Genomic DNA, 70,308 nt, shown 5'->3' on the forward strand with positions numbered 1-70,308 from the left:
GGCAGAGGCAGAGGTAGGGATAATACATCTAGTATTTGGAGTACAGTAAATTAGCCAGAGCTAAGTGGCGCACCAGCCAGAGTGTACACTATGCTGCAGAGAGAGGAGACAGAGACATTTGATATTGTAGCTGGTACTCTATCTTTAAACAAGATGTGCTTGTGCTATTTGATTCCGGGTCTACTCATTCTTATGTTAGTGCCAGTATCACTTGTTGTATTACTGTTCCTTATGTGAAAATGGATTTTGAAGTGCTAGTAACTAGTCCATGAGGACAAGAGTTTATGACATCATCTTAGGCATGGATTGGTTAGCCAGGCATCATGCTATGATTGACTGTAGACTGAAGATAACCACTTTTGGTCTCCCTTAGTATGGTGATGTGGTAATACATTGGGAGAGGCAGTTATTGCCATCAAATCTCATTTCAGCTGCACTTGCTAGAAAAATGATACAGAAGGGGTGTGAAGCATATTTGGCCCATATGATAGACACCCAAGTAGGGAGTCCAGCATTGAGAGACATTCCTACGGTATGTGACTTTCTGGATGTGTTTCCTGAAGAATTACCAGGGTTATCTCCGGAAAGAGAAGTGCAGTTTGAAATAGAGGTTATGCCTGTGTAGACACAATCTCCATTATACCTTATAGAATGGCACCTACTGAGTTGAAGGAGTTAAAGGTGCAGTTGCAACAATTGCTTGACAAGGGCTTCATCCACCCCAGTGTGTTATCTTGGAGAGCACCAGTGTTGTTTGTTAAGAAGAAAGATGGTACTCTCCGTCTGTGTATCGACTACAGATAGTTGAATAAGGTGACTATAAAAAATAGATATCCACTGCCTCGCATAGATGACTTGTTTAATCAGTTGAAGGGTGCAGTTGTGTTCTCCAAAATTGATTTAAGATGGCTATTATCAGTTGAAGGTACAAGAGCATAGCATTCCGAAAACTGCTTTCAGAACTTGATATGGCCACTATGAGTTTCTGGTTATGCTATTCAGGTTAACTAATGCTCCAGCTGCTTTTATGGACCTGATGAATACTATCTTCAGGCCATATTTAGATCAGTTTATTGTGATATTCATCGATGACATTTTGGTGTATTCGAAGAATGCAGAGGAGCATGATAAGCATCTAAAGATTGTGCTATAGACCCTAAGGGAGAAACAGTTGCATGCTAAGTTATCGATGTGTGAATTTTGGCTAAGAAAAATTGCTTTCTTGGGGCATATTGTATTAGCTGAAGGCATTAAGGTAGACCCCAACAAGGTAGAAGCTATCCTTAATTAGAAGCCACTTAGAAATGTTACAAAAGTTTATAGTTTTCTGGGTTTAGCTAGTTACTACCGCCGTTTTATAAAGGGATTCTTCATGTTAGCATCTCCACTGACCAGGCTACTTCGGAAGGATATAAAATTTCAGTGTACTGATAAATGCCAGCAAAGCTTTGATGAGTTGAAGAGATGTTTAACTAAAGCTCCAATCCTGACTTTACCTACACCGGGTAAAGAATATACTATTTATAGTGATGCTTCTCACAATGGGCTAGGCTGTGTACTGATACAAAATCAAAATGTCATTACTTATGCATCTCATCAGCTGAAAACCCATGAGAGAAACTATCCTACACATGACTTAGAGCTTGCTGCCATTGTATTTGCTCTGAAGATCTAGAGACACTATTTGTATGGAGAGAAATGTTATATCTACACAAATCATAAGAGCTTGAAGTATTTGAGCACACAGAAAGAGCTGAATTTGAGGCAGAGGAGATGGTTGGAACTGATTAAAGACTACGATTGCTTGATAGATTATCAGCTAGGGAAAGCAAATGTAGTAGCTGATGCCTTAAGTCGCAAGACTATGGCTAGTTTAAGGGTTTCTCCTTTGTCCATGGTACACGAGTTGAGGGCATTGCATGCTAATTTAGAGATAGATAATGAGGGACAGATGATAACTACGTGGCAAGTGAAGCCAATATTGACTGATCAGATAAAAATGGCAGTATTGAATGATGAAAAGTATGTGAAATTGATGGAGGAAGCTCGGGATGGCAAGAAACCTGGATTTTCAGTGAATGATGATGGCAAACTGTTACACCAGGGCAGAGTGTGCATTTCAAATGATGAATAATTGAGGCAAATCATTATGAAAGAAGCACATGACTCTCATTTTGCTATGCACCCTGGTGGGACTAAAATGTATAGAACGGTAAAAGAGCACTATTGGTGGATGGGTATGAAGAAAAGTATAGCTAAGTATTTATCCAAATGCCTGACTTGTCAGCAAGTAAAGGCCGAACACCAAGTGCCAGCTGGTTTGCTACAGCCATTGCCAATTCTCGAGTGGAAATGGGAATTGATCACGATGGACTTTGTAATGGGACTTCCTAGAACACAGAAGAATCATGATGTAGTATGGGTTATTGTGGACAGATTAACCAAGTCTGCTCACTTTCTACCAGTAAGAATGGACTGTAGCCTGAACAGATTGGCTAAACTGTACATTGATGAGATAATGAGACTTCATGGAGTGCCAGTATCGATTGTGTCAGACAGAGATCCAAAGTTCACTTTTAGATTCTGGGATAGTCTGCAAAAAGCCCTGGAAACTAGCTGCATTTTATCCATGGACAGATGACCAGTCTGAAAGGGTAATTCAAATTTTGGAGGATATGCTACGGGCTTGTATGATTGAGTTTGAAGGTAGTTGGGATACACACTTGCCTTTGATTGAATTTGCTTACAATAATAGCTATCAATCAAGCATTGGGATGCCTCCATATGAAGCTTTGTATGGTAGGAAGTGCATAACTCCTTTATGTTGGGATGAAGTGAGTGAAAGAAAACTGATTGGCCCAGAAATTATTCAATAGACAAAGGAGAAAGTTAAACTTATCAGAGATAGACTCAAGGCTGCATCAGATCATCAGAAGTCCTACGTTGATCTAAAAAGAAGAGATATTGAGTATGCAGTAGGTGACTAGGTATTCCTCAAGGTTTCTCCTTGGAAGAAAATTATGATATTTGGCAGAAAGGGAAAATTGAGTCCTCACTTTATTGGGGCGTATGAGGTTCTGGAAAGAGTAGGTCCTTTAGCATATAGACTGGTGCTACCTCCAGAGTTAGAAAGGATACATAATGTTTTTCATGTTTCTATATTGAGGAGGTATAGATCCAACCCATCTCGTGTTCTACTAGTAGAAGAAATTGAGGTGAATCTAGACCTCACTTATGAGGAAGAGACTATAGAGAATCTGGCATATGAGGTGAAACAGCTGAGGAACAAGCAGATACCACTCGTTAAGGTGTTGTGGAACCATCATTCAAGCCAGGAGGCCACTTGGGAGCGCGATGAGGATATGAGGAGACAGCACCCACAACTATTCAGAAATTAATACCAGGTAAAATTTCAGGACAAAATTTATTTAAGGGGGGGAGAATTATACCACCCCCATACTAAGTAGTCTATACATTCTACTGTTCTGGTGACTAGTTTCCATCCGGACAGTCAGGATGTTTAGAATTATATTTATGCCATGTAGAAAAGTCATAAATAAAAATTAATAGAAATTATATGAAGGTGAAATGGAAATAAGAAAAATAAAGTATAATCAGTTAAATGAGCCGAGGTCCCTGCGATGGGTGACCGAACTGGAAAGTGACTGCAAGCTCAGTTGCTGCCCTAATTTAGTGTGGAACCCTAGGATACCCCAGGCCTAAGGATAATTGCGAAGCTAATGGTATTATAAAAATCCAAGAAAAGAATAGAGAACAAGCTCAAATAATTGAATCAGAGTTTAGAAAGTAACTTAGTGCTACTAGAAAAACTGATCAGACCGATAAGGGGCAATATGGTCAATTTACCCTTAGAGGTGACTATTCGCCTAAATATCCATTAAAATGTAGGAAATTAAAATTTTGAAAAAGAATTAAAAATATAAAGAGGTGTATGGAAGAAAAGAAAAAGGAAAAGAAAATTATAAAAATTAAGTGCTTTATGACATCATAATGATGCACGTATGACCTAATTAAAATTACAATTTTAAATTATGAAAATTAAGGGATAAATATCATAAAAATAAGACAAAAAGTAGAAGCAAATATTGGTCTTCTTCTTCTAGTATTGCCGTCCTCTCTCTCTCTAAAGCTCTCTCTCATTTCCACCATTACCAAGCCAAACCAAGCTTTCAAAGCTTGATTTCATCCCATAAACTTTAACAATAACTCATAGAAAACTCTTAATTGACCCTAGAAGAGAAGAATTGAAGGGAGAAATTTGAAGAAATTGGAGAAGGAATTGAGGATTCAAGAGCACCATAGAGGTAAGTATCTTCCTCCTAAGTTAAATTGATTATTACTTGTGGAAATGATGTGAGCAAGTAGAAATTCGCTTAAAAATTGAAAAATTATGCATGTTGGGAAGAGATGAAATTTTGGCCAGCCATGAAATTCTAGGGATTTGAAGTGTTTCAATCTAATTAAACATGAATTTGAACTTGTTGGGAGTAGTAGACATGATTGAGATAGTTAGTATACATGATTGGTGACAATTAAAAAAAAGTAGGGTTCCGGGAGAAATTGGAGATTTTAAAAATTATTGATCAATTGATGTGTATAATGCTCAATTTTGGTCATTTAGGATGTTTTGAATTGTGAATTGATGATTGGAATTGAGTTGAGTTGTGGATATGGAATTGTGGAGTTCTGGACTAATGAGTCCAGCTAGGTTAACAAGCTATAAGTTGAATTGTGTTACTTCAATCAGTGTAAGGCCAATTGAAGATGAAATTAGGATCATAATGCTACATTTTTTTTATGAAGAAACCTTACCCAAAAACTGACTATAAGTTGATCTAAAATTAGGTTAAATTAGGAATTTGTGCCTTGATTCTGGGCATAATTGATCAAATGAACAATACATGTTCAAATGGTCATAACTTTGTGTAAAGAGGTCCAAATAACCTAATTTTAAACCATTGGAAAGCTTAGATACAGTAGAACAATTTTCTAGAATGCCTAGAAAATCAGAAAATGACCAATCCGGCCAGTTATGGTAAAAATGTCATAACTTGAGTTTCAAAACTCCAAATGGATTGATTCAAAAAGAGAATTAAACTAGACATATTAAGGAACAACTTTGATGAAGAAAGTTTAGCTAAATTTTCACTCTAGATTGGTCCAATGAAATAGTAAACCTAAGTGACAAAATCTGAAATTTTAGAATTTCATCTAATAGGCCTTGAATTGTAATTGGCAACCAATGCCAACAAATTTGTGACCCAAAATGTGGTATGACCATGTGTTTAGATATTGTATACCAATTAATTATGAAAAGTAAAAAATTTATATAAATAGTAATGTGAATAGTAATCACAATATTATCAAATACAAAGAACTCAACCTTTAGGACAACTTATAAGTCAAATTAAGTATGTAAAATTGAATGGTTGGATTGATTAGTAGAAATGAATTGGATGGGTATTGAAACACTTTAAATTATGTGTTTCAGTTGGAAATGAGTCCTCTAAGTAAGGAGGAAGCCTAGACTAAGTCAAAGCAGCATAAGAGGTTTGTGCACAACAAACTTAAAATTCTTTATTTTTACTTGACAATTCTTGAAATAAATATTGTGAATAATTTTGATTGTTATAACTTTAAAAATCTTATTTGAAAAATAGTGTGTTGCCTATTTTATAAATGAAAAATTTAGAATGAAATATGATTAGTGAATTGTATGAAATATTTGAATGATTTGATTTTGAATTGGACTTTGAAATCACAATTGGCATGGCAATATTATTGTGTTACTCCTCCATCTTTGGAGTTGAGATTGATTATATTCTTTCCTCTCTGGCTTGCCAGTTGAGGTTGAGATCGAATGAGTACTCATATAGCTAGTTAGCCACTTCCCTCATTGATTTTGATTAGTGAGGTTATAGATTGCTTTGTTGTGGTGTACAACACGAAATTTTATGTCATGACTTAAGTTGTGTATTAATTAGCAACACCATTATTTACAATTTATTTTGATAAATTGTTATTAAAAATTTTGACATCAACTTTGAGAACTATGATTGTAAAAATTTTTAAATTCTTATTATCAATGAATGATTATATTTTTAATAATTTTAGAAATCATTGTTGTGCACCACTGAGTAAATTACTCAGCGATGGCTTTTTCTTGCTGTCGCAGATAAAGAGAAGGATAAAGCAGCAGAGTGAGCTACTATAGTTGCAGTTGTAATACTATTTTGAAATCTTTTATGGTTATATTATTTTATATCCTTGTACATTTCATTTGATGCAAATTTTTATTCATATGTATCTATTGAACTAGATAAGCAATTGTACAATCAAAATTATAATATTAATATTTTATTCTCTTTCTGGAATTGCAAAGTTTTATATTTGAGTTGAATCAAATGTAATGCTATTAAAATTGCTTGAAATTGTGTTGATTGACTTGGATTGTGTTGACCATAAATGGAGTTGTGGATATTATTTGCATATTGGAAGTGTTTTAACAGGTTTTAAAGAACCGTTTTCTTAGTTTATAGCCGGCATTCTGTCAAAATTTCTGTAAAATTTTCTAAATCTCAAATTAATCAAAATTTGAGTTCATAACATAAACTTAAATTAAAGGTTTTTAATAATTATTCAAAATCTCTTGTAGTATATTTAATAGATTATCGGTAGGCGAAATTCGGTAATTCATTAGATATACTACGGGATCATGTTATGCCTTACAGAGGAGTAAGATGTGACAGTTATAAACTCATAAATTCAGGGATAATTATTGAAATTTATTCATGTATATTAATATAATTAAAAAAAAAAAAAAAGCAATTCACTTCTTTTCTAATCTAACTAAAAATTTGATTAAAAATATCAATTTTTGTAGATAGATAATATAATAAGTCATATAATGGTAAATCTAATAATTTTAATTTTTTTTAAAAAAATATATAATAGAAATATTTTAAATAATTATCTTTATATGAGATAAGTTTTAATGTTGAAATTTAATAATATTTAAATTAAAATTTTAATTTATAATATGATAAATTTTTTATAAAAATAAAGAAAAATAAATTGTTACGTGACAGGCTATTTTTGAGACACAATTTTTTAGGCCTTAACAATTCTTGACATTAAACAAGCATTTATTAATTCAATTGAATTATTTTAAATCTCTGATAATTACTCTTAAATTAAATATATCATTCTCAATTTAGTTGATTTATTTAAATAATAATAATAATAATAATTATTATTATTATTATTATTATTATCATCAAATAAGCCTCTTATCAATGTAATTGATATATTTAAATTTTTGATAATTATTTTTAAAGTCAAAACATTAAAATTTTGAGTTAAAAAGACATAATATTTATCACATGATTTATAAGTGATGGATAAATACTTATTTGAAGCCTATTTTTATTACATAACCTAAAAATTAAAATTTTTTATTATTTTCTCTCTTTTACTACGAATTCCTTCAACAAAAGAAAAATGATTGAAAATATAAATGTTATATATTGTTACTGCTATTCAGTATACCCAATTCTAAATTCAATCTTTTTAACATGTCCCATATTAGATACAAAAGAGGAGTTTTAAGCCTTGAATAACCGAGTAGCACTGGGCGTACTGAATTCACTTTTAACAAAGTACACATAATTTTAAGTGTGTAAAAGTGAATTTTTAATTTATAATAAATTAATTAAATTGATAATAATTTATTTAGTAAAATGTTAAAAAATTAAGAGTTAAATATTATTTTTATAAGTTGTAATCTTTATAGTGTGTTTGGTACAAAGTTAATATGAGTAATTATTATCTTTATAATTTTTAATCTTTATTAATATTATTGTTTGATATTTAAAAGAAAATATATTAACTTTTGTATTTCATTAATATTTATACTTTACCGACTCATAAATATTAATAAAATAAAAAATTAATTTTTTTTAAGTATTCAAACAATAATATTAATAAGAATTAAAAATTATAAAAATAATAATTACACTTTATTAATTTCATACTAAATATTTTCTAAGAGTAATTGTCAATAATTTAAAAAAATAAATTAAATTAATAAAAATTTATTTAATTTTAAAAATATGTTAGGAGCATAAAAAAATTAACTAAATTAAAAATGATTTATTTGGCACTAGAGTAATTATTAAATATTTAAATTATTTTTTTTTCTTAATTTTAAAGTTCAGTTTTATTTAATACATGTGTGGGTCTTGCCTTTTTGCCAAACACCCAATCCGATCTGCAGGGAGTTTGGCGGTGCGGGTCGTCTTGGGTTTACACTGGACAGCCAAACCGGCTTTAAATGGCCCTGATTTTCCCTGGCAGTATCAGAAGGCTATTTTAGTCCAAGCGCTCGGAACCTTTTAGCTTATCTGAAATTCTGAGTGGAATAATTGGATCAGCTCTTCGCAATAATCGCCACAAAATATCTACAAACCCTAATAGGAGCTTCTTAAGATTAGGGTTGATTAGATCCATCTCCTGCTAATTTTGATTTTGTAAACAATAGGTACGCCTGCTATTTCTCTTCTCTGTGATTTCTGTAAATCCTGTTTCTCGTCTTTGTGATGATACAATTTTTAATTTGATCTTATAATTTTTTTATTGCTTGGGATTGTTAGTCATATTTGTTTTGTTTTCTTCTGGATTGGGTTCTCTGGTTAGGTTTTCAATCGAAGTTTATTTGTTCTTTATCAGATTTGCGTTTTGGTGTTTCGGTAACTAGAGGCTTATTTCGATCCTTTTATCTTTTGATTATACTTGTTATTTTCCAGATTCGTTTTGGTTAATAAATTTATTTTTATTGGGCAGTAGGGGGTTGCGGCTGAGCAATGTACAACGGAATAGGATTACAGACCCCGAGAGGGTCAGGGACTAATGGCTACATACAGAACAACAAATTTTTTGTGAAGCCAAAGACTGGGAAGGTTGCTAATAACATGAAGGGATTTGAGGCCGACCAGGGCACTGCTGGTATCACCAAGAAGCCCAATAAGGATATTCTTGAGCATGACCGGAAGCGCCAAATCCATCTCAAACTCGCTGTGCTTGAAGACAAGCTTATCGATCAAGGATATACTGATGCTGAAATTGCTGAGAAGCTTGAGGAAGCTCGGAAAACTTTGGAAGCTGCTTCAGCCTCCGAGGAAAGTGGTGGACCTGCTGCTATTGTTGTTACGGAGAAAAAGTAAACAGTCTTTCCCTTTTTAATATATAACTTTTTTTAATTGGTATAAATAGTAGAAAATTGTTCAATATGTCTTGTTTTTAAATGTTATTGTTACAAGATGGTTATGACTTTATACTTATCTTATTCTGTTGCAAGATTGTTATATCAATGTTGGAGTCTTATTTATAGAGAATTTGTTTGCAGTTGATTAGTTGAAATTGTGTTAGTCTCAGTTATAGATTTGTTAGCCAAGCGTGTCAAAAACAAGTTTAATTAGGGAATAGACAGATGTTGCAACACTAGTGAATGGCAATCATTTATAGTTACTAATGGAAGCTTCTATCTTAGTAGATCTAGTTTTGGACTATGCATGGTCAACTTAGTTTGATGCAATTGAAGATTATAGTGTTTATGTTATATATATGCTAATAAGATATTGTTTTCATGGCTTGATCAGGGTTTTCGATACACAGTCCCATCAAATTGCTGCTAGAAAGGAAAAACAGATGGAAACATTAAGGGCGGCTTTGGGGATCAGAATGTCTGAACCCAGCGAACCAAATGCTGAAGTTTTGGATGATGGACTACAAAATGGTAGAAAGAATGGGCCAACTGATGATAGTAAGTGGGGTGAGAAACGTGAACACGCCTTTTTGGACAGAGACTTTAGCAGGAAGAAATCTATGGTTGAAAATCAAAAGGCTGAAAAGAACGATAAGAAAAAGAATAAGAAGAAAGAAAGAGATGGAGTTGATGATTTAAAACACTACAAGAAGGGAGAAAGTGATGATGAGACTGACACTGATACTGACTCAGACCCTCACAATGGCAAGAAGAACAAATCTTCAAAGAAGCATGTGAAAAGCCAAAGACAGGACACTGGTAGCGATGATTCTGCTAGTGATGATGACACTGATTCTAACAGTGGGAGGAGGAAGAAGAATAGAACTTTGGAGAAATCCACAAAAGGCAAAAGACATGACAATAACAGTTATGATTCTGCTAGTGATGATGACACTGATTCTGACGATGTGAGGAAGAAGAACAGAACTTTGGATAAATCTGCAAAAAGTAGAATACATGACAGTGACAGTGATGATAACTCTGATTCTGACTATGGGAGGAAGAAGAAAAGCAGAACCTTGAAGAAACCCGTGAAAGGCAGAAGCAGAAGACATGACAGTGAAACAGATGATTCTACTAGTGATGATAGCACTGATTCCGACACAGGGAGGAAGAAGAAAAGCAGTACTTTGGAGAACCCCATGAAAAGCAGAAACAGAAGACATGACAGCAACACAGATGATTCTACTAGCGATGATGGCACTGATTCTGACAGTGGGAGGAAGAAGAAGGGCAGAACTCTGGAGAAACCCACATTTAGCAAAAGGCATGACAGTGATGATTCTGCTAGCAATGATTATGTTGATTTTGACAAAGTGAAGAAGAACAAGAACAGAGCTTTGGAGAAACCAATGAAACACAGAAGAAATGACAGTGACGATTCTAGTACTGATGATGATATTGATTACAATGAGAAGAAGAACAAGAACAGAACTTCAGAGAAGTACAAGAGAAGTGAAAGACATCGTAATGATGTAGATGATTCCATGACTGCTGATGATGTTAGAATGGATTTTTCCAATCAAGAGGTTGGAAAGTATGAGAAAATTCATAGGAGGCATGATTCTGATGATGATCCTAACCTTGATTTGGACTTATCTAAGCATAGAACTCAGGAGGTGAAGCAGCATGTGAAAACAAGTAGACAGCATGAGGATAGCTCTGATATTGATGGCGAGGTGGGAAGGAGAAAAAATCCACTTGGCAAGCTTAGAAATCGTTGGAATGGAAGTGGAACAGAAAAAGATGATACTAATTTGGAGGATCGTTGGAAGAGTGAGGATACACACAGGAAAAGCAGCAGAATTCAGAGTAAGGATGATGAACTAAAGCATGAAAGTAGGAGGAATGATAGGGATAATGAAGATCGTGGAGGGGAGAAAAGGCACACCAGGGACGAAGTGGTTCGTAGAAGTGGAAGGTACCAAAGAGATGAAGAGGATGATGAATATCAAAGGCGTAGAACGGATGGTGATGATAAGCAGTACAGAAGTCGAAAGCATGCAAGAGGGGAGGAAGAAGAGCAAAGAAGTAAAGGTCATGATGATTGGGATTATGCAGGGCATGGAAGGGAGAAGAGGTACCGCAGGGATGAAGAGGCAGGGCATGGAAAGGAGACGAGGCACCGCAGGGATGAAGAGGCTGGGCATGGAAAGGGGATGAGGCACCACAGGGATGAAGAGGAACATAAAGAGAGAAAGTACAAAAGAGATGAAGAGCTTAATGACAAATATGGAAAGCATGTAAAAGTTGATGATGACCAAAGGTATGAAAGCCGAAGGCGTGGAAGAGGTGAGGAAGAAGAGCGAGGAAGTAAAAGTCATGATAGGGACAAACAAATGGATTACTCTAAGAGAGCAAGATATGGTGATTCCCGATCAAATGAGAGGAGAAGATACGAAAATGACAAGCGTGATGATGATCGGGCCAGGTACTGAGAGTAGAACTGATCATCCTCAGGCAGCAGTATGTCTGGTGAGTTTGTACTGAATATATTTCTCTTCTATTGTGGTTGCTAACTGAGTTGAATGTTATAATAATAATAATAATAATAATAATATATTGAAACCTCTATTCATACTACAGTTTTAGGCTTTTTGGCTGGGCAGCCATCATTAGATCATAGATTTAATGGCTGGTGGGGAACGAGGAAGAAAAATTAGAGAAAAATGTTCATTGTGAAAGATGCAATTGCTGTGTCGATAAATCTGTCATTCTTTTGGCTGGCATATTGAGGTTCAATGCGTGCAAGAGTTGAAACTCTGTAGCACCTGTGTTTTTTTTTTTTTAACCATCTTAAATAAATATGGGAACTTTGTGACTTGAAGATTTTAGATTTCTCAGCAAGAAATAATAAATGAAGTTTGCTGTAGTAAAAAACTGTCTGCGTGAATAAAAGAAAGAACTATGTTAGCAACTAGTGGTTTGCTGTGCTGTAGACTAATATTGAGCATCATTGATGCTGACGCTTTGTATTGTCTGAATCTCGTTATGCATATATATTGTGTTATTTAGATCAATCTCAGTATAGCTTAAGACCAACTTAATGAATTATTATTAATTGCAACCATTAGGAAGTGTCAGGTTGAGGGTAAGGAGGGCTGCAGTTTCTATTTTTTAGCAATTTTTTTGTCGATATAATGTCAATTGAGTTCGTTGATTGAGGTTGGTTTGATTCTTTTGAGTGTAGGGAAGCTGGGGATGACTCAGTAAAGTATATTTGTTGCTGAATCGGAGGATGGATTCTACTAGGAGTAATATCAACTTGATTGTATTTGGATTGCATTCTGTCTGTCTCTGAGAGAATTGTTGCTTGTCTATCTACATGGAAGTGCATCAAAGATTTGCTGGAATTAAAAGAGAACAACTTTTATCTTGATGATTGAGCTCTCCTACTGCAAGAATATCCTGCCCTCTGATTGGGTCAGGGAAATTATGTTCATCTATCATACTATGTTGTTTTATTTCAGTTAGTGAGATGGCACATTGTTTGTTGGGCATGGTCTAATGGTTGATTTTACCAGTGGTCTGCTGCTGGCCTTGTGTATCGTATATTGGGATTGGGGTATGCTTGTGTAGACTTGGCAACGGTCCCGTTGGGGCCGGAAAAACTGGATTGGCTGACTTCATGGTTTAAATCGGCTCTAGTTTGTAATGGTTTCTGATCATAACGGTTTTGGCTCAAAATATGGTTTTGATTCGAAATGGTTTTAATTTGGTTTTGGTCCAGTTCATGGTTTGGCCTAGTTATGAAAAAAAAAATCCAATTGTGAATGGGGTTGATTTTTATTCGAAACCGGTGGTTATGGGCCGGTTCAGGTTTAAGGAGGGGAGATCAAAAATTGCTTTTCTATGTTCTAATTTCGGGTTGGTTGAAACTGTTGATCTGATCTGATCTCGTTTATGATTCGAATCATTCGAATTGGTCTATGGTAAGGTTTATGCTTGTATATAGCACCAAGACAATATTAAAATATCAAAATATCAATGTGTGTTTCTGATAGGAACTTTGTGTGAAGCACCGAGAAAATTTCAATTTATGTTTCTGATAGGGAAGGGTGTCGAACTTTCAATATTGTAATTTTCTTTGACTTCTGAATATAGAATGTGGGAAAGGAAGAGAATGGATAAGGGAACCTCGACCCTCTCTCTTTAATAGGTGGGACCCGTAAAAGGACAATCACTACAACAAAAGGGCCTATTGGAATATTTTTTTTACGACGCTAATGGAAAAACTTTAGAATATTAGAGATATTTCCGATAATAATTAAAAAGCATCAGTTTATTAAAGATATTCGTGATTTTAATAAAAAAAATTTCAGATTTTTCCCAACATTAATAACCAAGCGTTGGCATATTATAAATATTATTGATATTAATATAAAATCATTAGCACATTAGAGATTTTTCTCGATATTAAAAAACAAGCATTGATATTTTAAAATATTTTTGACTTTAATTTATGAAGTATTGTTATATTAAAAATAGTACCAATATTAGCAAAAATATATTGAATTATTAAAAATAATATTGACACTAATATAAATAAAAGCGCTTATGTATTAAAAATATTATCGACATTAATAAAAAAAAGCATCGGCAAATTAGTAATTTGTAATTATAAGCTTGATCTTGTTTAGAACTCTCCTAATTTTAGCGTCGACATTTTATCTCACCATAACTATACATTGTTCATTTAGGAACGCTTGTAAAACAAGTGTCATATTTGTGGCATTACATATGTATAGTATAGCCAATCAGGGACACAACCGTTAGTGTGTGTAGATACCATATTTTGGCCGACCTCCGAGGACGAGGAACTTTTAAACTTTTGACTCTATTATCCGCTCTCAACCGATGTACCTTGATCACAAATGGCTTTTCCGAACTCACCGATTACTCAAACCGATCTCACGCTTAAGTTAATTGTTTTTCGATCTCTTATTAGATGGGTTCGAATCAATATTGGGTCTTCGAACCATCCAATCTTGCTTACTGATATTCTCCAATCTCTCTATACAAATATTGCAGAACTTCATTTGACTAATGATGTGATCGGGTTTCTCGCTTGAATGCCCCAGATATTCCTTAAAGTGAAGTTAAGATTTCTATTCGGTTTAATAATGGTTCCGATATTAAAAGTTCAAGTCAATGTCAAACCTTTGTAATTTTAAATATTTTAAAGTTTCACCCTGCATTTGGTCATGATTTAGTCCGATCTCATGTTCACGTGTAATATTTTTCCAATCTCTTATACTTTGATTAATAGTCACTTTCAAGTTTAATGATCAACTACGAACTCAGACAATTTGGACGCTTTTCGATCTAAAAATTGAACGTAAAAAAAGAGAACTTCAATTCATTTCAAAACAAAATATACAAGTCATTCTGTAGGAGGATCTCCCCCAGCCTGCTCCCTGGGTACATTGTCAGCTCTCTGATCCTCTCCCTCTCTCTCAGGCTCGTCATCGCTCTCCTCTTCGGCCTCTGGGATGAGCTGATTCACCCAGGAGAAGTCCTCCTCGGGATGACGCTTCTTCAGCTCGGCCAGGAGGTCATTATGGGCGTTCACATTTGCCCCAGCCTCTTTTATTGTGCTTTCCTCCTCCTTGGCTTGGAGCTCCTCCTCCTTGGCCTGGAGCTCCTCCTCCTTCGTGCGAAGTTTCTCGGAAAAACGAGCGAGATCGGCAGATCGACCAGCTCGGGAGACTTCAAGTTTTTACTCCACCGCGACTATCCTCTCATCGTACTGCTTCATCCGATCTTCCAATTTGGCGATGTAATCATTGGCAGAGGAGAGCTGAGCCTGTGCAGCTGAGGCATCCTGGACCGCCTTAAGAATCTCCTTCCTTAGAGCGCGGGCTTTCTCTCTGATCACATGCTGATTTGCAATAGCCTCCAAGCCCAAACTCATTGTTTGAGTTAAAATATCATTAATACTCTCCTCTGCCAATTTGTTCCGATCTTCTTGGAAGCAGATGGAGGTGCCTATGACCTTGGCTAAGCCAGGATTCCCTCGAGTGGAATGGTTTCTTTCCAAAGATTGGATGAGAAGTTGAGCTCCCTGGGAAAGCATCCTAACAGTGGGACCAGAAGACTCCCCTTCCATATTGGAAGAGATCGGAGGAGGCGGACATTCAATTTGCCGAGGTGGAGGAACGATGACCTTTACTTCAGAGACTGGCTGCTCTTGAGGTCGAGGAGGGGAGCTCGGTATTTCTACTAATTCTCGCTGAGGAGTCTGAGCAGCAGTAACAGTGGCCTCCTTCATCACTCGTACCTTTCGGGAGACCTCCCTCTTTCGCTTGTGGCTCTTTTTAGAAGCGTCGCTACCCTCCATACCTGCACAGAGAAGAAGTTAGTGAGTTTGCTAAGATTTAGAGGCTAGAGATATGGATTGTACCAGGACCGAGGTCAGAGAGCTGAAGCTCGTAGTCTTCGTTGGTGATCAGCCGCATCATCCACCACTTCAGTTCGGCCATAACCGCATCTAAGCACGAGAATTTGTGGGTGGACGCCTGAGACTTTAACTCTTTTACCATGGCATCTTCGTCTTTATTTAAGGTGATCTTCTTCGAAATTGAAGCGACCAGGTGTTGCCAACTCTGTGGGATACCCTCAAAGCCGTTCGGAATCTTGCTCCTCAATATAAAGATTCGGTTCTTCCAGTTCTTCAGCGAAAAAGGGAGATCGGTGAAGAGCCCGCAGTTCGGCTTTGCCTGAAAGAATCAAAATTCGTCATCCTTCCTTCGAGCAAGCCTATGTAGCTTGACAAAGGCTTTAACCGTAGGCTCCAGTCTCTTAGCTCGGCAGAGGCTCCGGAAGGCTACTAAAGTCCGCTAGGAGTTCGGATGCACTTGAGCTACCGAGACATAGTGGAACTTTAGGACGGCCTTGTAAAATTCATCCAAAGGAAAATGAAGCCCGGCCTTCAGCTGTTCTTTGTATACCATGATGAGATCGCCTTCATTAAAGAAGTGATTGGCCAGATGGTTGCCGTGGCATTTGATCAGTTCAAAGGAGTCGATTCACAGATTGTACTCCTGACTTATACATTGTAGATCGATTTCTCTCAGGACGGACGATAGCTCATCAACTGGCAGGTTTTCCCTTCTTGAAGAGGTTTCTCTCTTCAGTCTCGTAGCTGGACCAGTAACCGGAACAATGGCCGTGCTGAGGCGTTCGCTTAGCCCAGTCATGTTGTCTTCTTCCGAGGTCCACAAAATATGGATGGAAGGCGGGCTCGTAGCTCTCTGACCCTCGGTACCGCTCATTTTCAAAAAAACAAAAAGGAAATTAATCGAGAAAAGATCAAAATCTTTACCGGAATGTAATCGGTGCCTGAAAACTCTAAAAGCGAGAAGAAGTGCTGAAATTGCAAGGGGGAGCTCTGAAATGACATAAGGAAGCAAATGAGTCACCTCTCCCTTATTTATACCCGTTTGAGCATTAAATGCTCACGAAGTCCCAAGCGACGCATCGGTTAGCGGAATCGAGCTGCTTCCTTGACACGTTGCAGGAAGGTTCCGAAAACATAATAAAAAAATCGGATAAATGAGATCGGTTAACCAAAGGTCATTAAATTGAATAATTTTCTGAAGCCACGGATTGCCGAATGGCAATTCGTCCAGGGATCAAATCAGTTATACTTATCAGAGATCGAAAAAATAACTAATTCAATAACAAAACCAAAACATTTAAATAAAAATTTCATTTCATTTCCAAAAGATCGGATTTCATCATTTAGGCGATCTCAAAAGATTAGATTACATTTGGGCGATCTCAAAAGATCAGATTACATTTGGGCGATCTCTCAAAATCAGCACTATATTCTACCTAGCTTAAAGTTACTCCGAATGCTGGCCTATGTCAAAGTCTAATCTTGTGGATGAATCAAAAGATATGTTTGATTAGAAAGTCAGTCACAAATATTGGATAGATGTCCAGCTCAGATAGGGTGACTATGACTCTGATGATATTGAGCGGAGTCATCACCGATGTCATCGACCAGAACCGAGCTGCAGCCGGGACACCTGATATAGTTGAGAGCCAAATGAACTTCAAGAGGCGGTCACCGATATTAAGATTGAAATTAGCAATCCTCTTGTCCGAGATTGGTCCACCGATTGTACTGATAGATCGACTCAAGATCAGCACGGCCGTCGCTTTTGATCTTGATCGATAAATTAGTCTGGTTCCCTCACTGCTATTCGGTGATGTGCTCATAGCTCTCCGATCACCGGAGTCATAAATTTTCAGGCGAGGGGCGAAAGAAACAGTTGGAAAAAGATCAAAATGGCCTTCATAATTAGAACTATCACTGGAAAAGCTAGAATTGGGGAAGTGGTGCATTGGAAATAAACTGAAAAAAAAAAGAAGAAGTGAAATGTGAAGGTGGTTTCCTATCGCTGCATATATATATAGGGCCTTGGCATTTATTGTATATAGAAACTGAAGCGGATGCATCGGTAACAGGAAAATTTATTGTTTTGATCAATGAAAGTTAGATAGAGAGGAAAGATCTAGAATGAAAGAGATCGGGAAGTAAGAGGGGATCGGATGCAAGAGATAGAGATCGGAAAAGGCGATGGTCATAATGGGGAGATCGAAAGAAACAGGAGACGACCTATAAAGATCGAAAAACATAGAGGGGTTAGATAACTCTCTTCATCATTAGATCCGAGTTAGTTAAAGCACTGCAGGCGCAATTAGATCCTCGCCGCATATCTCATCTGTAAGGACGCCCACCTAGCCACCAGACACCAGAACAGTTAAAGCAGTCCTGTACATCTCGATCTCCACCGTTGATCATAATCGTAAAGATGGATCTAGAGCTCTCAAATCAAAAAGTGGACGATAGGTTCGGCACTTTTTATTCCCAGCCTTTGGATCCATTTTGTAAGGCAAGACCCTGGACCGTTGGATTAAGAGGAGAAAGGACAGATATTCTGAACGGAATCCCGACCCTCCATTTTGATTCTCTTTAATTCCTAGAGATCAGATTATGTCCTTTTGAATCTGAACCCTCCGTCTACCCCTAGCAAGATCCTGACCCTTCGTTAGGGACACCCATTCCCTATAAATACCTGCATGCAATACTGTAGAAGGGACGCACAAAAAAAAAACGAGAGGGTGGTGATTATAGTGGAAAGGCTCTGAAATTTGATTCAGTCTTGCTACTTGCCATTCTGGGCTTTTGAAGTGTTGAGAAACTTTAGAAACTAGTTTTCTTGAGTATTTTCATCAAAAGGAGCTCTAAGCCCTGAAATTTGCATTTTTAGTTTTTGTGCTACCATCTTCACATCACCTCTTTTCCACCGCTCTAGTAACTAGCATTATCTTCCAAGCTCAATTTTGTTCCGACCTATTCCCATTACTTCGGGTAAGTTCAAGTCCTTTAGCCGTCAACTTTCACCTCTACAAGATTTTTGGATTCCGGAGTCGGCTCATCTGTCTCCTCAACTTCCCACAGGTAAGCGCCCAAACTATTGTTTTGTCGAATACCCTTGTTTTTGTTTTCTCCAGTTTTCTTTTGTAATTTTTTTTTATATCCAGTCGCACTAAATCTTAAATAGATTATCTAGGCCAATGGTTATTTCCTGAGTTTTCTTTTATTCACAAATTCCATTTATCGTCATTTAGTTTTCATTTCCTTTAAGAGTAGACGTTCAAGTCACTGGCAACTTATAAATACTCAAAAGAATATAAGTAGGGGTGTTTCAACATGAGAGCTTTCGGTCTAAAAAAATAAGAATGACAAAGGAAGTTAGGCGTAGCATAGGTCGGGCAGGTTGGAAACAAGAATAGATCAAACAAATAATTTATGAGGTCAGGCCAAGGAACGAGCCCATGTGATAATATAATAGATCGGGAATCAAGATAAGCTCGAATCCCGAGCGAGCAACTAAAAGAGATCGGACCAAAGAGTTTGGATAAAGCGATCATGCGGAAGATCGGCAAGAAGTTTAATCTTTTGTCCTCCATCTAGTCATAAGGTCTCGTAGGCTAGGAAAAGCTTTACAGAAGTTTCCGGTGTCTTCGGTACTCCATTCCCAAAATAGGGATCAAGAGAGACCCTTTACCTGAATCCTTAGTTTCAAAGTTCCTACAAACGCTATCCTAATAAACATATTAAGAGTTTGGGGAGGAGTTCTTACCCGTACTTAGTTTAAACGCAATAAATTAAAGAGATCGGGGGAGAGTCCTTACCCGAATTTTCGGTCAAAAATCTTAATAAAATATGTGGAGATCGAAGGAGAGTTCTTATCCGGAATCTCCCGCTTAAATTTTAAACAAAATACACTAAGTGATCGGGGGAGAGTCCTTACCCCAATTATCGGCCAAAAATCTTAATAAAATATGTGGAGATCAGAGGAGAGTTCTTATCCGAAATATCCCGCTTAAATTTTAAACAAAATACACTAAGAGATCGGGGGAGAGTCCTTATCCGAATTCTCGGCCAAAATCTTAATAAAATATATGGCGATCGGAGGAGAGTCCTTATCCGGAATCTCCCGCTTAAATTTTAAACAAAATACACTAAGACTCTCCCGAATTCTCAGCCAAAAATCTTAATAAAATATGTGGAGATCGGAGGAGAGTTCTTATCCGGAATCTCCCGCTTAAATTTTAAACAAAATATACTAAGAGATCAGGGGAGAGTCCTTACCGGAATTTTCGGCCAAAATTTTAATAAAATATGTGGGGATCAGAGGAGAGTTTTTATCCGGAGTCTCCCGCTTAAATTTAAACATAATACACTAAGAGATGAGGGAAGAGTTCTTAACCGTATGCTCAGCCAAAAATCATAATAAAATATGTAGAGATTAAAGGAGAGTTCTTATCCGAAATCTCCCGCTTAAATTTTTAACCGAATACATCAAGGGATCAGGAGAGTGTTTTTTACCCGAATTCCCTTTAACTTAAATCCAAACCAAAATATCATAATTTCAATATTCAAATTAACCAACAAAAATTCATCACAAAACACCCATTCACTGAAGGGTCATCTCATGTACTTATGTTCTTGGGCAACCCTAAATGGTGAAATATTAAATATTCGTTTTATCCGAAAAAAGTATTAACATCACCATTCCAACCCCCTAATCATCAGTTTTAATTTATAAAGAGCATAACATTAAATCTGTTTATCCTCGTTGAGGAACGAGATGGGGTGCCTAATACCTTCCCCACCCGTATACGGACCCCGAACCTAGAATCTCTGTTCTCAAAGTGGTTTTTAGTTTTATTTTTACAAATGGTTTCCTTTAATTTCCCTCAAAATTAAAGTGGCGACTCTCACTTTTCCCACTTTGGTGAGAATTCGTCCAGGCAACCGCAAAAACCCTTGCGACAGTGTGCATTGTCAATTTTGGGATGCTTAAAGAACAAGTGTTGTTCATAAAACGACACTAATGAACATGTGTCTCATCAATGTGGTGACGCTTATAGTAAAAAACGTCAACATATTTATGTCAAAATGAATGTAAAGTGTAACCAATATGGCGACACTAAAGAGTTAGTGTGTCGTCAATTTGGTGATGCTTATAAAGAAAATGTCAGCAAGTTAATGTTATTGAAGCAAAGGTCTAGTATCGTAAAAATATAAGGCAATGACACTTATAGCAACACAAGTATCGACGCTTAAAAAAGCGATGATAAATATTTAAGGTCACTAATTAGTATCCGTAAATTAAATTATTAATGTCACTATTAAGATGTTTTCTTTTAGTGAATAATAGCTTATTTGCATGGTTTTGTGAAAATCTCCTGAATCCTGTTGAGAGTTTTTTTCAATCACGACATTATCACCATCAACACCCAATCCCACTCGCCTTCTTCTGTACCCTGTAGCTGTATAGTATTTATCTCTATATCAGTTTTCCCTCCAATCTGATCTTCAGCTTTACTTTTAGGCAGATAGATCATCCCTGACTGGGCTAGATTTAAATTCTTCGGCCGCTAAATTTGATTTATTTGATTCGTTTTCATTTAATTTTTAACTAAACATAATATGAAAAAGCCTTTTCCTCCCTTTTCCTTTCAAATAATCCTCTCAATCCAATCCCTGCATAACCTTGCATAGGCATGATGTGCTACGTTCATTAGTGTATTATCAATGACCCATTGCATTTTAATCAATGCAATTGTGGACTGCATGCTGAAAAGTTTGGTTAAATTTAAATCCATGCAGCAAAATGCAACGAGGTTTTTGAGTCCATGGAGAAGCTGCTCCTCATAAAATGGCATTGATCTCAATGGTTATGACTTACAACCAGTCATGCCACCAGTAGATTAAAAAAGGCATGATAAGCATAAATGCTTTCTTAAATAGAAATATGTTAATTACAATGCATTCAGGTAGAGAGCTGCTTCTAATTTCTATTTACATGGAAGCAATCGCAAGACCAATCATATAATACAGCAAACATGCAACTGATAGATAATATATTTGAACTATCTGCCTTGAAAATATATAACACATATTCTTCAGTTATGCACTGAACCCCTTGTGAAGAGAGCTCCATGGACCAGATGGAAAGTTGACACAAGCTTGTGCAGATGCTTCGGCCATCTGTTCCTTTCCAATTCCGGCATTGCAGAGGTTTGCAAGAGAGCGCATGTGCTTCATTCCATACTGGGACAAGGATCCACAATGTGTCTCAAATGTCCTCACCTGCACACAAGAATAGGGCAACTTCTTATGTCTAAAGGGTACAGTTGACATCATATCTGCCATCCCAAGGTAAGGAGAGTAGTAATAGTACCAGTGTTCTGAGGCAAGCCCAATCATCAACAAGAGGTTGCCCAGCAGGACGAACAGTGTTCAGCACCTCGGAGGCTTTTCCAATTCCAAATAGCAGCTTCCCAACAAGTTTTATGCTGTTGTCTATATGCATCCTATGAGACATTGCTTCAACAAACTGCTTTTGAGCTTGAACCTTTCTTGTAGAGCCATCAGGGGCCTTGTGGTACTGCAGAAAATATAAATGGCAGCTACAGTTTAGATTGAATAACAGCAGAAGAGTTTACTACTTTCATAACAGTAGAATATTGGAGGAGGAGTCATCTCCATAGTTTTGCAACTGATGCATGACTTCCTACAAGAAGTTAAAATATTAATCTTCTTCCTAACTTTATATCTACCAGCATAGCATAGCCTAGTGTATCCCCACTGTAAATATAGGCATTTCATGTTCTCTAGCCCAATGAACACCTAGTATGGCACCATGGAAATGATTTTTCAAACTCTATAAATTTTTTATGGGACCATTAAATGTGTTTCAATCCTGACAATTTTAACTCATTTAATCAATAACCCTCATTCTTATTGCACCAAACCTTCACCATAACAACAATGAATTTTTAGCACAAGCAAATTCTTACTTCCATCCAGAAATTAGCTATTCAGTATTCACAACATTAAAAAGTCAATATTTCAATTTTATATGGAATAAAAGAGGTAGAAAAAAAATACCTTATCCCAGAAATGGACAAGATCAGCATCACGCTGGTTAACAGCTTTTGAAGGTGGTATCAAAGAGTTCTCATCCACGAAAGTATAGTTATCATTTGCAGGATTTGTTCCCATATACACAAAGAGGTTATCTGTGCCAAGTCCTATATCACCATAGTGCATGACATGAGATCCATATGCAGAGTTGCCATTTGCAGTTCTCCTTTTAACCTGCAAAAGGATCATAATAAATCAGATGACAATGTAGGCAAGTAAAAACATGATATGAAAGTGAAGGCACTTAGAATGTTCACTGGTTACTTTAAGCACAGTATAATGTCCTTGTTATTCCACATAGTCAAAGTAACAAGAATGGCAAAATGTTCTTACCAGTTGATATTGTTGGTGTAAAGTTTCTGTCTGTAAATTGTGTATGTCACTGTTGAAAAGTTCAAAATATTAGAACTTGTAAAAAAACAAGTATTTGAAAAATATCTCAATGAACTAAATATTTCATTTTCAGCCTATTGTAGAAAATACAAACAATTTTTTTTTTTTGAAAAACAAACAAATAAGATTTGGCATAGAGAATGAACCCAAAAGCCCAAGCTACGGCCCAAACAAGAAGTAAATAATCTGCGGCTGCTTGTGCCTAATGGGTTCAATTTTCTATTAAAATTTATTGCTATCCTTTTATACGTTGGGTGGTGAAAACAACTGAATCACATGCTCTGCTTTCAATACTAACTTCCTAACATCTAGGTAAACAATAAATTTGAATACAAACACTATGCATACCTGTCCTCCATCCAAGCAACACTATACAAGTCTCCCAAACAGGTTTCATATTCTGGGGGAGGACTAGGATAATCTCCAGGGCAGTAGGTGCCCCAGCTACTCTCTATTGCATTAGCTGCTGTGGTTGCATAGATATTCAAACCGTCAGGAAGAAGGCCCTCAAAGATGCTCCCAGATTCACACGCTTCAAGATAGAACACCTACAATTTTAAAGATAAAGCCCATAAAAAAAATTTACTGAAACTGATATACAACATTTTCAGTTGAGTTCAATAAGTAATTTACCAAGCTTTTATAGGTCCCTGAAGCATGCTTCTTTTTTAAGACATCAATCAGATCATCAGCATAAAGGTATGGATTGGTAGGCATCCCTGATAGTCGACCACAAAATGGACAATAAGTATCAATTATACCATTCAGAAATATAAACAGTTTCAAAGATTTCATAAATAACAGTTCATCCCAATAGGGGGGCAATATTAATTCACATAAAATAACTATCCGCCAATGCATGCAACGATTAAATTTGAATTTAAGCAAATTTCATTAGAGTATATTTCAATTGACACTAACCTAGCACCCCAGGACCCCCATGATCGCTGTAGTAAATGAAAATATGATCATTAGGACCACTATCCACAACTTTCCCACTACCACCAGTAAGAGCCGTTTTGTTTCCAAGGATAGCAGAAAAAAAATTGTTGACAGTAACATCTTCACCGGTGTAATCCTGCCATAAGAAAATCCACCTCATGAGAAGGAAATCCTAATTTATACATAGGCAACTTGGCAACTAAGCTTTGGAGATAAACAAACCTTTGGAACACCTTTATAGACATCCTCGCCATTTGGACTGTTAATGATGATTCCAGGCCTTGGGTTCTCTACATTATAAGCAATGTCATCATACATGAAAACAATGATATTTTCCTCCTTTAGCCCACCTTTCCTCAAGAGTTGATAGGCATGACAAACATCAGCCTGAAGAACCAAAGGTAGATGGCCAATATCAATAAAAATATAAAAAAAATAGATAGAGCAACTCTAAAGTCTAAACTGTACATTAAGGAGCAGCTGAGATTCATAACAAAAAATTGTACATTATTAATGGATTTTTAAGAAAAATCAGAATCAGCGTTTTTGTGGATCTCCTGGAATCATTCTTTAGAAAACTGCATGTTTCCATAATTAACCACAATTTTTTAAAAAAACAATTACAAATATAAAAGAGTGTCTTCTTTTATGAGAGTGTTGCTGGGGGATCATACGGCTCAGTAGTTCCTGTTCATCTTTTCGAACTTTTTTTTCTCCAGTGGTTGTTATTCTCTAAAAGATGCCCTCCTAGTGACCCATTCCCCTATAATATAAGATTTTGGACAATAGAGAAATTTTAGTTTATATACCTCTTCAACGACTATAAAAATTCTCTTCTTCTTCTCTTCTAATTCTATCCCCTCAACAAGAAAGAAATAAGGACAAGACAAGGAAAAGCATTATTACACAACTGATTGACAGAATTGTAGTACAGTTAGACCAATTACATATCCAGGTAAGATGGGCAACATGTTGTTGGTGTTTCTGACCACTAAAGGATCTCAATCACACATTTAGCTGTCTGACATCCGCGCAGATCCAAAATTACAGCAATTCAGCAATTTATGTGTTTAGTCCTCCTTTACAAGTATGCAAGCTTTTTGAGAAATTTCATTGCCTGATAGCCACACAAAGATTTAACACAGCAGACGCTAACTCAAAAGAAATTGTTCATTCCCAGCCAATACAGGATAAGGATTGGGGGTTAGCGTAAAAGTACGAAGCAGTTGGTTATACCAACAGAAGCAATGAAAGTAAACATCTAATCACACCTTTATCTCGTCAATAAAGAGCTCAATATGGGTTTTGACAATATTTGAACTGCAGAAAACGTTAAATCACCTTGGAAATAAGAACAAGAAGTATAATTCAACTCAGCTAAATCTTAATTCTTAACTAGATAAGGTCAGCTACAAGGATCATTTTCCTCCATTAAGGGCAGTAATAAATCTTTCTTCACAACGACCAAGGTCATCCTAAGTTTGCCCCTGGTTTTCTTTTCTCTTGCAACTTAATATGCTCAACTCAACTCAATGCACAGATGCATTTACATCAGACAATGAAATTAAAAATTCCGTTCTATCTGTTCGTCTTCACACTTCCCGGTAGCCAAAAGAGAAAGGACGGTAATAATCCATTTATTTATCCATCATCTAATCTAAGCTCCAAAGAGAACTTGGAATAAAATCATATTAGAAAAATTACATAGAATTGATCATTCAAATGAAACCAAGAACTATTAACAAAATAAATGAAGATCAAATTGCTAATTATATCAAAATTTTAGACAAATTTAGCCATAACATTGAAAATTAAGGAATAATCATGACCTGGTGCCTGTAATTCCAGTATCCGCTAGATCCAGCAATAAGAATCCCCCATCTGGTCCCAGTGGAGTCGTCATCACCACCACCTGGACGGAAAAACCTAGACGCTTCCGATGGCAACCGGATAACGTCTCCGACGATGTCTCGGCTACCGGCGGAGAGACCGCATAGAGCAACCAGGAGAAGAATTACGCCGGTGGCGAGGCTCGTCATGATTGGTTTGCCAGTGGAGCGAGAGGTGCTTTGATTGGTTGGTGAAACTGAAAATATTGGTGGGTTTGAACAACAGGTGGGCGTGTTTATTTATAACCGGCTGGTGCTTAAACGGATCGCCCACACTTTTTCCAAATGTGTGGGTCCCGCATGCTAAAACGATCAGGATGCGATTGACTTGGCGTTAAGGAAAATGTGTATCACATTTATGATTAGGAATCTTGTGGGGACAGAATAGATCTGAGCCGTTTTTCAGTTGGGTCCTCATGGAAAGGATGAGTGAGTTGCGGTGGAATGTGCTGCATTGAATAGCTGCTACGGTTATCGATTTATGGAATCAGTTGCTTTCGAGAATGGAAAACTTTGTCCGCCTGCGGGGGCCACAGTGATCACAGTTTTGTCGGTTAAGCAATGCTTGCCCATTGGGCATTGGCGAGCGTTCTATATGACTATTCTGCTTTTATCATTTGAGCAAACTTATCCCCTGTACTCTTAACAAAAGCAAAATCTTGTGTGGTACTTGTTTTTTCAAAGCGAGTCTAATCGGTGGGACTCCAAAAAGAGCCTGCTGGTTCCTCTTTTAAAAAAGGCCGATAGATAATGAGTGATAGAGCCAAAATTTTGATTTAAAAATTTAATTAAAATATATAATTTATTAATAAATTATTTATATAAGTATTAATTAAAAAGATTAATTAATTAAAGATAATAATTATTTTATAATTATAAAATAAAAATATTTAATAAATATAATAATAAAAATTAATATTTCAATTAAAAAAATAATTTATTAAAAATTAAATGGGATTGTTATTAATTTAAAAATATAATGAATGATTAATATTATGAATTATTAAAATTAAAATATATTGATGACTTAATATTAAAAAATTTATCTAATTTATCTCAAATTTATTTTTTTTAAATTATGAAAATCAAATTAGTTAAAATTATAAATTGAATAAAATAAAAAAATTATGAAAAATAAATTTAATTAAAATTATGAATTAAATAAAATAAATAACATGGTTTAACTTCTAATATTGCGAAAGAAAATTTTTTTTCTAACTTATGGATGAAGATATTTTAGCAAGAAAAAAAAATCTAAAATAGTAATGAAATTATAAGAAGAAAGCTACTAATATTTTTAATTGATAAAAAAATATGAGAGAATTATATTAGACTCTTTTTTTAATGATATTATCTAATAATTTAAATTTTAAAGAATAGAAGTCGGTTATTATAAATTTATTAGATGAGAAAATGATAAAATAAAATTGACGAAAAATATAGGATCAAAAAATAATAATGATTTGAATTTTTGTTTAGTACAAAGATTTGTATTTCATTATATCATTCTTTTAATAAAGAATTTAGAATATTTTTTTATATAAAATTACTATTAAACTCATTTAAAAGTTTTAAAACTCTCAAGCTCATACATTCATCAAAATTTAATGTAATAATTAAAAAAATTAAAAAATCACTTTTAAATCCTTGAAAATTTTCAAAATTTCAGGATGAACCAATGCCCCTCTTGGCCCCCACATGGCTCTCTCTATGTAGATAATTCAATAAGTGAATTAAAATATTTAATAATTTTTTTAAAATAAAGTTTATGTAAATTTATTTAAAGTAATTTTTATATTAATAAATTTTAAAAAATATAATAAGTAAATATAAAATATTATAACTATAATAATATATATATAATAATTATATTTTTAATATATTATATAATAAATTAATAATTATATTATATTTAATTAGTAAAATAAATAATATAATATATACTTTTATCAATTTATTTATAATAGTAATATTTAAACATATTTTTATTAAATATTTAGAACTACATTCGATTATCAGAAATAATTATTAGTTATTAGTTATATTTAATAGCTAAACTAAATAGCTCTTAAATAAGCAATTTGTTTTTTCATTATATTAAGTCAATATTTTTAAGGGTAAGAATTCAATTTGCATGAAACTAAAAAGTGGGAATTCAATTAAATAAAAAATTATTAAATTAAATTAAAGTTAATTTGATTTATTTATCGATTCAAATTAATTCCACTTAGTTTTTAATTTTAAAATTTTGATATATTGGATTCAATTCGATTTTTTAATGAAAAACTATTAAAATCCAATTAAATAAATTTTTAGTTAAATATTATGTCTTAAATTAGATTTAAGAATTAAAAAAAAACTGAAATAGAATTTAAAATTAATCCAAAATGTGTCTACAATAAAATTCAAGTTGAAATTCAAATTAATAAATCAAATCGAATTAATTTTATTCAATTTGCTAAAAATTTTAATTTATTCAGTTCATCTCAATTCAATTTTATTTCTAATTCAATTTCATTTACTAAAAATTTTAATTTATTTAAAAAAATTATTAAAGACAAATTAAGAGAGTCATTAATGTTAAATAATGCATTCTTCATTATTAAAGTTAATTAGTACCATGAGATTATAAAGACAATGACTACATTTTCAAAATATTATTTTTTTAATTAAAAAGTTAAAAAATTATTAATATTTAAATCACATTATGAGATAAATACTTAAAGGGTGTTTGATTTAATTTATAAAAATTAATTACTATTTATAAGCTAATTTAAATTTATAAGCAATCAAAATTTTAAATAATTACTTATTTAATTAAATTACTCATAAGTAATTAAAAAATTAAATATATTTATTAAAAAATAATAAATAAACATATTTATTATTAAAATGATAAAAAAAGATATTAAATGAGATTTATGATAAAATTTTAAAAATTGAATAAAAATAATATAATAAAATATTTAGTTAAATTAATTTATAAGCATATAGTTTATAAGTATTAAAATAAAAAATTAAATTTTTTAATTTTTTTAATTTATAAATTAAATTTATAAATTAAAAATTTATTATAAATAAATAAATATTTTATATTTAAAATTTATAAATTAATTTAACTAATTTATAAACGAAGAGAACACCGTCTTAGGCCAGCAAATGGGAATGCAGTCAAATTAGGTATGATTTGATCATTTACAGTGCATTTGCACCAATGGAAAGTAAAAGCAAAGCAGGGAGCCGTGGCAGCTGAGACTTGGCTAAAATTACTGGACTTATATGGAAATATCTGTGCACTGCTGGTTAGGTACAGTGGTTCCATGAGGAATCTGAGCTATCGTCCCAAATGATGGAGACCGGCCGGGAATAAAAACAAAACTGAATATTAGATAATTTGATGTTTGATTGACTGAAGAAGCCCTTTCTCGTACTCGTGTCCTATCCAGTGGCGACTCATTCAGATAAATGTATCGGACTGAAAAATAAGTGAAATATTAATTTATAAACAAACAAAGGTGTCATGTCATATCAAAACAACTAGCTACAGGTCAGTTTTGATTTGGAGTCTGTACGATGTTGTTGGTTTCGGCTCATAGAGAGTATGAATCTGAATTGGCTCTAAGACCCATTCCGATTCGATTTAATTTTGATTAAATTCAGGGATTTGTATTTTTTAAAATATTATTTTTATTTCTTAAATAAAAAATCTATTTGGACTTGAAATTAAACAGTTTAATTTTAAGTCAATTTAGCTACTATTCAATTTAAATCAATTCAATTATGATTCTAACTCAAACTTGCTATGTCGAGCTAGGTCTCATATCTTTTGATTTTTAGCATGATATCTCTAATAAATTATTATAATTGTATTTTTGTAAATTGGATATGAATAAATTTTAAGAGTTATTTCTGAATTTTAAAAATTATAAATAAAGATGTCTTTAAACTTAAAATGTATCATAAAATTTTTTAAATTTTAAAAATTTTATATAATAAAATATTTTTAACTTTTAATAGTCAATTTATAGGTAACACATTAATGCTATTTATTTTCTGAATGTAAAGTTCCTCTAACAAACTGTTATACATCTAATACTTTATTATTTCGTATAACTGAAATTCTTTCATGGTTAATTAATGAATAAAATTATTGTCAATTTTGTCATCGTCACATAGTGAAGAAAAAATTGTTTACGTCGTCACCACTACTTTAAATTATATAAACTGACTATTAAGGGTCTCTTTAGCATTGTTATTGAAACTGTTGTTGAGAAAATTATTTTTTTTATATGTTAGTTAGAGAGCATTAGAAAATAATTTAAAATCAAACCTGATAAGTTTTAGTTATAAGAATACTAAAATAACAAAATAATTTTTTATAAACTATTTTTTTCAGCAGTATCTAAAATAGTATTTTTATTTAAAAAAGCAGTTTTAGATCTCCAAACGTAATGTCAAACAAGTACTAAAAGTCAACAAAATTTACTATACAAAATTTCAAAATTCAAGCAATTTTATGTTATATTTTGAAATTTAAAGTTAACTTTAGATAGCTATTATAATTTATCACACAGTAACATGCAAAATCAATTAATTCATCAAGTTTTTGTTTGTCAAACCAAAACCTTTTGAAAAATAGAACAAAACTATCTTCAAATATGACAAAAGCTGTTTTTGCTAAACAGGGGACAATAATCAAAGTGGGTGGAGCAAGCCTGCAGATGCACATGAATTGATTAAGTGCCTGGTAGAAACAATAGGGATGATGTAAGATGTCATAATCAATATTATATATATATTAATTTTGATTAAAACTTATATTTAAGTTTCGCTTGTTTCACTCGTTATTTAATATTTGAAGTACTCAAGAAAATAAATCAATAATTAATATTTTTCTGATCATTTCACTTTTCAAAAAAGACAGTCTTTTTTTAATTTTAATAATTTTATTAAATAATGAAAATATTTTTACATACATAATATAATTTATACTGTTAATTTAATATTATAACTAAAATAATAAAAAATATTTTTTCATATTTTTCATAATTTTTTTTATATATAATTTAATTTTTGTAAAATAACAGAGCCTTAAAGTATTAAAATTTTTCCAAAATTTCAATGAGGATTCTAATATATTGGGTTAAAGTTCATTTTTCATGTGTTGCTTTTGGGATGTATAGACAAATAATGGATGAGATTAGTGATGGACACAAAATTTTTTTATTTAAAGGAGCTTAATATATATATATATATATATATATATATATATATATATATATATATATATATATATATATATATATATATATATGTAACTCCTATACAAATAAATACATATAAAATATAATTTAGTCATAAATAAGTATAATTATTCTTAAAAAAAATAAATTATCACAATTACATCTCAATTATTTTTTTTCATATTTTTTAGAAGTATTGCATAATAACTTCATTATTAATGCTTGTAAACATGTTTTATCAATATAAATATAATATCAAAGTTAACAATACATTTAAATTGACACATTAAAACTATGATATGAAAATTGACATAATTTTCTAAATTTTCTTATTAATAAATTTATTTATAGCTTAAAATTTTCAATATATATATATATATATATATATATATATATATATATATATATATATATATATATATAATATTATGTTATTAAAGTAAAATCATTACTCATTAATATATCACACTATATAAAGTAGAGAGAATGCTTCCTTTTAGAAATAGGACATATTTAAATTTATCACTTATTATTGATTTATTAAAAAATCTAGTAAAATATAAGATTTCTCCTCAAAATTAAAGGAGCTGATGCAAAATATTTGTTAAATTAATGTGCTGCTATTTTTATTTTTTTTTATGAATTATTATTTTTTAAAGATTTTACACTTATAAATTATTAATATACCCTTCTTCTTCTTATTATTATTATTATTATTATTATTATTATTATTATTATTATTATAAGGCCACTGATCCCCCTTAGTCTTAAGGTTTGTTCGATAATATTATCTGTTTTAATAACTGTTAGCTATTCTAATAGTTATTAGCAATTTCTTTAGGTATAACGGTTAAATTTTAATTATTAATGATTAACTATTTATACAGTGATTTAAAAAAAATTATTCAATAAAAATAGTTATTGAGTTAGTGATTAAATATAAAGATAATAATATTATTTCTATGATACTAGTCAAAACACTCTTTTAATCTCTAAAATCTAGGAGGGTAACGTTTTATTAACTATTTCTTCAATATTCAAATACTAGTGTAAATACCGTGACACCGAATAATATAAAAAAAATATTTTTAACACTTATTAAAATACTAAATATTACTTTAAAAATTATTTAGAAGAAAAAAAAATCAGTACAATTAAATTTGAATTTTTTTAAAAAAAGTCACTCTTGAAATTTCACCCAATCTTCATAATTGTTGATATTTGTAGTTTAAATATAATTAATTAATTATGATTAGTTGTATTAAATATTCAACCTTTGAACATTAAATATACCACGAAATTAGTGCAAATTACAGACGAGTTTGTGATGGTATGAGTATAACATCTTCTATAAGCAAGGAATTCCATTTAAAATGCTAAAAATTGTGTTAACTTCTTTTTATTTATATAAATCAAACAATAATTATATTTACATAAATCCACTACCAATTATAACATGCAAATATCACAAAGCTTTCACTATTTACATAAAAAATTAGTAAAAAAAAATTAAAAAATTAAAATTTTTATATAAAAAAATTATAAAGAAAATTAAAAATACAAAAAATTTAATGTATAAACATTAAGATTGAAATCTATTTTTTTTTATAAAAAAATATACTTTTTTGAAAAATATCAAAAAATTACTTGATTATCAAAAAATTACTGGATTATTTTAATTTTTTATAATTAAAATATCAAATTTAATATCAAAATAAATTTTAATAATTTCTAATTAAGATAACATTTTTCATGGAGGTTATAGGGTTGAGATGTTGAGCTCAGGTGTTCTGCCCATCTGGGCCCAATAAAAAGCCTAGCCCACTTCATAAGCAGATACTCATGCAACCAATTACCTCTACATCTTTGTTTGGTACGAAGTTATCGTTCAGAAATCTCAGTTTGTTTCACTAGATTGTAGATACACACCATCAGCCACTCGCAGTCGCATTTGATGGAGAAAGGAGAGAGTGTATTGGAAGCTATTTCTGAAGTAGACGAAGTGGCTGAAGATGTTGAGATGGTTGATGTGGAAGAAGGAGAGTTGCTTGAGCTTAACCCACAAATTGGTCAGGGACAAAGCAGTGGTGGTGGGGGTGTATGCGACACTATTGGAATTCATGCTTTGCACAGCAAAAACCGCGGGCGTAGGGAAAATAAGAAGAAAAATAGGAAAAAGAGAGGTAGTCTAGGGCCAAATGTGACAGATATAAACAGGTAAATTTGCTTCTGAAATGCACTAGGAATGGAATTTGAATTTTAATTGCATGTATTGCTTCTGGGGAATCCTTCAATTCATTTATTCTTCTATCATATGTGTTTTCTTGATTTAGTTGTTTATGCTTTATGCTTAGTCGGGATTGGTATCTAATTTATGTTTTTATTATTCTGTTTTGTAGGTTTGTGGTAGATACTTGTAGACGCCTGAAAGAGAAAAAACTCCTACATGGTATATACTGCCGTAGGTTGTCTGGGAATTTCTGCGTTAAGTGATCTGGTGACAGAGGTAGTTTCAGAAAGAAAGTTTATTAGGTTGTTTGAGAACTGATTTTGTTAGCAAGATTCTGATGTGATGTGCTGTTTCATGTCAACTATGCATTCCAAGATTTATTTGGATGACAAATTTATGGGTTTCTGATGCTGATTAAATCCTTGACAGAAACAGACAGCAGATAGAATTAGAGTTTGTTGGTCTGGTTTCAATTTTCCATTAGAAGATGCTTTGCTGCATCTTCTTGTTCTAAGAACCTGATTTGTCCCAATGGTCCTTTTCTCATTAGATCCTTGGGCTCCATTGTTCATGCTTTGCAAGCATTTTTCTTGAAAACATTGTGTATTCTGTCTTCATTATTTGTTTTCAAAATGTTAGTAGCTTTGTGTTTTTCTCTACATGTACTTGGACCCTTGCTATCTCTCAATAATCATTCCAGATGTGGTTTCTCTTGTTACTGCTAGGTGTTTCTGGGGATGACTCTGACCTTACCCCTCCCAATATTGCCTTCTTTTCACACCCGATGACAATATTTTTAGAAACAAACCACTCTTTTCTTTTGGTATGGACAAGTATTTGTTACTGGGTTCCTGATAGAAAAGGTAAGAATTTGGTTTTGGACTGGCCCAGACCCAACAATGCTTATCCACTCTCACTCTCCTCCAACCCCCCACCCACGCACACCCCCCCCCCCCCCCCCACACACACACACCCCCACCCCCTCCCCGGCCCCCCTACCCATTTAAAGTCGTTCTGAATATCTAATGCTGTGTATTTCTTCTCTACCCTTGCAAATTTTCATGCAAAAAGCATTTTGTTACTTCAAATTCTGTGCTTGAGATGAGATATACCTTGGCTGAACCACTGCATCATTTTCTCTGTGTAGGTTATAATTAATTATTTTTATATTTTACTTTGTTGATTTGATATGCATGTGAATTTATTTCCTTATCTGTATAGGTTTACATGTGATAAACTGACAAACATAGAAATAGATGCTTTCCTGTGTTCTTCGAAAAATTAATCCTTCATGTTTGATCATTTACATGAGATGATAAGTTGATTTTATTATTAAAATTGGATCTTAAAGGTATGATCGCTATCAATCTCATGGATAACTGTTTATACATTCTGAACAGACTAAAAGTTGTATCATATCATAATGTATGAATTTCACATATTTCTTTGTTTCTTTCTTTTTTTTCTTTTTTTTTTTTTGACTTTATGTTTGAATTAGTTAAAAGATATATGTATAAGCTCACTATTGCAAGCTTGCAGCTAACCTTGTTTTTTAAGGAGTTCTTGTGATTTTGCTGCCGTACTTTAATGTTGTGTACCGGTTTTCTTATGGTTTGGTAGAAGTTTGTCCTCTACAAATGCTGGGACATGTAATCACCATCTCGTTGCTTATCTATGTGGTTGCATGAATAGTAATTTTTTATTTATCTGGTTCTTTTATTAAGCTACCAATAACTTGCCTCATCATATTGATGGTGTTCACAGTTCACACTATCTTTGCCCTGTTCTACACTTGTATTTGTTTAGTAGGATTATCTGTTTAACAGCTGTTGAACAATTTTTTCCCTTCTCCTTCTCTATATGTTGCTTAATTGCATGCTAAAATACTGATGTTTCAGGTGGATGCAATTCAGTCTTGTGATGACTGCTGATGGTAGACGCTTACGAACAGGAGGTGGAATATTATGGAACATCATGAAAACAAGAGAACCAATGGCCTACAAAGAAATTATAAAAAAGGCCAAGTACTTTGAGGTGCGTAACAATATTAATCCGGTAAATATATTGAAACCATCCCATCTAAGCACTAAGCAGGCTACTTCAATGTGATTTTCGTCTAATAGTTGCACATACACATACTTGTGCGTGTGAACAGGGCTTTGTTTTGTACATGTGCATGCATTGGGATCATCAAGTTGCATTCACAGCCTTCATCCTTTGTCCTTTTTGGTCATTCTGAACAAGATTGTGAACTTTGAACATGTCATTCCATCTGTGTGCTCTTCAAGGCTTTGTATTGCATTTTGCTTCTACATGGGCAGTAGTTTTGTTCAATATTTTACTGTTTAAGTAGTAATCTATACAATCCTGGATTTAATTGTTCAGAAGCAATTTAAGAGACAAAATATCCAGCAAGCACAACAGCAAAACAAGGAGGGTTCCGCTCAAGAAACTGCAATTTCATTAACTGATGAGGCTTCATCCAGTGTTCCAGAAGGTTCTCAAGTAGTACCTCAAAATCAGCATGAACAGTCCTGTACTCAAAAGAAGCACATATCTGTTCGTGACAGGATCGGGGTACCTGTTTCATATGATGACATCCTTGGTGATGATCCAAAAAATGATTCTATGTGATTTTTGGGAAACATGAAAATTGGCTTGCCTTCACTTTGGGACTTGTGGGCTTGCTTACTCCTTTTCTTTTCTTTTCTTTTGATAGACGCAGATATCTTTTAAAAGGCTGCCAGATGGAATTTTTCTTCTCAATTTTTGAAATGAGGTTATTGAAGAGTGTTGCATCAATTTATGGTTTTATAAATTTAAAAGTGACGCTTTTGGCCTCTACCTCTTGAATATAGTATGTTGTTTCTTTGCCTCAGAATCTTTTACTATAGCTTATTATCATGTAAATTATGTCTTTTCAGTTGGGTGAGATCACTTACTGAATTGTTCTGCAAATACATTTGCAACTAATCCTTCTATGGACAACCATGTAATTGCCTTGGTCCAAGTGGGGATGCTTGTGTATGAAATCAGTAGAAACTAGAAAGAATGCAGCTTAAATCCTTGGAACCATGTTTTTGGTGTAAATTTTGTGGTGTTGCGGCAGTAACTTTAGTAATTCCTTGCAATCATGCATGCATGAAAAGATTTTTTTTTTTTTTTTTCTTTAGGGTGCATTACTGCCGTTGTTTGCTTCACTTGCTTTGCATTGAAAGTATTCTAGTGAAATTAGTAGTCATGTCAAATGATTTTTTTAGGGTTAATTCCGATAGAAAGTGAAATTAGTTGTTTGTGTATTTCTTTGCCTGTATTAGTATGTGGCTAACATCATTGTCTTGGGAAAATTTGTAGTCTCGAATCTTAAATAGACAACAGCATTTCCAATACAAGGTACACCAAAAAGAAAGAAGGCAATATTCAACTGTTACTATTACCAAGACTGGAAGTTTGCTAACAGATGGAAGTCTTCATAGTCTGCATCCTATCTTTGCCTCTTATGCAGGCAGGGGCAAACTGCAGTACAATCATGCACCTTGGAACAAGGCAACTTCTTCCATGCGGCTACTGCAAACTCCACCAATGCCTTTGCTGCCGCTTGTTCGCTATCTGCTGCCCACACAATGAATGCAACTTGGTTGTTACTAAGCACATCCCATACCTGAGTACCAACCCAGAGCCACTCATAAAAGTTTGCCATTTTTGAAAGGAAAATTAGGTGGTTTTACTTTTCTATTGTACTGAAAATGCCCCTCTCAATATTTCATGGAAATGGGCTTTCCCCATCAGTTGCCAAAATGATGAACTGGTCGCTAGATGTCAATCGGCAATAAGAGATCTCTGGCAATACAATTATTCCATGGTTTTTGAGCAGGAAATCTCCAAAAGCTCAAGACATGGCTAGGCCTGGAGAGTCTTCATGGGGTAACCACACTCTCTGGATGTGTGGTTCTTCCCTTAGGGCAAGCACACTACCATTACACTTCCTTATTCTATCTGCTTCGCCTGAAATTAGAGTTGACAGTAGCTCTTGGTAGAAGGAGATTTTTGCTTATGGTTGCAATGCTTGGTTGTTAATTTGCCTTTCAAATGAGAAGGGGAAAAAAAGAAAAGAAAAGAAAAATGATCCTTACTTGGTACCCCAGGCTTCAAATCTGTGGTTAATTGAATAGGCATGATTCCATTCTCATTGATTATCCCTAACACTGCCCTTAATCTCCAAGATTAGCTATAACAAGATCTTCTCGCTGTTTTATTAATCAATATGAGAAATAACATGAACACAAGTTGCAAACCTCTGTTTGCTGTTAAAAACTCTTATTTACCTGTTTGGCAACAATTACTGCTGTGGTTCCACTGCAAGAGCAGTCTAAGTTCTCTTAAGCTTAACATCTTTGTCCATCAACTTGAAGCCACTAACACAAGCCTCTTTCCATATATAAAAATTCTTGATTGGTAATAAATCAACTTCAACTTCTTCATTGTTTCCTTCTGCAACTTTCTTTATCTTTCCCAAGGCATTCTTTTGGCATAGTAAAAGAGATGGCAAGCTGTTCCTCACTATCTTGCTCACTATGTGACCATTCTTTCCATGCCCATCAAAAACTCCACAGAAAGCTCCATCTTGCACTCCACAGCCCTTGTAAATTAAAAATAAAATTCAATCAATAAGAACTCAAAGATCTAAATATAATAGGTAAACAAATTATAAATCAAGTCATAACCACGGTGGTGCATGATTAGATAATTTTCTTGGAAAATAATCTAAAATTACAGAATATTAAACAAACTTCAAGAAATCAACTGCTTTTAATTTCAAAAGCATCTTCAAGAAAAGAAAAGAAAATTTTGTATTATAATTAAAGCAAAACCACAATAAAAATAGCTAACCTGATGAAGAACAGCAGCATCTTGTTTTACCCCTTTGCTTCCATGTCTAGAGTAAAGAGAACCAAGTCTTTTAACTCCATTAAAAGCAGTATTTTCTTCTATGTATATAACGTTTTCAATGCCATCCTCTGCCTGATACATCTCTGAAGATGCAGACGATATGCAGATTCCCATTTCAATTATTAAACTCCAACGACCAATGAATTAGTCTCCTTAACCATGAATTTAAGAAACCACAAAATGCACATGTTAGTGAAGAAATGATTATATTTAAGCTCAGAAAGTGGCTCCCAGTGACCTGAAAGCACAAACTGCTTCAACAATTCACTGTTTTTTAATGTTGTGTTTGTGTATCATTTTAGACCACCCCGAGATTCACTAATGGTTATGGGCTATAAATTTTATATATATTGATGATTTGTTTTATAGAAAATATTTTTTAAAAAAATATTTTTCATATTTTTTAATATTTAAAATATTTTAAAAAAATTATTTTACAAGAAAATAACTTATTTTTTAAAAAGAAGAAATTATTTTTTATTTTTTAAATTTTAATAATTTTATTAAAATATAAAAAAATTTATATATATATACGAAATAAACATATATTATTAATTTAACATTATAATTAAATAGTCCACTAAATAAATAAAAAAATTATAAAAAATATTTTTTATATATAAATTATTTTTAATAAAATAAACAGAGTTTAAAAATAAAAAATTGGTCAAACTCAGACAAAATTCATAAAATTTTACCTATCTAATTAACCTAGTCACATGGATTAATGGTCAATTGAGTTTTAATCATTTTCTTTGCTATCTTTCATTATAAAATGACGTCATTATTAACCACATGCAATAATTTTATGCATAAAAAAAATACAAAATGAAGATGTTTTATTTTTTTTTAATCTACTAAATGTAATAATGATATTTATTTCTATAAAAGGTAACTCTAAGTTACCGTTATTGAATAATGCAAATTTTATTAATAATCAATTTAAAAAAATGAGTATTCGTTTAGAGAGAGTTCATTAAATATTTAAATAATATATTTCTAATATTTTTATTTTTATTAAAAGACTATTTTTATTAAAATAATATTAATTTAATATATTAATATTAATTTATAAAATATCATTAATTACATAAAATAAATTTAATATTTATAAAATAACATATGATATAAATTTAACATAATAATATAAAAATAATATATTAATAAAAATTTATTAATTATATAATATAAATTTAATATATATTAAATAATATTTACTACTTCTATGTTATTTGATCTAATTAAATCTTAAATTTTTAATCCTTTGTTTTTATCCATGCTCAAATTGAATAGAATTTAAAAACAATGCTCAAACTTTACTGTTGTGTTGCATTGGCCCACAATACGTTGGCTACATGATTGGAGCGGGTAAAATGTACCGATCATTTTTTTAATTATTTGATCATTTTATTTTAATCACATAATTTTAATTTATTAAAATAAATTCTTTCATTTCTAATTTTATTTTATAAAAAAAAATCTTTTCAGATTAAAAAAAATGAAATTACTATTTTATTTTTTTGCTTTTTTAATTTTTATTGTAACAACCTAAAAAAAAAATAAAAAAAAAGGGAAAGAGGGATGGGACTTGGCGTGTGACAATGGATTCCACTGTCACTGTCAGTCACCTAAAAAAAAAATTAATTTTTTTCAAAACAAGAATCGGGAGGAGCCCTCCCCCCACAATTTCTCTCCTCTCCTCTCCTCCCCTCTCTTCTTCTTCTTTCCTTCTCCGGTGACCGGCCGACGACCTCCCAAGCGGCGGCAGCAGCAGCCCGGAATTCGGCCAACAGTGGAGAGAGAGAGAGAAAAAAAAAAGTCCCAAATTTTGAATGCTCGTATCCGGCGATCCCGACGTCCGATTGGAGTGATTCCAATGGCTATGGACTCCTAAGAGCGAGCCCTTTCAGATGAGACTAGTCTCGCCGAATTTTGTGGCCGTTTTCGGCGCCGACGAGGCAAGAGAAAATCAGTTTTTTTTTTTACTTTCCGACGAGATTTCTGACAATCCGACCGATGGATTGACGATCTAAGACCACCTATGGACTCAGGAGGAGGAGATGAACATTTTGGTGTCACCAATTCCCGCAGATGTCGCCGGCGACCGACGGCCGGCCACTGTGTGCGGTGGTTCCAGCAGTGGCTCCGGCGAGCTTTCGGGATGATTCAACTTCCAGATGCTTCCTTATAAATTTTTGAAATTTTTGAGACACAGATAAGTTTCGGGTAAGATTATTTTCATTATTTCTCTGTCTGTGGAGCATAAATGCAGTGTTCCTTAAATAGGAAAAATCAGAGAAAAATTCTAAGAAAAATATATGATGAAAGTAAAATTATTTGGAGATATTCTATGGTATTTGTTGAATTTTTGAGTGATTGTAGAATATTTTTAAAAAATATAGATGGATTTTAGTTAGATTTTTAGTATATGGGCATATAAGATTATTTGAAATTAAGACATTTAAATTTTATATGATTGGTTGAAGCTTGAGAATGGAGGTTTAAATATGTGAATATTGAATTGGGTCAAATTAAGAATATGTTAGCTATTGGAAACTTATGAAATTGAGTAATATTCTTGAATAAAATATTCATGGGTAATTAGAAAATTATAATTCATTTTGCAATAGCCTTATAATATTATTAAGGACTGCAGAGCAAAATTGTAGAATTTTTAGAGCTCGTTTAGGTAGTTTTGCAAAAGGGCTAGTTATAGGGGCTAAATTGTAATTTTTTAAATTGTGGTCGTTGACTGTTTGGGTGGGCCCAGGAGGGGCCTTGTGGTGTGATTGTGTGATTGAAGGATATAGAAGTGTATTTTGAAGCTTTTTTCAGGTTAGGTAAGTTCCAGGTATAGGGGAAACTTTGCCGGATTTTCGGCATGAATTAGGCTGTCTGTTACCTCTTTAGAGTTTTATTTTGACTTAGTACTAATAAATTTATAATTTAATTATTAGGTGATCGATATCAGCTATTTTTCTCTATCCAGCAGTCACAATAGTCCTCGATGTACTTGGAGTAAAATATTAATTTTAATTGTAATTTTGATATTATTATATATTCAAGCATGCCCATGTACCACTTATAAATATGTATCTATGTAGTTAAACTCTAGGCACGTTTTATGTTGCATTCACAACTTTTAAAGTGCCATGGATGTTGTTGTGGTAATTTGGAGCAGTGTACGTGAGTTGGCGTGCGTGTGGTATGGTGTTGGCTATGGACAGAACGGGTAGACACGACTTGAGATCTTCGCTAGGACTCGGTCCTTCGGGGTAGACATGGCTTGAGTTTTTCGCTGGGACCCCGTATTGGTTTATTAAGCAAAAGTCCGGATTGAGTTCTTCGCTGGTAGAGGTTAGATTAAGAGAGCTGTATAGGGGATCAGCTCCCATATATTTATGGTTTGACATTACTGGGTGTGTGAGTGCTCCAAATTACCATTTTGCTGTTATGATTTGAAAATATTGACGTTGTTGCATTTCACTCTACAAGGTGTATTAGTTTTAGATAGCTATAGAGATTATAGTTAAAATTGATATTTTACTCTCTAAGTCAAACGCTCACTCCTGTTCATTATTTTTCAGGCTACAGGAGGATTATTATTGTGGTGAACTTGCTTTTCTTCATCGCAGGTCATCTATTAATGTTTGTATAATTTTGTTAACTCTTAGAATTTTCGCATGTGTTAGAAATATTTATTTGATTTGGATCTGTAATATAATTACCATGTTGGACCTGTAAACTTATTATATGCTTGTATATTGGATTGGATAAGGGAGCTGAGCTCCCATTTATTTTTATGACATTTGAGTATGAGGAGGGTGAGCTGAGCTCCCCAATTGATTATATATTGTGTTTACAGGTCGGGTGAGTCAAAAACTCCTCGTTAAAATGTCCATTTTATGGCTAGACTCTGTTCGGTTGAATTCTTGAAATTGAGCCCAAATGGGCCTTAAAGTTCGGTTGAGGAATAGTTAGGCTTACTACGGGCCTCGGGGGCTTTAGGCTGGCCCAGGTCCTAGTGCCGGTCCAGACCATAGGTTGGGTCGTGACAAAATTGGTATCAGAGCTTAGGCTCTAGATTCATGGGAAATACTATACTTGGGGGTGTAAAATGAGTCTTATTAGGATGTTACATGTGGAGTATAGGAATATGTTTTGTCTTTTCTGTAATTCCTTGTTTCTAGATTCTGCGTTATACATCGGGAAATATAAGAGTACCTCAGTTAGTGTCTTGATTTTCGTAGAGTACATAGAAACGTGAAATAGATTTAGCAGACGTATTGAGGTCTACCATGGAAACACGTACTCCAATAAATACTATATTTTTGTCAGTATGGGTTTAAATGGTGTGCCCATTTCGTGCAAGGCACGAGTACATAAAGGTGAGTCTTGAAAGTACAATTGCCCTAGATAAGGATGAGGATACCACTGCTAGCAGTCGTTAGTGGATAATCCAGTCAGAGTAAGTTTATGATAATACTAGATTCAAGAGAGATAAGAGATTAGGAGACCTAGTCTATCAGGACGTATCGTAGTAACTATAAAATATTCTCGATATCTGCTTTGTAAGCTGCATATTACATACCGAGATGAGATTATTATGTAGAGCTGCATGCATCCCCGTGGTGCTTCATAATGAGGGTGTTTGCGGATGGCCTCTATTTTGGTACAGTAATGCCAGAACAGAGTTTTATATCTACAGAGGAGTTGGGAACTCCTGGTTAAGAGTCTAGAGTTAGAATATTGAAAGGTCACAGTTGGGAGATAACTAGAGTCAGTGACTCGGTTACCCATCAAGAGTTGCCATCAGATTAGAGGTTGCGGATTAGTTGCAAAGTAAAGGTGACACCTATAAAGTGAGACCATCTAGTCTTCGGTGTGGAATTTTGGATGGTTTTTGTAGTATAAAAAACATTTTGCTTAGAGCTTAGTGAGAATAGTATACCTTGTGTGTATCAGTAAGGTGTAAAGTACAACCCTACTACCCAACGAAGGTCGAAACTATGAATTGATGATTTACAGAGCTATGATATGATAAGAGAGTCATTAATTTGACATGGTTTTGGCAAGGTGGAAGATGTAGTACCTTTTTCACAGTCAATTATGATGTAGAGTGGTCTTGTTCTTTCAAGAGGGATAGGGGTTTATTACTAATAATGGTGACCAATAAAATAGTGCCCCAGATGGGACTGTAGAGTGTGGTAGAGAGTAATTGGCTCGGGTATTTTGGAGATTGATACAAGTACCATTATAGGAATCCTATATAATCATATCATGATGGATGTAAATCTTTTAAATTGGATGACAGGTTTGGGTGCCCGGTATCTTAAGTTTGACTAATTGAGTTAACATGGAAAAAAAAAATTAAATAATAATAATAATAATAATAATAATAATAATAATAATAATAATAATAATAATAATAATAATAATAATAATAATAATAATAATAATAATAACAAATAAATAAAAATTGCTGCAGAATCAGTTCTCAAGGTAGTAAGGGTATTATGTAAGCTAAAGGATAAGAATAGAGATCATATAATAAAAGTATAACTGCAATTTCCTGAGTTCCTTTCTAACTTCATATTGTTCAAAACAACAGTATAATCTAATTATAACAGTATTAAGAGTAATAAATTAGCGAAGATAAATCACAGAAGGCCAATGGATAAAGAAAGTGCAAAATGAAAGTTTGGACAATTGATTGCAGATGCAATATAATCTAAATGCCAATGGAAGTACTTGCTAGAGTGGTCAAAGGACCAAATATGAGTAGCACAGATATGTGATAACGTGGTAGAGACTCTAAAAGATATAGTTAGCAGGTACAACTGTCATGTTAGGAAGAAGAATGGAACCAGGGATAGAATAGTCAAGTTCTATTTTAGGTAAGACAAAGGAAATAAATGAAAGGACAACCTGAAGGGCGCATAATAAAAGGAACAAAGTTAAGATATAGGGTAGGCTAAGTGTTATTCTTGGCAAGGTGAATGATAAGGATGGAGAACCCAAAATGGGACCACATTAGTGAGAATAGTGATGGAGGTATGGAATCTAGTAATGTGATACTCATAGCATGATGTAGTTAAGGTAGTGCTATGGGCTAAAATATAGAGCTTGGAGTTACATGATTGGATCATACTTTATCTATTCCCTATTTCTAAAGTGAAGTGAATAACAATGGGGCAAGATTCTTTTAACCTGTTAACAGTATCAAGAAGATTAGGCGAGGAATACAATAATAATGAGCAAAAGCTAGAAGGTGTGCGATGGTATTGCGGACTATCTAATTAGGTAGAGAAAAAGAAGTTAGTAAGTAGTAAGTTGAATAAAAGTCAATCTAAGGGATCAAATAAGTATGATGAGTGGAAAGAATTATAGATAATGACACATAGGCTTTAGGTTAGACCTTTGAGATAGTGAGAAGGTAGTTAGAGGTTCGTTATGAATGTCAGGCAAACATTTTTAGTGTGATCAACAGAATCACTTTGCAGTGAAGCAATAACGTAACAACGATGAGGGGTAGAATAAAAAGTGACAAGTATGGGTGGTTATAAATCACTAGAAAGTTCAAGGATCAAATTAATAACCATAGATAAGGGTGGAATTAGTGTTGGAAGAATCTATTAGTAAGAGAAATCTTTCAGGATTCAACAAAAGTTAAGGGCACAATATAAATGATGATAGATATGAATCATAGGTTGAGTATAAGTAAAGTTAATAAAGTATAAAGTATTATGTCAGGAAGGACAATGGTACAGTAAAGGGTTCATGCAGATGATACCTTATAGGTAGAGCACAATTGTGCTAGGAGATGATGAAATTTGAAGAGAAAGACCAAGAAACATAGGTGAAACGTTATAATATGGACGATCGGGCACAGTTAAATATAAAAGGATATTTTTCTTTCTTTCCAAGTTTAGCTCGTGCTATTGGTTCTAGAGGGTTATATAAGGAACAGAGATTGAGTCAAGGAGACCTAGTTATTTGAGAGTTTGGTAGGTACCAATTCATACACAATTTCCTGATATGAGAATGACAATAAGTGCATACCTAGTGTTAAGTATGAAAGGACGATCAGAGTAATGACAGGAGTTAAATTGATTTAGCTACTAAGGCTTGCAACTGTTTTAAACTATGAGCTGGAGGAAATACTAATTGTGGATGAGTTTCAATAGATGAAATTATTGCTGATGGGTAATTTGAGGCTGAAGTTTGGAAAGTTGTGGGCAGTATATGTGATTATATTAAAGAGAATAAACACATGAAGTATCTTATTTAGAATTAAGGTATGGCACATATTTCCCACAGCCGTGTTAGTTCAGATGAAACTTATAGTTTCTAGGGCCCCTATCCATCCAGGATGTATAATTTCCTACTAAGAGAGGTAGGGAATGATAATGTTCTGATAGTTAAGTTGGGAAAAAGGAGATACAAAAAGAATTTTATATGGTTAATTACAAGTGTTACATAATGTGAAGAATGTGCTGGTAGGGGTCAATTGTAAGATTAAAATTCTCGAAGTAATGGAACTAGTAATCAAGATAGGACTAAGAAATAAAAAGAAAGTTAAAGTTGATGATGGGATGGACATCCTTGAAGGAAAAAGTATAAGAATGAGAGAAAACAAAGGTTAAAGAATAAATACAGAAGGTTGGAAAGATATCAACAATACTAGAAACAGGAAAAGAAAGTAGATAAGATCTAAAGGACAGGAAGAAAGCTCAGTGAAGCTAGTTATAATGATGAGGATAAGAAGGAATAGGTATGCTAGGAACACACTAAGAGATGTTTAAAACAAGTTATTATGAGATGATAGATTAAAGGAGCAGTGGAGCCTTGATCTAAGTGCAAATGCATCAGAAGTAGGCCACATAATAAGAAGCTTTATGAAGAAGTCAGGATATTCTCATTCCAGAGGAGGAGTGAGAAATGATAAAGTCGCATGGACTGAGTTGTCAGGGAATATAAACACTTTTGTCATATAAGAGAAGAGACCCAATTTGCTTTCCAATGTTGATAAATGGTACACTTAGCCCTTGGATGGAATTCTACCTGACTAGTTACATAAGATAGACAGAGGTTGGTCTAAGTACCTTAGTGATGACACAAATAGATTGGAAATTTAAAGTATCATGAAAATAAGAAGATGTATAGGTGTTGACTATTAAGGTCATAGGACGAGTAAAGATTTTGAACGAAATGCCTATGATAGGTGCTACAGGAAAACGTCTCATAGGATACCATGGAAGGAACATAAGTTATGTCATTGGGGAAACAGAGATTATTGAAACAAAGGAATGAGGACTGAAGTCACCAAGAGACACGTTAGGGCGTAATAAAAGTGAGGTAAGCGCCAAAGTTGATTGAAGTCATGAGACATCAAGTTAATAGTAGTGAGGTATAGCGAATACTTAAAATGTCAGAAAAATGGTCAATGAATAGTTACAAGAAAAGTGCCCTCTAGAAAGAGATGATGACAAATAGGACACTATAGTAGAATCAGAGAGCAGTAGAATATCATATATAATATATGAGGAGTTTGAAGAATAAATGTTTTACCAATCTCTGCATAGCTAGAGGAGTAATTATTGCACTTGTTCTAATAATCTTCTTTTCCTTATCTCTTATTTATTCGAAAATTCGAGGATAAATTTTTCTTAAGGGGGGAAGAATGTAACAATCTAAAAAAATAAAAAAAAAGGGAAAGGGGGATGAGACTTGGCGTGTGACAGTGGATTCCACTGTCACTGCCAGTCACCTAAAAAAAAATATATAATTTTTTTTCAAAACAAAAATCGAGAGGCGGCCCGCCCCCCCCCCCCCCCCCCCGCGGAATTTCTCTCCTCTCCTCTCCTCCCCTCTTCTTCTTCTTTCCTTCTCCGGTGACTGGCTGGCGACCTCCCAAGCGGCGACAGCAGCCCAGAATCCAGCCAACAGTGGAGAGAGAGAGAGAGAGAGAGAGAGAGAGAGAGAGAGAGAGAGAAAAGGTCTCAAACTTTGAATGCTCCTATCCGGCGATCCCGACGTCCGATTGAAGTGATTCCAGCGGCTATGGACTCCTAAGAGCGAGCCTTTTCAGATGAGACTAGCCTCGCCGGATTTGGCGGCTGTTTCCACGCTGGCGAGGAGAGAGAAAATAGGTTTTTTTTTTTTACTTTCTGACGAGATTTCTGACAATCCGACCGATGGATCGACGATCTAAGACCACCTATGGACTCAGGAGGAGGAGATGAACATTTTGGTGTAACCAGTTCCCGCAGATATCACTAGCGACTAACGGCGGGCCACCGTGCACGGTGGTTCCAGCGGTTGCTCCGGCGAGCTTTGGGGATGAATCAACTTCCAGATACTTCCTCATAAATTTTTAGAATTTTTGAGACACAGATAAGCTTCAGGTAAGATTATTTTCATTAATTCTGTCTGTAGAGCATAAATGCAGTGTTCTTTAAACAGGAAAAATTTGAGAAAAATTCTAAGAAAAATATATGATGAAAATAAAATTATTTTGAGATATTCTATGGTGTTTGTTGAATTTTTGAGTGATTGTAGAATATTTTAAAAAAATATAGATAGATTTTAGTTAGATTTTTAGCATATGGGCATATAAGATTATTTGAAATTAAGACATTTAAATTTTATATGATTGGTTGAAGCTTGAGGATGGAGGTTTAAATATGTGAATATTGAATTGGGTCGAATTAAGAATATGTTAGCTATTAGAAACTTATGAAATTGAGTAATATTCTTGAATAAAATATTCATGGGTGATTAGAAAATTACAATTCATTTTACAATAGCCTTATAATATTATTAAGGACTGCGAGGCAAAATTTTAGAATTTTTAGAGCTCGTTTAGGTAGTTTTGCAAAAGGGCTAGTTATAGGGGCTAAATTGTAATTTTTCAAATTGTGATTGTTGACTGTTTAAGTGGGCCCAGGAGGGGCCTTGTGATGTGATTGTGTGATTGACGGATATAGAAGTGTATTTTGAAGCCTTTTTCAGGTTGGGTAAGTCCCAGGTATAGGGGAAACTCTGCCGGATTTCCGGCATGAATTAGGTTGTCTGTTGCCTCTTTAGAGTTTTATTTTGACTTAGTACTAATAAATTTATAATTTAATTATTAGGTGATCGATGTCAGCTATTTTCCTACATCTAGTAGCCACAATAGTCCTCGGTGTACTGTAAGTAAAATATTAATTTTAATTGTAATTTCGATATTATTATATGTTCAAGCATGCCCATGCACTACTTATAAATATGTATCTATGTAGTTAAACTCTAGGCATGTTTTATGTTGCATTCACAACTGTTAAAGTGCCATGGATGTTGTTGTAGTAATTTGGAGCAGTGTGCGTGAGTTGGCGTGTGTGTGGTATGGTGTTGGCTATGGACAGGACGGGTAGACACGGCTTGAGATCTTCGCTGGAACCTGGTCCTTCGGGGTAGACATGGCTTGAGTTCTTCGCTGGGACCCCGTATTGGTTTATTAAGCGAAAGTCCGGCTTGAGTTCTTCGTTGGCAGAGGTTGGATTAAGAGAGCTGTATAGGGGATCAACTCCCATATATTTATGATTTGACATTACCGGGTATGTGAGTGCTCCAAATTACCTTTTAGCTGTTATGATGTGAAAATATTGACGTTGTTGCATTTCACTCTACAAGGTGCATTAGCTTTAGATAGCTATAGAGATTATGGTTAAAATTGATATTTTACTCTGTGAGTCGAACGCTCACTCCTATTCATTATTTTTCCAGGCTACAGGAGGATTATTGTTGTGGTTAACTTACTTTTCTTCTTCGCAGGTCATCTATTAATGTTTATATAATTTTGTTAACTCCTAGAATTTCTGCATATGTTAGAAATATTTATTTGATTTGGGTCTGTAATATAATTGCCATGTTGGACCTGTAAACTTATTATATGCATGTATGTTGGATTGGATAAGGGACCTGTAAACTTATTATATGCATTTATTTTTATGACATTTGAGTATCATGAGGGTGAGCTGAGCTCCCCAATTGATTATATATTGTGTTTACAGGTCGGATGAGTAAAAAACTCCCCGTTAAAAGGTCCATTTTATGGCCGGACTCTGTCCGGTTGAATTCTTGAAATTGGGCCCAAATAGGGAATAATTAGGCTTACTACGGGCCACGAGGGCTTTAGGCTGGCCCAGGTCCTAGTGCCGGTCCGGCCCATAGGTTGGATCGTGACATTTATAATTAAATTAATTAATAATTATTATTGATAAAATTATTTTATTTTAATTAAATTAATTAATAAAATTATTAATTATATATACACATTATTTATTGTTAAATTAAAATTTAAACTGTAACAACATGAAAAATTAATAATATAATAATAATAAAATTTAAAATAATATTTTATTAATATATGATATTTTATTCATACTTTATTTTTTATATGAAAATAATAATTTATAACTTTATTTTTATCAAACGGTAATTTAGTATTAATTAGAAAAAAAAAACTAAAAATCTGCTTTTTTTTATAAATAAAGTTAAAATTGAGGAATTTTATTTAATAAATTGAAGTTGAATAGCTAAAATAAAATACCTACCTAAGTTGATAGAGATAGGCGCAAATTACCGTGATTAGAACAAATACTTCATTAGAGATGACACCGAATAGGGTACTCATGAAAAATATTTTATCTGAGTCCTAATTCGATTAATATTTTTAAAACCTAAATCTATCTCAAACCGATTAAAATTTAGTATTAACTACTCGAACCCGGCAAAAATTCAATTATTATTATTAAAAAAATATCAAAACTTGTTTAATTTTATATATTTTAAATAATAAATACATAAAAATTTTATTTTTATTAAAAATTTATATTTAAAAATTTTAATAATTTTATAAATATTTAAATTTTATTTTATTTAAAATAAAAATATAAAATAAAAATATAAAATTTATAAATATTATTATAAAAATATATATATTTTTATATTTAGTTAAATATTTATATAAACCGACTTAGGTAAATTCAATCTGAATTCGAAATACTATTTTTTAAACTCAAATTTATTTCAAACTTAATTATATACTTTTAAAATTTATTTTATTAAGATTTCTTCAAATTTAGGATCACAAAACCTGAGGTATTGCCATTTCTATGCTTCATGGCTCATAAAGAGTCAAACTCAGAATCATATGCTTTTTGGTAGCGGAAATCCTAAGCTCACGATCCAAGCAAATTTCGAACAAGTAATTTACTTTTTTATCCTTCAATTAAATCAAATTTAATATATATATATATATATATATATATATATATATATATATATATATATATATATATTTATGATGTATGAATATATTAATTCACGTAAAAAATATTGATGTCATATAATATTTATCTACTTACAAATTAACTATCAATAAATTGAATGTAAAGAATTCAAAGTAGGAATTAGAATTCAAATTTTATAATTATAGGTGATTGAATTAATATTGAAATACAAATTTTTAGAATATTTGTTAAATTTTATTAGATTCAATATGAATATTTATTAAATAAGTTAGGTTTTTAATAATTTTTTTAAAAATATAAATTGTTGTTTAAAAAATAAAAATAGGCAAATTGTATGAAAATTTTGTTAAATAAATCTTAGGATAAAAATCAAATAAAATACAATATGTTACATAAAACAGTAAAAATGACAGGCAATACTATTGGCATTGCCGCAATGGTTCAAAATCTTATTCAAGAAATTAAAATTATCATATCAAATTATATACATGGTTTGTTCCGATCAGTAAAGAAAATGGATCGGACCTAATAATTAGCTTGAAGGGAGAAAGTTTGCCCAAGTTTTATGTACAGCTCAAACATCTCATCCCAAACTAATATGGGACAATACACCCCCTCACGTCATACATTTACAAGTGGCCCAACATTGAAATATGATAGGTTCAGATACTATGTGAAGAAAATGGACCGAGTTTAACTCCACCCACAAGCTAACTCAAGAGAGGAGATTTGCTTAAATTTTATATATAGCTCCAACATCTCATCCCAAATCAATGTGGGACACCATAATAATAATAATAATAATAATAATAATAATAATAATAATAATAATAATACACAACCTGTATATCATAATCAAAAGTGAAGGAAATGCTAATAAATCATAGAAAACACTAAACTTTGCCCAAGATTTTATAAGAGTTCTTACAAATTAGGGCTTATTTGGTATTACTATTAAAACTGCAGTTGAAAAAAAATTTAAAATGTATTAGTTAGAGAATATTAAAAAATAATTTAAAATTAAATTTAATAAGTTTTAGTCATTAAAATACTAAAATGTCACGACTCAATTTTTTGGTCGTATCGGCACTAGGACTTGGGTCAGCATAAGGCCCCGAAACTTGTAGTAAGCCTAACTATTCTTAGCCCAACCATAAAGCCCATAAATATAGTCCAATTTCAAGAAATTAAACAGACAGAGTCTGGCCATAAATTGGATTATCTAATGAGGAGTATTAACTCACCCGATCTGTAAACATAAAAAAAAAAATCACAATCTAGGAAGCTCAGCTCAGCTCACTCTCACAATCCTCAAAGCAGATAAATGCTCAGATGGGAGCTCAGCTCCCTCATCCAAAGAAATAACCATCTCATGCCTCCATGCATATCCACATAATAAGTTTACAACATCAAAAGATAAAGTTATTATAATCCCAGATAAGAACAGTACACTACTAGTACATGCGAAGTTCTAGAATATGAATCAAGGAAATAAAAACACAAATAAGCTTTTACTAGTAAACTTATAAGAAAGAAAGCAGGCTATTCTTAAAAAGTTCACCTGTCTCCTGAGGAAAAATAGTTAAACAGGGGTGAGCGTTTGACTCATAGAGTAAGATATTGATTTTAAATACAATTTCTATAACTATCTAGAACTAATACATTGCCTAGATATGAAATACAACATAGTCACATAGTATCAAACAATTCAAGCAATATTCACATAAAAGATAATTTAGAGCATGCATACACCTGTGTGTTACATCAACATATATACATATGGGAGTCGATCCCCTATATAGCTCTCTTAATTTCAATACCTGCCAACGATGTCAACTCAAGCTGGACTTTCTCTTAATAATAATCCAAGTGCGGGGGTTAGTGAGATCAACTCAAAGCCATACTCATCCTAACTTATCCACATATAAGGATCAGGTCCTGGAGAGTCAAGTTACAGTCGTGACTATCCGTCCTATCTATATCCATATCCGTACCACATGCATACAGCTCCAAATTATCTTAAGGCGACATCTAAAACAATTTCATTAAATAAATATGCAATACAAGGTATGCCTAGTATTTAACTATATACATATATTTATAAGTGAATGTATGGGCATGCCTTAAATATATAATCATATTGAAATTATAAATAAAATTAATATCTACTCACAAAACAATCGGAGATCACTGAGGTGGCTGAGCGAAGGAAGAAAGTTGACTCAGACCATCTAAACAATTATATTGATGAATCTATCAATATTAAAACAAAACAATAATTTAAAAGGGTCAAAGACATCCTAAATGCCGAAAATTCGACATAATTTTCCCTGCACGTAGGACTTACCTAACTTGTAAAGCAACTCAAACAACACTTCTAACTTCAAGAGCCTCAGGCCCATATCACAACAATATCATATGGCCCCTCCTGGGCCTGCCAAACTAAATAATTCTCAAGTAACTACACAATTTAGCCATACGGCTTAAAACTAATATTTTGAAAAAGCCATCCAAACTAACCCCAAAAATTCTATAAACATGCCCCGCAGTCTTTAGCAATGCTATTATACTATTGCAAAAGGAATTACAATTTTCTGGCTACCCACGAATATTTTATGAATTTTATTATAAACCTAGCATTAGACAAAAAGAGCAATTTGGAATTCGAATTTACATACGGTAATTCTGACACTTGGAATGCATCCGGGGCGTCTGAAAATGGTGGAAAGTACTGTAATATTGACCCACTTCCAAAGTGGGTCAAGCAGTCTGCCTGTTCGACTTGAAAATGCAGTCCTAGTCATATGTGAAATTTCCTTGAAATGAGAATATTTACGCGAAGCCCACAACACTTGAAGTTAGGCTATAATTTTATTTAATTAAACAGACTTATTAATGACCTGAAAAATCACTGCAAAATTTGTGGGATTCATCAAATTTTTGGTGTCGAAAAAATTCGAAATTAGTGTTGTTGTGAAGCTCTCCCCGAATGGAGCGGCTAGAGGTCTCGGAATCTCAATGAGGTTTAAGGTTTGGGAGAAATTTAGCCCAAAAAACAAAATGGCCTAAAATTTCTCGGGCTTCATTCGCACAAACCTGATGAAAATTGGCAAAATATGTGTCTATGGAAAGCTCTCGAAGAATGGAACACAAAGGAAACTGAACCTGGTCCGATTGGTGGCCGGATCAGCCGTAATCGGCCCAAGAAGTTGAAGCGGTGCGTTTTAAAGGGGGAAACTTTGGGGAGCTTTTTCTGTTGGCTAGAGGGGCGGCATCGGAGAGGAGGGGTGGTCGTAGGTGTATTGGCATGTGGGGGAGGCCGGGGAATGGTCGATCGGCTGTGGGGAAGGGAGGAGAGAGAGAAAAAGAAGAGAAAAGAAAGGGAGGGAGTGGCACGCGGGGAAAGAAAGGGGAGGGAAAAAAGAAATCGGTCTGATTTGGTCCTGTTCGATTCGACCAGTTCGATTTAAGGTACCCAAAATTTGATTTTTGCTTTGCCTTGATACTCAAAACGAGGCTTGAAAATTTTGAAAAATTTACAAAAAATTTAGAAAAATTTGTGGAGTCCAAATATATTTTTAAACTTGCCTCATGGTCTTTAAATTAATTTTTCAAAATCATCCAAATTAATTGTCTCGAAAAATAAAAACCTAATTTTGAAAACCAAAAAAATTCAAGTTAAATATTATAATATTTAATATATCATAATTTACACATAAAATAATTATTTAAAAAATTAGGCTGTTATACTAAAATAACAAAATAACTTTTTAAAAAAAAACTTTTTTGCATAATTGCTTTTTCGATAAAATCTAAAATAATATTTCTTTTCTAAAAAATAATTTTAACCCTCAAGACCTTAAGCTAGCGGCATGTAACCACAACGCCTATTATGGTTTTAACTATTCAAAGCATAGGTACCTAATCACAACTATAGTCTAAAATAACTTCAAAAAAAAAAAGGCAAAAAGCTTATTTTTGGCCCTTTAAGTTATATCAAATATTCACATTAACCTTTAAAGTATTTTGAGATCCAATTAAGTCTCTTAACTTATTAATTTTAAGTCCAAAATTAACAAAAATCAACTAACATTGAATAAAAAATTACTCTTGTGATCACGTGACTAACTCTTCCTTTCTTTACTGTCACTCATCCCTTTCATCACTTAGGTAACTTGCTAGCCTACTCCATGTACAACCTCTTTTCATATTCAACAACCCTCCATATCTCTTTGAAAAAATGCAACTGCTCATCTCTTTGAATTAGATATCCTCTTCATGGATTCCCTTCAATGTTCATGCTTTCTCCTATCGTGTTGATAGCTCTTTGATCTACATTCTGATGGTAGTTTCATGGGAAATTCGAATTGAGTTGTTTGACTATATGGTTTGACAAGTAGCAAATTTGTCATTGATCTGTTGCTTGCTACTTCAAATTTAACCTGCATGGATCCTTTGTCACACCTTACCTCTCTGTAAGATACAACATGATCCCGTAGAATACTTAATAAACTACCGAACTTCACATACCGATAACTCATTAAGTACCCTACAAGGGATTTTAAAATGATTTTCTTACATTTTGGAAGTGGTGAGCATTTTTTGTAGGAATTAAAACCATTTATTCAAAGTTTAAATACTAGTGAAAATTTTTTTTTCCATTTAAATTTTGCCGCAAATTCTATAAAAATTTTAACAGAGTTTCCTCTGTATTTTGAGAAAACCGTTCTTCAAATACCTGTAAAAAGCACTTCTAAAAATTTTTCTCAACCAATACTTCGGTTTCACAATCAACTCAATCAATTTCACAATCATTTCCTTAAATTTCTCAAGTTCAAAACTCAATAGTCCTCAAGGTACAGTCAATCAATTTCATACATTCATATTTCTTTAAAGATAAACAATTTATGTATACATCATACAAAAATTTACATTAAGAAAATCCAAACTAAAGTTTATTACAAATTTTATACAGATTTTGTACAAGCTGCTCAAAACCCATCTTCACATGTCCATACATTTCTGTGCATTACATACATCAAAATAAATATTTACGATCAGGGTATAAATTATACCCGATAGCTTCAAAGCAGAACGATCCTTAATCCTCAAGACTCGACCGCTGCTCCTCTAGTTCTCAGATCTGCGATAGCAATAGAAGCTATCGCTGAGTACTAGGACTCAGTGGTGCACAACATACTAAAATAATCTTTATGCAAAACTTAAATCACATTTATTCAAAATTTTGACTAAACATGAGCATTAAACACAAAAACATAAATTATGAGATTTTAATGCAAATCAGGTTCATTTCAAAGTATCAAAACACATTTCATAAAACCCACAGTTAGATCATGCCATTCGAAACAAATAGAATCTCAATAGCCAGAGGCTAAAGAGAAATCATATCACAAGGCTAGCTAGCTCAAATATATGGATATCCATTCACATCCTCTTCTACTGGCACACCTCAACACTTCTCCAGAGAAGGAATCAAAATTCGAAACTAATTACCCCCACTAGTCATGCTAGTGAGGTGTTCAAATATATGGTCATGACACTGTGGTTTCAAAACTTATCTTAACAATTTGCTAAACATTTTCATTTCAAATATACACAATAACTTTCAACAATTTAAGTCAAAACATCATAAATAATGTCACAAATAAATTTTCAACAATTCGAAGCAAATGTAAAATACATATTTCATTCACTTTATCAATAAACTTTAAAACATGGTGATGTTGTGCACAAACCTCAAGCGAGTCGCCTCTTAGCCTCGACTCAGTTCCTCGGGTTCCTTCCCGATATTTTTTTCAACTGAAACACATAATTTTACAATGTTTCAGTACTAGAACTTAACACAAATCCAAAATAAATTTAACTTCACATTTACTTAGTTCTAACGTGTTAAATTCGACGTTCTCGAAATTTTTGTGTTTTGGGTTACTATTTACTGCACTATTCAAGTCAAATAGTTGACTTTCTAAGGCTTAATAGGTATGAGAACTCCAACTTCACCCACATACCACATTTTGATCATTAAACTTGTTGGTTTTGGTTATTTTCTCAAAGCTTAGGTCATTTTGGCAAAATTGCTAATTTTCGGTTTTGGTGCTCCGAAGTTGCATTGCTCCATTGGTCAATCTACTGTTGGAATTTGACAAAACTTCCTTCATAGAAAATGTTCCTTATTGTCTTAAGTATATTCTCATTTTTGGATCACCTCAATCGGAGTTTTTTAGCTCAAGTTATAGCCAAAATAAGTTTACTGTTCACGTGCACTGTTCATACTGGTATTTTGGGTCTGGCAGATTTTTGGTCCAATTTTGTTCAGTAATTTGATCAAGTTAAGTTCATAATTTGGTCTAACTTTCTTCATACGAAATGTTCTACTATGTCTTAGGTTTCCATCGATTCAAGAATCACCTAAATCCGAGTTTCCTAGAGAGAGTTATAGCCCTTCAAACATTACTGCTCAAATAGAATTCTGCAAAATCGCAGGTTTGGAAACTCAACTTTGCTCAATATTTTGAATGGGTTAATGGCATAATTTGGGTTGGTGTTCTTCATGAAAGTTTTAGGTCTATATCATATCTAATTGCTGGTAAAATTTCAGGTCATTTTGACCTTCCTAACTCGAGTTATGACCAAATGAACAGTTACTGTTCATTTGGTCAGTTTGGTGCAGTGGCAGCCTGCTCTCATTTCACTTTGGTCAATTTGTTCACCAAGTTTTAGTCAGTTTTTGGCCATGGTTCCTTAATGAAAATTGTGCTATTTTATGTCTATTTTCATCTCCAATTGGTGGCATATCAATTGGGCTTGTAAAATTTGAGTTTTGGTCCTTCAAAGTGGGTTTGGTCATGCTGCCAGCAGCATGACCATTGGACCTATGAATTTGGTTTTCATTTTCACAATTTCCACACATCTCTTTTGGTCATTATTGACCATTTTTCATCTCATAATAGACTAAAGTCATCATTTAATCATTTCTCCAAAATTTGCCTCAAAACCCTAGGCCTCCAAACCCTAATCTTACTAATTTTTGCATTTACTTGAATTCTAATTGTATATGTGATACTCATCCATTCATTTACACTTAACAACTTTATTGTTTGCATCAAAACATCCATTTCAAACATAATCCTAGCTGTCCAATTTCATACATAGTTCCTCAACAATTGTTTTTCTTTTCATATTTTCCATGCAATTCACACTTATTTAACCTCATATCCATTCATAATACTTAATTTAAAAGAGAAAATGGACTTACCTAAATTTGTGAATTTCCACTTCTTCAATCCTTCAATTTTCCTTATCTTTTTTTTTCAATCTTCAAATCAAAGCTCAAGGGAAATTTTTTTCTTAAGGGAGTTGTGAAATTAATGGAGGTTTTTAGGGTTGTGAGAGCTTAACACAAGCTTTCATGGTGGAGGAAGAAAATGAGAGAGATGAGAGAAAGAGAGGAATCGGCAATAAGGAGAAAGAAAGAAGCAAAATGAATTTCTTTTTATTTTTTTATGTTATTTATCTCTTAAATTAGCCATTTGACTTGGTCAATTATTGGGCAAAATTAATTTTTATTTTGACATCATTTGTGATGTCATCAACTTTGACTTTTCTAACTTCTTTCTTTTTTTTTTCTATTTATTTTTTTCTATTAGTTCTTTAATTTAATTCTCGATTCCGAAATTTTCTTTTCTCCGATTTTATTTGACAGTCAAATTACCCCTCACCGATTCATCCCAATTTGTAAATAATCCAATTTTTCTTTCGGCTCCCTGAACAGTTCTTTTTCGTGATTTTCTCTTTTCCACTGTGTTCATAAGGGTCCTAAGGACCGCAGCGTCACTTTTTACGGTTCGAAATTTGAGTTTAAAACGACTTCGCAGTCATTCCCGAGAAGGTCACCCATCGCAGTGACTCTCGGCTCGTTTAACTTCTTATGTTCTGTTTTTCTTGTTTATACTTAACTAATTGAACATTATTAATTATTTGTGTTTATGGCTTTTCTAATTGTCTTAAGTGTGGCCCTAATCCCAATAATTGTCCGGACCGACACCGGTCACCGGAACAGTGAAATATACCAGGCTATACCAATAGGGGTGTTACAATTCTCCCCCCTTTAATTAAATTTCGTCTCGAAATTTTACCTGGTATCAATCTCTGAACAGCTGTGGATGTTGTCTCCTCATGTCCTCCTCTCGTTCCCAAGTAGCCTCCTGGCCTGAATGATGGTTCCACAGCACTTTTACCAATGGTATCTGCTTGTTTCAGAGTCGCTTTACCTCATAAGCCGTAATCTCTATGTGTTCTTCTTATTATGTGAGGTCTGGATTCACTTCTTTTTCCTCTCCTGGTAGTACATGAGATGTGTCTGTGCGATACCTCCTCAACATAGACACATGGAAAACATTATGTATCTTCTCCAACTCTGGAGGTAGTGCCAACCGATATGCCAAAGGACCTACTCTTTCCAGAACCTCATATGGCCCAATGAAACGAGGACTCAGTTTCCCCTTTCTGTCGAATCTCATAATTCTCTTCCAAGGAGAAACTTTGAGGAAAACTTTCTCACCCACTGCATACTCAATATCCCTTCTCTTCAGATCAATGTAGGACTTCTGACGGTCTGATGCAGCTTTAAGTCGATCTCTGATCACCCTAATTTTCTCTTCAGTCTGTTGAATAATTTCGGGTCCGATCATCTTTCTTTCACCCATGTCATCCCAACACAACGGGGTTCTACATTTTCTGCCATACAAAGCTTCATATGGAGGCATTCCAATGCTTGATTGGTAGCTGTTATTGTAAGCAAACTCAATCAAAGGCAAGTGTGTATCCCAACTGCCCTCAAACTCAATCACACAAGCCCGTAGCATGTCCTCCAAGATTTGAATTACCCTCTCGATCGCCATCCGTGCGTGGGTGGAATGCAAGATCTTGAAGTTCAATCTAGTTCCTAGGGCTCTCTCAAGACTACCCTAATCTAGAAGTGAACCTAGGATCTCTGTCTCGACACAATGGATACCGCACTCCATGTAGTCTCACAATCTCATCAATGTATAACTCGCCAATCTTTCTAAATCGTAGTCCATTCGAATCGCGTAAAATGAGCAGATTTAGTCGATCACAACAATGACCCAAATCTGCGTCATGACTTTTCTCGTGTCCTCTAAGTCCCATCACAAAATCCATCGTTATTCTCTCCCATTTCCACTGCATCGTAGTGGATGTAACAACCAATGGTACTTGATGCTCTGCCTTCACTTGCTGACAAGTTAGGCATTTAGATACAAACTCTGCCACATCTCTTTTCATACCCATCCACCAGTAATGCTCCTTTAGCCCCCTATACATTTTTGTGCCTCCAGGGTGCATGGTAAAAGGAGACTCATGTGCTTCCTTCAAAATGATCTGCCTCAAATCAACATCATTAGGAACACACATTCTGCCCTGGTGTAGCAATAGACCATCATCTCTGATTGAGAATTCTGGTTTCTTGCCCTGTCGGACTTCTTCCATCAACTTCTGATACTTCTGATCATTCTGAGTAGCCATTCTAATCTGATCAATCAACACTGGCTGTACATGCTATGCAACTGCTGTCTGCCCATCATCATTAATCTCTAAACTGGCATGTAATGATCTCAACTCATGTACCATAGACAAAGGAGTAACTTGTAGACTTGCCATAGTCTTGCGACTTAGGGCGTCAGCCACAACATTAGCTTTCCCTGGCTGATAGTCTATCAAACAATCATAGTCTTTTATCAACTCTAACCATCTCCCCTGTCTCAAATTCAGCTCTTTCTGGTTGCCCAAATACTTCAAACTCTTATGATTTGTATAAATGTAACACTTTTCCCCATATAAATAGTGCCTCCAGATCTTAAGAGCAAACACAATAGCTGTAAGCTCCAAATCATGTGTTGGATAATTCCTCTCATGCGATTTTAGCTGGCGTGATGCATAGGCAATAACATTTCGATCTTGCATCAATACACAGCCTAATCCATTGTGAGAAGCATCACTATATACTGTATATTCTTTACCCGGAGTAGGTAAAGTCAGGACTGGAGCTTCAGTCAAATATTTCTTCAATTCATCAAAACTCTGTTGGCATTTATCCGTCCACTGAAATTTCACATCCTTTCTAAGTAGCTTGGTCAATGGAGATGCCAACATAGAGAATCCCTTCACAAATCGACGGTAGTATCCAGCTAACCCCAGAAAACTGCGAATCTCTGTGACATTTCTAGGTGGCCTCCAATTAAGGACAGCTTCAATCTTACTTGGATCTACCTTAATGCCCTCTTCTGATACTACATGCCCCAAGAAAGATATTTCTTTCAGCCAAAATTCACACTTCGACAATTTGGAATATAGCTGTTTCTCTCTCAAAATCTGTAGTACAATCTGCAGATGTCTATCATGCTCTTCTGCATTCCTCGAATAGACCAATATATCATTTATGAATACCACAACAAACTGGTCGAGGTATGGTCTGAAAATAGTGTTCATCAGATCCATAAAAGCAGCCGGAGCATTAGTTAACCCGAATGGCATGACTAGGAATTCATAATGGCCATAACGAGTTCTGAAGGCAGTTTTAGGAATACTCTGCTCTTGTACTTTCAGCTGATAATAACCTGATCTCAGGTCAATTTTGGAGAACACAGCTGCACCCCTCAACTGATCAAACAAGTCGTCATCAATATGGGGCAATGGGTATCTGTTCTTTATTGTCACCTTATTCAACTGCCGATAGTCAATGCATAACCGGAGAGTGCCATCCTTCTTCTTTACAAACAATACCGGCGCTCCCCAAGGTGACACACTAGGGCGGATAAAGCCCTTGTCAAGCAATTCTTGCAACTGTACTTTCAACTCTTTTAATTCTGCAGGTGCCCTTCTATATGGCGTTATGGAGATTGGGTCCACACTGTGCATAACATCAATTTCAAATCGCACCTCTCTTCTCGAGGTAATCCCTGCAATTCATCAGAAATACATCCGAAAAATCACATACGAGGGATGTCCCTTAGTCTGGACTCCCACTTGGGTGTCTATTACATGTGCCAAGTATGCTTCACACCCTTTCTCGATCATTCTTCCGCTAATGCAAATTAAATGATGTTTGATGGCAATAAATGCCTCTCCCCATGTATTATCACATCACCATACAGTAGGAGACCAAAAGTGACTCTTTCGCCATACCAATCATGGCATGATGCTCGCTAACCAATCCATGCCCAAGATGATATCATACTCTCAAGGGCATTTCAATCAAATCGACAGAAAACATGTCCTTAGATCACCAAAGGACGTCTCTATAAATTCGTTGACCGGACCTCTTGTCCTAACAGACTAGTTACTAGCACTTCAAAACCCATTTGCACACATGGAACAGCAAGTGAACTGACTATGCTAGCACTCACATATGAATGGGTTGAACCCGGATCAAACAATACAAATACTTCTTGATCATAGATAGAGAATGTACCAGCTACCACATCGAAGTCTCACCTCTTCTCATTGTCTCATCGTAGACTCGGGTCAAGCACTCCCTTGTGCCGATTGACCAATCAGACTCGATCGCTCAAGCAAAGGCTCTACCTCTGCCTCTTCCTCTGCCAACAGACTGTGAACCTCTGGGAGCAAGACTCTGAATAGATCCCTCGGTAGTAGTAGGAGCTGGACCATATCTCGGAGCACTAGTACAGTCTCTTGCTAAATGACCCTTCCTCCGCAGTTAAAGCAGGCTCCAGTGGCCCAATAACACTCCCCCCCATGAATCTTGCCACAAGTCTCATAGGGGAGGGCAGAATGTGAACCCCTGCCGATCACGACTGCACCTAGGGGTCTCTGTCCGGAAAATCTGCCTCTACTAAATCTTCCACCCCGACCCCTGCTGGGTCCACTAAACTTCTTTCTCTTTCCAGAGGTAGCACCAGAACTCTGTTCAACTGATTTTTCCCCCTTGTCTTTTTCTGATTTCTCAGCTTTTTCTGATTTTTCTTTCCTTGGGGTTACTTCTAATTCAATTCTCTCTAGTTCAAGTGCTTGAGACATAAGCTCTGAGAAGTTTCTGTGTCGAAATCCCACAACTTGCATCCTTATGCTGGGCTTCAAACCGTCTCAAATCTCTTACATCTTGCCTTGCTGGTAGTAAGGAGACTCCCCGCATAGTGACTCAGGCGGGAGAACTCCCTCTCATACTCTGCCACCGATCGATTTCCTTGTTTGCACTCCAAAAATTCTTGCGCTTCGTCAACATATGCATCCGATGTATTTGCATCAATTCTCCGATGAAGTCATCCTGTGTCAACATCGTGGTTCAAATGGCCGTGGGGATGGTCTTCCACCAATCATAAGCATCCCCTTGCAGTAGCGACACAGAGTACTCAAACTTCAGTTCATCTTGGCAATGTAGCTTCTTAAATACTGGCCCATTCTTTCAAGCCATTGCTCGCCTCTAAAGGGTCCACTGTACCCTTAAATTCTGCAGCCCCATACTTCAGTAATTTATCATATTGTCTGGCTGGAGGCAGTGGTTGTGCCACAGGTGGTTGGGGTGGAGCTTGAGTAGGCATACCCCCAGCCATTTGTTGAAACATCGCAGCCATCTGCTGTGCGAACTATGCAGGGAACTGCGGCATTTATGGGGCCGGTGCTGCTGACCCACTAACATTCGGTAAAGCTGGGGCTTCCCCTTGTGCCTCAACTTCAACAGACTGCTCAACTGAGCGATCCCCTTCTTCCATTTCAATCTGAAGTTAGGGTATCTCCTGAACAAGTAACATAAGGAGATTTCCCTCCGTTAGTTCATATTCATGATGTAATGCACTGTATGTAACAAAAATGGACATTGAGCAGTTATACTTAACAAAGAAAAAACACAAATTCACAATTTAAAACATACTTCAAAAACTTGCTCTGATACCACTAAAACATGTCACACCTTATCTCTCTGTAAGGCATAACATGATCCCGTAGAATACTTAATGAACTACCGAACTTCACATACCGATAACTCATTAAGTACCCTATAAGAGATTTTAAAACGATTTTCTTACATTTTGGAAGTGGTGAGCATTTTTGGTAGGAATTAAAACTATTTATTCAAAGTTTAAATACTAGTGAAATTTTTTTTTCATTTAAATTTTGCCGCAAATTCTATAAAAATTTTGACAGAGTTTCCTCTGTATTTTGAGAAAACCGTTCTTCAAATACCTGTAAAAAGCACTTCTAAAAATTTTTCTCAACCACTACTTCAGTTTCACAATCAACTTAATCAATTTCACAATCATTTCCTTAAATTTCTCAAGTTCAAAATTCAATAGTCCTCAAGGTACAGTCAATCAATTTCATACATTCTTATTTCTTTAAAGATAAACAATTTATGTATACATCATACAAAAATTTACATTAAGAAAATCCAAACTAAAGTTTATTACAAATTTTATACAGATTTTGTACAAGCTGCTCAAAACCCATCTTCACATGTCCATACATTTCTGTGCATTACATACATCAAAATAAATATTTACGATCAGGGTATAAATTATACCCGATAGCTTTAAAGCAGAACGATCCTTGATCCTCAGCAGCTCAGTCTGCTGCTCCTTTAGTCTCTGTATCTGCGACAGCAATAGAAGCTATCGCTGAGTACTAGGACTCAGTGGTGCACAACATACTAAAATAATCTTTATGCAAAACTTAAATCACATTTATTCAAAATTTTGACTAAACATGAGCATTAAACACAAAAACATAAATTATGAGATTTTAATGCAAATCAGGTTCATTGCAAAGTATCAAAACACATTTCATAAAACCCACAGTTAGATCATGCCATTCGAAATAAATAGAATCTCAATAGCCAGAGGCTAAAGAGAAATCATATCACAAGGCTAGCTAGCTCAAATATATGGATATCCATTCACCTCATCTTTTACTAGCACACCTCAACACTTCTCCAGAGAAGGAATCAAAATTCGAAACTAATTACCCCCACTAGTCATGCTAGTGAGGTGTTCAAATATATGGTCATGACACTGTGGTTTCAAAACTTATCTTAACAATTTGCTAAACATTTTCATTTCAAATATACACAATAACTTTCAACAATTTAAGTCAAAACATCATAAATAATGTCACAAATAAATTTTCAACAATTCGAAGCAAATGTAAAATACATATTTCATTCACTTTATCAATAAACTTTAAAACATGGTGATGTTGTGCACAAACCTCAAGCGAGTCGCCTCTTAGCCTCGACTCGGTTCCTCGGGTTCCTTCCCGATATTTTTTTCTACTGAAACACACAATTTTACAATGTTTCAGTACTAGAACTTAACACAAATCCAAAATAAATTTAACTTCACATTTACTTAGTTCTAACGTGTTAAATTCGACGTTCTCGAAATTTTTGTGTTTTGGGTTACTATTCACTGCACTATTCAAGTCAAATAGTTGACTTTCTAAGGCTTAATAGGTATGGGAACTCCAACTTCACCCACATACCACATTTTGATCATTAAACTTGTTGGTTTTGGTTATTTTCTCAAAGCTTAGGTCATTTTGGCAAAATTGCCAATTTTCGGTTTTGGTGCTCCGAAGTTGCACTGTTCCATTGGTCAATCTACTGTTAGAATTTGACAAAACTTCCTTCATAGAAAATGTTCCTTATTGTCTTAAGTGTATTCTCATTTTTGGATCACCTCAATCGGAGTTTTGTAGCTCAAGTTATAGCCAAAATAAGTTTACTGTTCACGTGCACTGTTCATACTGGTATTTTGGGTCTGGCAGATTTTGGGTCCAATTTTGTTCAGTAATTTGATCAAGTTAAGTTCATAATTTGGTCTAACTTTCTTCATACGAAATGTTCTACTATGTCTTAGGTTTCCATTGATTCAAGAATCACCTAAATCCGAGTTTCCTAGAGAGAGTTATAGCCCTTCAAACATTACTGCTCAAATAGAATTCTGCAGAATCGCAGGTTTGGAAACTCAACTTTGCTCAATATTTTGAATGGGTTAATGGCATAATTTGGGTTGGTGTTCTTCATGAAAGTTTTAGGTCTATATCATATCTAATTGCTGGTAAAATTTCAGGTCATTTTGACCTTCCTAACTCGAGTTATGACCAAATGAACAGTTACTGTTCATTTGGTCAGTTTGGTGCAGTGGCAGCCTGCTCTCTTTTCACTTTGGTCAATTTGTTCACCAAGTTTTAGTCAGTTTTTGGCCATGGTTCCTTAATGAAAATTGTGCTATTTTATGTCTATTTTCATCTCCAATTGGTGGCATATCAATTAGCCTTGTAAAATTTGATTTTTGGTCCTTCAAAGTGGGTTTGGTCATGCTGCATTGGACCTACGAATTTGGTTTTCATTTTCACAATTTCTACACATCTCTTTTGGTCATTATTGACCATTTTTCATCTCATAATAGACTAAAGTCATCATTTAATCATTTCTCCAAAATTTGCCTCAAAACCCTAGGCCTCCAAACCCTAATCTTACTAATTTTTGCATTTACTTGAATTCTAATTGTATATGTGATACTCATCCATTCATTTACACTTAACAACTTTATTGTTTGCATCAAAACATCCATTTCAAACATAACCCTAGCTGTCCAATTTCATACATAGTTCCTCAACAATTGTTTTTCTTTTCATATTTTCCATGCAATTCACACTTATTCAACCTCATATCCATTCATAATACTTAATTTAAAAGAGAAAATGGACTTACCTAAATTTGTGAATTTCCACTTCTTCAATCCTTCAATTTTCCTTATCTTTTTTTTTCAATCTTCAAATCAAAGCTCAAGGGAAATTTTTTTCTTAAGGGAGTTGTGAAATTAATGGAGGTTTTTAGGGTTGTGAGAGCTTAACACAAGCTTTCATGGTGGAGGAAGAAAATGAGAGAGATGAGAGAAAGAGAGGAATCGGCAATAAGGAGAAAGAAAGAAGCAAAATGAATTTCTTTTTGTTTTTTTATGTTATTTATCTCTTAAATTAGCCATTTGACTTGGTCAATTATTGGGCAAAATTAATTTTTATTTTGACATCATTTGTGATGTCATCAACTTTGACTTTTCTAACTTCTTTTTTTTTTCTATTTATTTTTTTCTATTAGTTCTTTAATTTAATTCTCGATTCCGAAATTTTCTTTTCTCCGATTTTATTTGACAGTTAGGTCAGGAGTCAGCTCTCGGGGTTAATTGACTAAATTGCCCCTCACCGATTCATCCCGGTTTGTAAATAATCCAATTTTTCTTCCGGCTCCCTGACCTAATTATTTGATTGGCTTAACAGTTCTTTTTCGTGATTTTCTCTTTTCCACTGTGTTCATAAGGGTCCTAAGGACCGCAGCGTCACTTTTTATGGTTCGAAATTTGAGTTTAAAATGACTTCGCAGTCATTCCCGAGAAGGTCACCCATCGCTGTGACTCTTGGCTCGTTTAACTTCTTATGTTCTGTTTTTCTTGTTTATACTTAACTAATTGAACATTATTAATTATTTGTGTTTATGGCTTCTCTAATTGTCTTAAGTGTGGCCCTAATCCCAATAATTGTCCGGATCGACACCGGTCACCAGAACAGTGAAATATACCAGGCTATACCAATAGGGGTGTTACATCCTTTTAAAAGTATGGTTTCCAAGTTCTGCTAGTATATCAGGAAGTTTGAAATGAATTGATTGCTGACACCAAAATAGCTATTCCTTTCCTTTCTCTTGTGTGTTTTTGACAAAAAATGATGACCATGGGATCTATTCAACCAGCAGTTTATTTCTTCTTGGTTGATTTCTTTGGCCAAAAGTTCAATATGCATGCATGTATTTGATCTATGTTTCTAATCTTTGATGGTGGTGTTTGTATCATGCAATTATATGAGGCTAAGAAGACATATAATTCATTGGTTGATATGGATTGTAGGAGATGGGTTTTGTGAGATGTGGAAGTTTAGGATATATCAAGATGAAAAGCCCAGCATTGTTTGATTCATGGGGCTTGAAGTCCTTAGTTAATATCTTTGTCATCTGACCTTTAACATGACTAGAGCGCTTGCATGGCAGGTCACCCAAAATTCTTAATAAAAATATTATCTTCATGTTTTTTGAGGGAGATCGCATGAGCATTGCTCAGGTTCTCCTCTCTTTGGTGTGTGATTTGTTTTGCTTTCTTATTTTTATTCAGTTCCAAAATTCCAATTTGTAACTAATACCAGAGCTCTCTTGAGGTGCATCAATAATCCATAACTTTAAGGCTTTTGCTCTCAAGATATTCTCAATTGATCTCTCATCTTCGACTTTGTTCAAAAGGCCTTCTTGAAATATATTACTCAAATCTACATTTTCATCATACTTGCTAGCTATTTGTGGCAATACTTGTCTTTGATTATCTTCATTTTCAAAAGGGTTTAACTAAATAATATTTTGGATATTTGAATTGGCAGTTTTCATATATATTATGGATGGAAGCATTATAACTAAAACCAATTTCTATTAAAATTGATGGAATTTAAAATGAATTCCACAAAATTTACATAATAACATTTTCTTGACTACTTATCAAAATACTTTCTCCCAATTAAACTTCATTGGCTAAAGAAGAAGATGAAAAACTACAAACTAGCTTTTTATCTATTTATTATTAATATGTGTTGGACCTAGGAGTTTTAATCTATATTTTGATGATAATAAACAATTATTGTGCTGCTAATATACCTTGAAAATGTTTATGTTAAGATTGTAGGTTCTAAATTCAAAATTATAAAATTACTTCAAAAGCAAGATTGAATGAGAGCAAAAAATTGAAGCAAAGCTCATAAGAGACTCTACAATGTAATTTTTTATTTTCTTTATATAATGTGAATCTCACTTAATTAGTTGTGATTGGCCAAGTCTAGGTATTTCTAAAAATTTCTTAGTGTCTTATATTTTTGCCTATTTCTTGATCAAGGGGGAGTTAAATGATTTTTCATTTTTTGAGTAATGTAAAATTAGTTTTTGAAAATACTTTAGTTGAAAATTTTATTGAATTAGTTTTTCAATGATTCAAACGAAATGAAAATCCGATCTCGGGGCAAAAAGGTATGGGTTTTTAAGTGCTTTTGCATGTTGGTCCACAACGAACTTCGGCAACCAAAATAGAGGACTTGGGCAATTGAAGTCAAGTTTTTAAACATGAGTTTTTGGCAATTCAACTTTTGGCAGCAGAAGTAAAGGATTCAGCAGTCGAACCTGAGTTTCTGTAACTCTAAATAACGGGGATTTAAATGGTTGAACAACTATTTTTATATTTAATGCACCCCTAATAATCATTTTCTTGATAAAATTATAAATAAAAACTATTTATGACTGAAACAAAGTTATAATAATTTTTCATTTGAGAATTTATTAATTTCTAAAGTCTTTCTACTTTTTCTCTCTTTAGAACTTGAGTCATTTCAATTAATTTCTTGAGAACTTGTTTGTGAGCTATAATTTGTTGAGTTCTGAGATAGAAAGTGAGGTTGTTAAGTGTATTTATTGTATAAAAAATGTGCTAAATCATTAAGTTGCTCTTGTGAGAAAAAATGATTTGTAAAAGAGCAAGGGTTTGCTCTTGTGGTTATTGTAAGGGTTTATTCTTCACCCAAAGGAGACATATAGTAGAATTAACTCTTAAGAAGTGCCTTAAGTAGATGACGTAGGCTTGAGATAACTGAACCACTATAAATTCTTGTGTTCATTCTTCTTTTTTCCTTTCACTTGTGCTTATTCTCGAAAATCCCTCTTAGTTTTTAAAATTTTAATTAGTACCCAATTCACCCCCCATTCTAGGTTATTTAAGGAACAACAATATGTTTGAACAAATATAAAAGATATTTTATATTTGATATAACGTTTTAATATTTAAATTTATTATATACTTAGGCTCCGTTTGTATTATAAAAAAATATTTTTCAAAATGTTTTTCTGGAAAATATTTTTCAAAATATTTTCCTGGAAAATATTTTTCATATTTTCTAGCATTTGGGGCATTCAATAAAATGTGTCAATAGAAAATATTTTCTTGGTCAATAAAAAACGAAGTCATTTTTTATTTTATAAACTTTGATAATTGTATTAAAATATAAACACACACACATATATATATTAGTTTAACATTACAACCAAATAATAAAAATATTTTCATGGAAAATATTTTTTTTAGAAAACTTTATTTTCTATATACAAGTTATTTCCCGCAAAACAAACATTTATATATACCTCATACATTACAAGATATCTAAATTTAGTTTATATTTATTAATATATTAGTTGTTAATTGGTTTATATGTTTATTAATTGTCATAAATTTGTTAGGTATAAGATTTTTTGGAATTATGTAGAATATTATAATTTTTAATTTTACTTAAAGGATAGTTTAGGAAATTAGAATAATTAAATTTCAATTTTAAAATTATACCAAATATGAATTATATGGAAATAAAATATGCATTTTT

The 70,308-nt window shown here is 33.8% G+C and overlaps 4 protein-coding genes and 1 pseudogene across 5 annotated transcripts; 3 read left to right on the forward strand and 2 right to left on the reverse strand.

Annotated features, from left to right (window-relative positions):
- Nucleotides 1-8,280: 8,280 nt before the first annotated feature.
- Nucleotides 8,281-13,057, forward strand: LOC110667394 (uncharacterized). 2 transcript variants are annotated; one of them, XM_058145817.1, is made up of 4 exons: nucleotides 8,281-8,560; nucleotides 8,863-9,238; nucleotides 9,678-11,818; nucleotides 12,534-13,057. In XM_058145817.1, the coding sequence occupies exons 2-3, from the start codon at nucleotides 8,883-8,885 to the stop codon at nucleotides 11,779-11,781; spliced, it is 2,460 nt and encodes an 819-aa protein (XP_058001800.1). In that variant the 5' UTR covers nucleotides 8,281-8,560; nucleotides 8,863-8,882; the 3' UTR covers nucleotides 11,782-11,818; nucleotides 12,534-13,057. The 2 variants fall into 2 exon arrangements, with proteins under 2 accessions (XP_058001800.1, XP_058001801.1); XM_058145818.1 differs by having other exon boundaries at nucleotides 8,866-9,238.
- Nucleotides 13,058-21,637: 8,580 nt separating this feature from the next.
- On the reverse strand, nucleotides 21,638-26,306 carry LOC110667395 (vacuolar-processing enzyme). Its single transcript, XM_021828219.2, has 9 exons — nucleotides 26,021-26,306; nucleotides 24,414-24,578; nucleotides 24,171-24,327; nucleotides 23,883-23,968; nucleotides 23,598-23,797; nucleotides 23,190-23,238; nucleotides 22,821-23,030; nucleotides 22,111-22,317; nucleotides 21,638-22,019 (listed from the first exon to the last, which is right to left on the reverse strand). Exons 1-9 carry the CDS (start codon nucleotides 26,228-26,230, stop codon nucleotides 21,837-21,839), a joined length of 1,467 nt encoding a protein of 488 aa, XP_021683911.2. The 5' UTR covers nucleotides 26,231-26,306; the 3' UTR covers nucleotides 21,638-21,836.
- Nucleotides 26,307-33,185: 6,879 nt separating this feature from the next.
- Nucleotides 33,186-35,474, forward strand: LOC131168913 (uncharacterized). The gene is made up of 4 exons (XM_058146344.1): nucleotides 33,186-33,540; nucleotides 33,723-33,772; nucleotides 34,279-34,416; nucleotides 35,452-35,474. Exons 1-4 carry the CDS (start codon nucleotides 33,278-33,280, stop codon nucleotides 35,472-35,474), a joined length of 474 nt encoding a protein of 157 aa, XP_058002327.1. The 5' UTR covers nucleotides 33,186-33,277.
- On the forward strand, nucleotides 35,474-36,397 carry LOC110667396 (uncharacterized). Its single transcript, XM_058146345.1, has 2 exons — nucleotides 35,474-35,587; nucleotides 35,939-36,397. The coding sequence occupies exons 1-2, from the start codon at nucleotides 35,474-35,476 to the stop codon at nucleotides 36,185-36,187; spliced, it is 363 nt and encodes a 120-aa protein (XP_058002328.1). The 3' UTR covers nucleotides 36,188-36,397.
- A 640-nt stretch (nucleotides 36,398-37,037) lies between these two features.
- On the reverse strand, nucleotides 37,038-38,617 carry LOC110667389 (probable protein phosphatase 2C 72; annotated as a pseudogene).
- Nucleotides 38,618-70,308: the final 31,691 nt, after the last annotated feature.

The sequence above is a fragment of the Hevea brasiliensis genome, chromosome 4, assembly GCF_030052815.1.
Source record: "Hevea brasiliensis isolate MT/VB/25A 57/8 chromosome 4, ASM3005281v1, whole genome shotgun sequence".
Lineage (NCBI taxonomy): Eukaryota > Viridiplantae > Streptophyta > Magnoliopsida > Malpighiales > Euphorbiaceae > Hevea > Hevea brasiliensis.

Coding starts and splice junctions, on each gene's coding strand:
- LOC110667396 (XM_058146345.1), top strand. CDS start 35,474: ATGACTGCTGATGGTAGACGCTTACGAACAGGAGGTGGAATATTATGG. Junction 35,588..35,938: donor AAAAGGCCAAGTACTTTGAG/GTGCGTAACAAT, acceptor TTAATTGTTCAG/AAGCAATTTAAGAGACAAAA.
- LOC110667394 (XM_058145817.1), top strand. CDS start 8,883: ATGTACAACGGAATAGGATTACAGACCCCGAGAGGGTCAGGGACTAAT. Junction 9,239..9,677: donor ATTGTTGTTACGGAGAAAAA/GTAAACAGTCTT, acceptor TGGCTTGATCAG/GGTTTTCGATACACAGTCCC.
- LOC110667395 (XM_021828219.2), bottom strand. CDS start 26,230: ATGACGAGCCTCGCCACCGGCGTAATTCTTCTCCTGGTTGCTCTATGC. Junction 24,328..24,413: donor TCTATAAAGGTGTTCCAAAG/GTTTGTTTATCT, acceptor TTCTTATGGCAG/GATTACACCGGTGAAGATGT. Junction 22,020..22,110: donor GGGCTTGCCTCAGAACACTG/GTACTATTACTA, acceptor TCTTGTGTGCAG/GTGAGGACATTTGAGACACA.
- LOC131168913 (XM_058146344.1), top strand. CDS start 33,278: ATGGAGAAAGGAGAGAGTGTATTGGAAGCTATTTCTGAAGTAGACGAA. Junction 33,541..33,722: donor AATGTGACAGATATAAACAG/GTAAATTTGCTT, acceptor TCTGTTTTGTAG/GTTTGTGGTAGATACTTGTA. Junction 33,773..34,278: donor AGAGAAAAAACTCCTACATG/GTATATACTGCC, acceptor TGTTACTGCTAG/GTGTTTCTGGGGATGACTCT.